This window comes from Pistacia vera, unplaced genomic scaffold (assembly GCF_008641045.1).
Source record: "Pistacia vera cultivar Batoury unplaced genomic scaffold, PisVer_v2 Contig575, whole genome shotgun sequence".
In the NCBI taxonomy this organism is placed as follows: domain Eukaryota; kingdom Viridiplantae; phylum Streptophyta; class Magnoliopsida; order Sapindales; family Anacardiaceae; genus Pistacia; species Pistacia vera.
In genome coordinates this window covers 59,414-116,468 of record NW_022196418.1, presented here as the reverse complement: position 1 = coordinate 116,468, position 57,055 = coordinate 59,414, and the positions used below count along the sequence as shown (strand labels likewise).

Below are 57,055 nucleotides of genomic sequence, written 5' to 3'. Positions count from 1 at the left end.
GAAGCCCATCCTTCAATCAACTTCTCTTTCCTTCCCCGAGCTTATCAGAAGGAAGTTGAAAGGATGAGGGTTTAAGCCCAGGGGGAGGTTTATGTTTACTCAAACGAGTTCGAGGGAGAAGGCGAGGTCTAAAGAGAGGTCGAATGAAGCAAGAAGGAGATCGAGCCCCAGCTTCAAATCAAGGATGCAACTCCTCCGAACACGATGCCACCAGCTAAGGTTCCTGATCTCAAAGTGGAAGTCACCGCTTCTCCTATTGACAAGTCATCTCTTCCTCAGGGAGTCGACCTCCCTGGACAAGTCGATGATGAAGCTCCGGCTCCTCCATCAGCCTGAAGAATTCCTTGTTTTGTTTTTGCTTTTGTTTTTGTTTTTTTTTTTTAAATTACCCGTTTGTAATCGAGCTTCAATTAATGAAAGAAAACTTTTTTATCATTTCTTTTTCGAGCAATGGTTGTTATATTTTTGCGGAGTCATTTAATCCATTCTAGTCGAACTTTAGTATCTGAATTTGCTCCAAGTTGTACATAGCTTGTTTCTTTAAGAGCTTTTCGGGTTTTTGCGAGAAAATCTTTATGCGACGTTTAGCATCGATTTCGGATTTATCATCCTTTTCGGGCTTTCGTTGCTGGCTTAAGGCCGATTTTCTGCGACGTGTTTTTTCTTGGATTTTTTCAAGTTTAACCTCGTCGATTTGTAATCCCGATTTTTGCGAGGAAATCTAATGCGACGATAAACTTTGATCTTAGACTTCATTGTCCCTTTTGAGTTATTTGGTCGCTAGCTTTGGGCCAATTTCCTTCGACTTGTTTTTTTTTTTAAATTAATTTCAAGATTAACTTCGTCGATTTGGGGATGTTTCACCCTTAATGAGTTGGATTTTAGCGTGACTTGTTCAAGATAAGTTGTCTTTCCTTGACTCTTGACTTCGAGTTTTTAGAATATCATCGCTTAGGTCATGATTTAGTAAAATGCTAACAATCTTAAGATGTTAACAATGAATCGAAGTAAATAGTGAATAGTACCTCCTTTATTAATCAAGTGTTTTGGTCATGAATGGCCTTACAGTGAATGTTGAACATAAGAATGGGTGAAACCTGAGCTTCTTATTGATAATACCTTCGCAAGTGCTCGACGTTCCATGCTCGCATTATTGTTTCGTCGTTGAGGCATTCCAAGTGAAAGAACCCTGATGCAAGCTTTTCGGATATCCTGAAAGGAGCCTCCCTTTTGGGCCCTAGTGCCCCCAAGCTCAGGTTTTGAGTACCCTAGATAACATTTCTGAGGACCAGATCACCCACTTCAAAGTCTTTGTTTCTGACCTTGGTATTGAAGTATTGCTTGGTTCGCTGTTGATACGAGGCAAGCCTTAGCTGGGATTTAGCCTAATGTTCTTCTATCAGGTCTACCTTTAGGCAGAGAAAGTCTTTGTTTGCTTCTTCGTCAAAGACTTCTCTTCAAAACAAACTGATTCCTACTTCAACCGAGATCATCGCCTCACATCCATAAGATAAAGAAAATGGGGTTTTGCCAGTCAAGCTTCTAGCGGTTGTCCTGTAAGACCATAAAGCCTCTGGCAACTTGTCAACCCAATTCCTTTTAAGGTCGTCGAGCTTCTTCTTTATGGTGTGCTTGATTACTTTGTTCATAGCCTCTACTTGTCCATTGGCTTGAGGCTGATAGATGACAGCGAAACTCTTCTTGATGTCGAGCTGCTTGTAGAAGGTCTTGAAATCTTTGCTGTAAAACTGCTTCCTATTGTGTTACTGTGTAAGGAACCCCAAACCGATAAATTATGTTCTTATAGACAAAATCCTTCAGCCTGCTCAACGTTATCGTTGCCAATGGTTCGGCTTCCACCTACTTGGTGAAATAATTCATGGCAATTATCGCGAACTTAACGCCCCATTTTCCCTGAGGCAATTGGCTGATAAGGTCGATGCCCCAGATTTCGATCGACCATAGGCTTGTCAGAGTGGTCAATTCTTGTGGTAGAGCTCGTGGAATATCTAAAAATCTCTGGCATCTGTCACATCCATCTCCGGATACCTTGTCTCCACGTCGAGCAGTCTCTTGCTCACATAATACACCGACCATTGTATTTCTTCCTTTTCACGTACCAACGTCACGCTAATAGCAGATTTTGATACCGATAAGTACAGCAATAACAGCTTACCCTGGATGGGTTTTGACAATAAGGGAAGCGTCCTGAGGTGTTTCTTCAGCTCTTGGAAGGCTCTTTCACACTCTTCTGTCCACTTGAAACCTTTCTTCCCCTTCAAGGTCTCAAAGAATGGTAAACATCTGTTTGTGGCTCGGGAAACGAACTTGCTGAGCGTGGCCACACGTATAATCAGGCTTTATACCTGTTTTATGCCGATTGGGCTTTTCATGTCCAACAGGGCTGAGATCTTCTCCGGGTTAACTTCTATACCCCGTTGGTTCACAAGGAAGCCTAAGAATTTTCAAGAGCTCACCCCGAAAGCACATTTCAATAGATTGAGCTTCATTTGATACTTCCTGAGGATGTCGAACATTTCCCCCAAGGTGCTCAATATGGTTTTTGATGACCTTTGATTTGACAAGCATGTCGTCAATGTACACTTCCATGGAATGGCCGATTTGGTTGGTGAACATCTTGTTCACCAAGCGCTAGTAGGTTGCCCTTGCGTTCTTGAGGCCAAACGGCATAACCCTGCAACAATAAACTCCAGGGTCAGTTATAAATGAAGTATGCTCTTCATCGAGCTAGTATATCAGGATCTAGTTATATCCCGAGTATGTGTCCATAAAGCTAATCAGTGCGTTTCTCGTCGTCGCATCTACTAGCTGGTCAATCCGTGGTAACGGAAAGCTGTCTTTTGGACAGGTTTTGTTCAGATCCATAAAGTCGACGCAAGTCTGCCACTTGCCATTCGACTTCTTGACTAGGATTGGGTTGGCGAGCCAGTCTAAGTACTTGACTTCCCTGACGAAGTTGATTTCCAAGAGTTTGTCGGCTTCATCCTTGAGTGCTTGAGAGCGCTCTACGTCCATGGCCCTTCTTTTCTGTCTTATGGGCTAAGCCTGTGGGTCAAGGTTCAACTTGTGGAACATCACCTCGGGGCTGATCCTAGCCATATTCACATGCATCCATGCGAATACGTCGAGGTTCTTCTTCAGGAACCCTACCAAACCATCGGCCATCTCTCTGGTCAAGCTGTTGTTGATCTTCAGCACACGAGTTGGATCCTCTTCACTAACACTTATCTTTAGTAGCTCTTCGGTTAGTCCCTCAGCGGGTTCTTCTTTGTGGATGCGAGGATCTATAGTGTCCTCTAGCGATTCGAGGTTCGGCTTGGATTCTATGATGATCATTGTTTTTGGATGCGGCCATTTATATGCGACGTTTGTAGCCCAATTGTAGCACTCTCGAGATTCCTTGGTACAACTCTTGATCGTTGCAACTCCCCCAAAAGTTGAAAATCTCATCGCTTGGCAGCGCATTGTTGTAACTGCACTTAAATCATCCAAAATTGGCCTTCCAAGGATGACATTGTACTTGGTCGGACAGTCCACCACCAAGAATTCGGCCATCATAGTTCTGACCTTAGGCTCTATCCCCAGAGTTACGAGAAGATCGATAATACCCCTAGGAACCAGGCTATCCCCAGTGAACCCATACAGCGGCGAAGGGCATGCTCGCAAGTTCCTTTTTGTGAATCCCATTCCTCGGAAGGCTCCCAAGAAAATGAGGTTTGTCGCGCTCTTGTTGTCGACCATAACTCTTAACACCCTTGCATAGCCAATCCCGGTCGCGATTACAATCGTGTCATGATTATGACAAGGGGATGTTTCATACTTGTCGACTGTGAACCCCATTACCTTGCTTTCTTGTTTGGGTCGCTTAGGCGGCTTTTGTTCACAACTCATTATTCGAGGAACCGAGTACGTTCTGGCCTTCGGAGTGTATTTCTCGCAAGCTCGTCTCGAGCTTCTAGCTATATCCAGTCCTCCGTAGATCATATTCATGAAGACCTCATTGGGGCCTGTTGAGTAAGGGTCTGTGCCTAACTTGGGACCTGGCTACTCTGCTCGACAGGGTTCTCTCAAGCTGGTTCTGCCTTGACAAATTCTTTGAAATGACCTCTTCTTATCAAGTCCTCGATGGCATCCTTTAGAGCTCAGTAGTCATTCGTGTTGTGTCCGACATCTCTATGGTAACAGAAATATTTCTGCCGATCTCTTCTGCCTAGCGTCCCCCTCATCCTTCTTGAAGTAGGCAGCATCTTTGCCTCTCGGGATATTTCATAGATGTGGGCGATGTCTTGAGTGAAAGGGTGTACTCTGCCTACCGTGGGAAAGGCTACCTGTCTCCACGGTTATCTACTCTTTGTTTCTTTTGAGATCTGTTGTTATCCATGTTTTTATGGTCTTGGCCTCCATGCTTATCCGAGGGGCGATTCTGTCTTCTATCTGACACCCCCTCCCCCCCCCCCCCCCCGGGGGCCGAGCTTCTAGCTAGTGTCGCTAACGAGCTCTTTACTCGCTGGTACTTCGTGGCCATATGGTAGAATTTGGCCACGCTCACATGAAATTCACTTTAGAGCTCTTTCCACAGCTCCATGTTAGGTCTGATCCCTGTAATCAGTAGAGTCTAAATGGATTCTTCCGAGGCATTAGTGACCTTTGCCTGTTCGTTCTGGAACCTCGTTAAATACGAGGTCAGTGATTCATCCCGCTCTTGGCGAATGTTGCTCAATTAGCTAAGCGGCATTGCAAACTGTCTCCTCGCCTGGAATCGCTATAGGTACAGTGTGGAGAATTGTTGCCAAGAGTTGATGGAGTTCGCCTTAAGTCGCTTGTACCACCTCTTGGCATCTCCGACCAATGTGACTGCGAAGCACCAGCATTTCGCTAAATCACTAACCTAGTGTAGCTCTATCAGGTCATTAAAGTTATCGAGGTGATCTCTGGGGTCTCCTCTCCCATCGAACTTGCTCTCTAGCGCCTTGAACCCTTGTGGGAGTGAGGCTTGGCGAACTTCCTCTGTAAAGGGGGAACTTACTATTTCCTCTGTCAAATTGTTCTAGCGAGCTTTTAGATCATCGAGCATCTTTTGCATGCGATCTAAGTCTTCACTTTGGTTGCCCTAGTTGGCTCTGTTAAGTTGTACCTCAAGCAAATGAGTTCGCAAGTCTATTGCTTGTGAAGCTCCTCCGGTGCGCACGCTGATGTGCGAGGTCGAGTCATGATGGCTGGGTTGGTAGGTGTTATCATGCTCCTCAATGCGTTGCTAGCGACGTTGGTCATAACCGGAACATCGATCATTGCTAGATTGTCACACATGACTCGCTTCGTGGGCCTGTAAAGATCGATCTGGTCTTGGGCGTGGGTTAAAACTGGCACGCTGACGCTTAGGATGCCATCGAGGTTCTCAGTTGTGTCTGTCGGCTTCGCTTTCCCTCAGTAGCTGCTTCCCTGGCTGCCTCTTGATGATTTTTTTTTTTTGCCCGCGGGACTCACGCTCATGCATGGAGTGCTACCTGCGAGATTGGAGGTCTTGATCACCCCTTGGCGGTAATGAAGCGGACTGTCCACCTGTAGAATTCATACATGTTAGAGTGGCATTGGCGAAGCGCAACTAGTCAAGGTTCTGGGCAATTGGTCGTTGGTTCCTCAGCACAGACACATTTTGTTGCACCACTTGTGCAACCATTGTCCTGATCATTTCCATCAGCTAGCCATTCTCGGGATTTGACGTCTCTGCCCCCTAGTTGTTTGTGGCGTGCTGAGCTGGTGGCACGGGTGGTCAGCACCTAGTGTTCTCCTGTTGCACCTCTTGATTGGTGGTTTCCACGTTCTTGTGATTTCCGGTGGTAGTTCTTGATCTGGTGAACACCATTTTGGTCTTGGGGCAAATAAATTGCAGTGAACGTTTGCCGGAATCTTTGAGGTATTGGCGGAGACCCTCCTTCTAGTGCCAAAATATTGATACATAAATCTGCACCAACCAGCAAGATCCGATCGACCTTGCCAGGATCGAAACTGATGTGTGCATTATTAAGAATAATCAGCAATATATGTAAAAACAAAAAAATGCAACAAAGCAAAGACAATGAGAGTTTTAAAGTGGTTTGGCGAGGTTAACTCTGAAGTCTACGTCCACTGTTTTTTGTATTGTTGTGAGAGCTTACAATATAATTCCTATGTGAAATTCGTAACCCCTTCCTGTTCGTTTGAGGGGGTTTATATACAAGATTTGTACAAAGAAAAGAGCGAGATTAAGGGGATTACAATTGATCTGAACAATTTCAATATTCTCACGATTGAGCGCTGTGATTGCTCAATGATCGCGGTTGATCTAGTCATTCATGTAATATCTGAAATCTGAAATAATCTGGAGGTTGATTGAATGATTTCTTGAACTATCTGCAACTAGCTTATGCTGGGTCAAACTTCGGCTCGACGAGCTTATACTGGGTCGATTAATCATTGTTACCGAGCTCATTTCGGGTCGAGCTATATCCTCGCGTTGGCCCGAGCTTGGCGGAAAAGTCACTCACAACATTATATAATTTATTAAATTGTCCTCATTTTTAAATATTAATATAATATTATTTTTTGAATAATTTTTTTTAACCCCCAACATTTCAGATTTAGCTAAAACACCATAGCAACCAAAAAAGTTTAAAACTTAACAAAACACCCACCCCAAGCCACTGTCGGCGGCCTACCACCATTACAAGGGGCGACGGCAGTGGAGATTTAGCCGTGAAATGACCACAGATCTGGCTTTTTCAGGGCCACATCTTTGTCTGTGAAATGACCAAATCTAACTATTTACGGCCTAAACTATGGGTGTTCAAAAAAACCGATTGGAACTAGAACCGGCGGGTACCTGGAGTTTTGTTCCGGTTCCTACCCGGAACCTGCCGTCAACGGGTAGGTTTTGGTTCTAAATTTTTGGAACAGGAACCAGGAATCGAGACTAATATAAAATAAAATTAAAGAGTAGGGGGTTAATAAAAACTTTTGTAGAAAAAATAACGTAAATACGTTTATATTTATATTTCATAACATTTAAAATAAGTTGGTTTGACTTTTGAGAATCTATCTTTACAAAGTAATGGAGTTTTTAATTTTGAATTTGTAATTTTATTTTTGTTAACAAATTCCAGGTGGGGGGTTATTTGTAAGTTTTTAAGGTTTTTTTGCCATTTTAAAAACTTTTAGGGGGTCATGTAATTTTACAGGGTATCCAGAACCAAAACCAAAACCAAAACTGTTATTACAGGTTCTGGTTCTGGGTATCTAGGAACCGGAACCATCGGTTCCGATTCCGGTTCCAAATCTCAAGGAACTGTTGATTCCGGTTCTAGTTCCGGTTCCTTCAAAAAATGCAGGATACCCAAAACCGAACACCCCTAGCCTAAACGACGCACGACCAATCAAATCCGATCAATCGTGCGCCATTCCGTTGCCACAAGCGGTGGTGGCCGGTGAATGGCGGTGGTGGCCAGATCCGACAACCACCCTTGGGTAAATTTTTTAAATTCTAGGGATATTTATATCCTAAAAGTTTTCTATATAAAGATAATATAGTCCATTAGTATTTTTGTAAATTGATTTTAAAATAAGAATATTATTGTCTTATAATTTTATTAATAAGAAATAAAATTGTAATAAAAATAAAATTACTAAAGTAATTTTAAAATACTTAAGAAATTATGATAATTAGATTACATCTTATGTTACTGCCAGTAACTTTTGGAAAGAATATCGAAATCTTATACAGAGAACCAAAATAATCAAATAATATATAACGACGTCTATGGATTAATTCCTATTAACCTCGTCATGGGTTTAAGGTCCGTTAATTTTGAAAAAATAAAAGACAACCCGTTAGGGTTTAAGCTTTTTTGTTGAACTTCGGGATTAGAGATCGTTGTGATGTGGTGCAGAGCTGCGCGGAACTGTAGATGGAATATCCGGCGCTTTTGCACGGCCGTGCGCCGGCATGTGGACGACGAGGGCGATTGGATTTACTCATCGGAGTGGTGGGGAACTGAATCCGACGGCTACACTGTTCTCCGTTCAACTTCTGATAAAGGAAACGGCATAGTATCTGTTCTCTCTTACCCTTCTTCTAGACCGGTCAGTTCCTCTCTGGCTGAATCATGTACATAAGTGGCTTACTTATGAGTTATGATCATTCACTCATTATCTTGTTTTCTCCTTGTAATTAATTTAGAGTAAAGACAAGTGGCCAGAAATGGAGAGATGGCTAGAGCAAAGATATACAGAGATTTATGGAAATTAAGAACGGTTTAGAGTGCTTGGATACCAGTGGCGCACCCTTCGATTTAATGAGGATACGCGCCAGAGCACCGCTAAAATCACGGCGGCCTACAGAGAATCAGAGCCGGGCTCTGTGTTTTTAATGCAACAACCACATTGCTTGGCTGTTCCATGTAAATCCCATTTCATAGTTTACTTTTTATCTCAGATTTGTTGTTTTAGTTTCACTAGACAATGCTGTTAAGTGGCTAAAATCCTCAAGTATTTTACTTGATGGACTAGGATTCTCTCAGAGCTTTCTGTCTTAGTATATATTAGTCTTATTTTTGGTCGTTAATAGAAAGAAATGAAAAACATAGAACGTGTCATAAGATCTTTTGCTCACGGTAAATTCTAGATCATAAGATCTTTTGCACATGGTAAATTCTAAATCAGAGGAGGATATTTATTGGGTAATAGAATTTTATGTTGGATGTTATAACAAGATGGATGCAATATCTCATTTTCTGAGTTTTTATGAGCATATTTGCTAAAGACTAGTTTTTCATGTTGTGTTTTTTTTGCTATGATGGATGTGATACCTTATATTTCTGTACACTTTTTTGCTAATTTCATTGTTCTCATTTTAACAGTGCAACATATTGGTATCATAATGACTTCTTGGTGGCTTCTAAAATGGAATTGAAGCTTCTTGTTTTAATCCATGCCTCTGTAGATAACGTTTTGGTGTGATTGTCAATTTTGATTGCAGCAATCTTTTGATGGTTTTAATGTCTGTGTGCAGACCTAAAGAGTATGGTGTCAACTGGGCTGGCTACTATTGCATCGTGTAACTATGATCTTATGAGTGCTGTGCATGGGAAGAAAACAATGAATATATTATGCATTGGACATGGAGGGGGGAGCTTACCACTATTCTTGGCGAGTAAAATTCAAGGTGGGGAAAATTCACTTGCCTTTTCTGCTTGTGCTTTTACTGAAGAAGTAATGAATATGGCAAAAATCATGAAATAAAAGTATGAAGTTACAAAAAAAATTGCTTTCTGAGAATTATCAAACATGTGATATGCCAGCTACATGTCTATGTTTATATCTAATGTACTTTTAGTATCATATTCATATTAATCTAGTGTGTTAATATTGCATTTAACCCTACCTTTCTTTTTGTTGTTATTAATTTATATTACTTTGTAAGAGAATTAAACATTTACTTTTACATTTTCTTTTAAGTAATTTGTCAGTGGAAAAGAAAATTCTATTTTATATAATAGAAGGGGAAATCTTGTATAGGAATGTCTTTTTGTCATCTGGCTATCTCTGATATCCAAGTTATAACAGTTTCCTGGTGCACTGATTGGGAATCACTGATTGGGAATCATGGCTGTGTGTATATCCAGCTGACAAACCTATCAATGGATTAATGCCCAAATGAAAAATAATGATGATGAAAGAATTAGTTCCTTATATACCATGAGAATAAATCGTACATAATAGCTGACCACATATATGGTGTATGAGCCGACATATTGTCTTTATTTATTTGAAATAACAGTTTAAATATATCTATTGCACTTTTGGCTGTCTTGGGGCAGCAGTCTCATTCTTTGTGTGAAGTTGATGATAATGTAGAACTTATGTCAGGCAGATGTCTCATATAGTTGCTGTATGCTTCTATCATTTTGAACTTCCTGGAAGGATCTGGAGCATGCTTTTGCTGGCTTGCGAATCTGTTTTTGAACATCTCATCATTTACCTGACTCAAACTTATATGCTTCTTTCAGGTGCTGATGTCCACATAGTCGAAATTGACCCAATTGTTATCTCTGCTTCAGTTCAAGCAATGGGCTTTCCATATTTCTCAGTTATGACCCCATTAGGTGAGCGAGTCATGTCGAAACCAGATATCAATGATGAAGTACTGTGGAAAGGCATCCATGAGAGAATTTACCTCTATGAATCAGATGCTGAGAAGTTTATCCTTCAAAACAACAATGTGTATGATTTAGTCTTCATTGATGCTTATGATGGTGACGACATCTTCCCTCATAAACTTCGGGATCCAGATTCCCCTTTTATCAACACCCTCAGGAATCAACTGCATCCTGAACATGGCACTGTTGTGGTGAACCTTCATTCCGATTCTGATTTTCTCGAGTCTGCTGAAACAAATTCATATTTTGGTCAACAGCTTCCACCGATGGGAAAATATGTAACCAGTGTTTCCCATGTATACAAGGATGTTCTATTGGAAAACGGAAGTTCACGTGATGGAAAAGTAGGTTCTGGTTTGGCATTCAGTGTTTCAGTTCCTTGGGTATGTAATTCAACCCTGGTTGTGTGCAGAGGTTTTAAGATGGATGGTGGGTATTATAAGCGGGATTTCGTTTTGAACACTGTTATATCCAAATCCCTTGAACTGGAACTTGTACTAAACTTACCATTTCCATGCTTTCAGTATATAAAGAGAGGTTTTAGACTCATTGATTAAACTTTTGAATAGTTTAATTGAACCTTAAATTTGGACAAATTGCAAGTGTTTTAAGGAGAATCATGACATGATCCAATCTTGAAGTTTCAAGTGCTTTTGCGGTTGCATTGAATTATAATAACCATTTTAGAGTTTTATTTTTATAAAATTTTCCAAGCTTAGAAAATAGAACACATCAATTGGACATGCTACTTTCCTTCTCTAATGTGTGTTGTATTTGTATCATTCGAAAACTTATGTCTTATTATATAAAAATTAAATATCATGAGTAAAATTTCTAACAATAAATATTGGCTTACAACTCTATGTTAAAATTTTTTTCTCACAATCCTAATGTGGCAGTTCGTAAGGACAGGCAGATATAATAATTAGTAGATAGAAACCAATAAGTTTTCTTTTTCAATAGACAATAATTTAAATTTAGTTTAAATCACGGTCTACATAATATAGATAATCTATATCCACTGATCTATGCTCCCCTTCATTTTCCTAATGAATGTCACAAAGGGCTTGTATAAAATGAATAAAGAAGATTGACAAATATTTTTTACAACTTCTCTCATAAATACTGACGTGGTAGCTCGCAATTAGTCAGCTTGTATTTAGGCAAGCAGAATCCATTGTTTGACAGACAAGACCAATTGTAAACTAATTATTACGAGTTGACATTACCATTTGGGAGAAAAGTAGTGAGAAAGATTTGTGGAGCGTGTATTACTAGCATAAAATAATCCCCTTTTCGATTTGATTAGCCACACTTTCTTTTGGGCTACAATCAATATATGGGCTTTAAATGTGTTTACACGGCCCATAACAATCACGATCCCTCGTCTTATCAAAAACCCTAAACCCTCCTTCGTTTCTCCCTCAATCTTCATGGCGTCCAATCAAGGCAAAATTCTCTCTAGGATCACCGGCGCCGTACGGACTCTCCAATCGTCGCCTACCAAACGCACGGCGACCGACACGGCCAACGTCACCAAAAAAACTCCTCAAAAGCACCGGAAAAGCGGCTTGGATTGGGGACCACGTTCTCATCCTGGTGGTTCCACTCATCATCGAAATGGACCGAGAACAGCAGTTCACGGAGCTCGAGTTGCAACAGCAGAGCCTGCTCGGTCCACCCCCACTGCATCGGCTCAGAAGTGAGTGAACTCGGTTCTGATCTGGCGGTCAGGTTAGACGGGTTTTGATTAGAGAGGTTTTGAATTAATGTTATTCAGTGTTGTGTTAGGGTTTGTGGTTTTATAAACTAAGAATGATGGATTACGGGATTAAATGATGAATGTTTATTATAAAGTTTTATTTCGTCTCTCTTATTGTATGTATATGTGGAGTTGGGTTTGTTTGGTTTTGATTAGTTTCTTTTTATGGTTTGTTGCAGTACAATTAATGGTTTACTAAACTAAGTTTGATTCAATAACTTGACCTAAGATCAAGCTGACAAAATGTTTTCTATTAGACCTTTTTGATTCATACGAAATAATTTAATTTAATGCGTTGTCCAAATGGCAAATTTTGAACATAGCATTGGAATAAATTTGCAATTTCATGGGAGTCTTGGGTGCTGCTCCTTACAAGAGTATTTTCTGGTTTCTTACTGTTTTGTTCATGTTATTTTACTTGGAATGTAATTTTGCAAAATTTTCGTCTGTACTCTTTGCATTTCGGACTCCATATTCTCCATGTCTTTGATCTTTTCAGTAGCGTTTTCTCATCTTATGTACGGTTGTATCTGAAAGCAAAAACTTGTTATTACATTTTTTTAGTAGCATGAATAATACTCTCTTTTCGATAGGCATCCTATGTTTCACCATAGGTATTTGTTTGGCTGCTAATCTCTTCTTTTTCCTGCTGGATCTTTGGCTCTGAAACCTTTAGCTGTTTAAATGTCTATGGCTCTTGCTGCACATGGTATTGCATCAATATCTCCCTGCGATTACATTTTCCTTGAGCCATTTGTTTCTTTCTAGTAACGTCTTCCTTCTATAGTACCTTTGGATGCAATTGGTTTGAGCAATTGTTTATAGTTATTGCATAGTTTATGACAGCACACTTTCTGTAGTTTTTAACATTTTAAGACTGTCACAAGTGAGTTTGCCATCTCCTTTTAGTGAATTTTAGTTGAACTTCGTCGCCTTCTGTTTTCAATAATTCTTTTTAGGTTTCATGGTCGTTTCCCTTAAATGCAATTTTGCCTCCATTTCATCAAATTTACCAGTTTCTCCATGTCATCTTCATCGCAAGATCTTTGTAGTATGTTTTATTTTATCGGTTTCAGTTTTTTCTTTGCTTGAATGTCATCATTTTATTTTATAAAATAAGAGCATATGTGTAGCTTTAATAAATAGGGTTAACCTGTCAATAAGCTTGCAAGTTGCAACCCCGAGTTTCTCATCGAACTGCTGTTCTTACAATCAAGTATTCGCTATTTGCTAACAGGGTCATCATTTTTTCTACATTGAAATGTGTTTTTCTTTTTGCTTTGAATTTAGATGTTGGCTATGAACTCCTTTGTGTTTCCTGGGTTCTTGCATGGTATAGGTTTTTTGACATTTGCAAGTACTTCAAACTTATCAAGAATTGGTGTTAATATATATTTTTGTCAAATAAATTTAATTGATATTTTCATTCCAAATTAACCACCTGAATAGAAGAACCCAAAAGGCCAATTTTCAGGTCCAGATCGATGTGTAAGAAGAATCATCTCATCTGCAAATCAACATTATGGATGTTGCTACTTTGGGTATGTTATGTTCACCTTAACTATTAGCGGCAGCTCAAAGATCATTCAATCAGATCAACTTATTCTGAAATTTAAACGGCAATAAATTGTCGCAATTATTGGATTAAAAACTCCAGGGCACTTACCTTGATTCATTCACACCTCTGAAAACAAATCGGAGACGAACCTGTGGTCTCAAGGTTTATTTTTCAGCTACTGTGATGTCCCTGTATGTCAGCCACCATTATATAAACTGCCACCACAATACCTATCAAGGAAAATCCCAAATTGGAGCAGTTATGCACTCTTCTTATGGGAATTATGTACTCTTCTAATGTTAATCATGTTCTGGGAATCTATATTCTGAAAGATTTGTCATTTTTGTGGATCTATATTCTTCGACGAACTATATTGTCTTGAAAGAATAGCAAGCGACCACAATAGTATATCTATATAGTAATGTGATCGATTGTGTAAAGCAAAGTGGCCTACTAACACAATAATATATAATAGAATAGATAAAACAAAATTCAATAAAATTAAATAACTCTCTATTATTCACATTAGCTGTAAGAATCTAGGCAGAAGGAGAGGCAATATATGTAATTGCCGAAGTATGCCAAAGAAAAAAGAGAAAAGAAATACTTCAATTGTATTCTGTATATTGAATTGTGTTCTACTCTTTACAAGTGATGAATTTATACAAAAACTAAAGAGCTAAGGAAAGGAAATCAATTACACGAATTCAGCATCAATCAATCACTTGAAATCAGCCTTGATCAATGATGCTAAATATCTTCGATTAGCTGTGATTCCAGCATGCATTCCATATTCCATCATTAGTGTCAGAGTTTAGGCTGGAAGGAAGGCAAAAGAGGCAACGGACTGCAGAAGAATGCCAATAGAGGGAGGTTGACAAAGTAGCATAAACAATGCTAAAGAATGTCAAGAAAAGAAAGAGAATAGAAGATTGTATTTTGTATATATTTCATGTATTGTAATGAGTACATCAGCCAATTTATATAGTGGCTTTGAATATAATAAAGGCAATGAAATAATATAGTAAAGGAAATATAATAAGGACTTAATAACAAAATATTACAGTAAACAGTAATCAATCAAATAAATGCAAATCAATAATTACTTGATTCCAGCATGAATATCTTCAGCATTCCATATTTCATCACTCCCCCTCAAGCTGGTGGTTTGTAGATGTCGAAAGCCCCAAGCTTGTGTAGTAAATAAGAATGCTGACGACTACATAAAGGCTTCGTGAAAATATATGCTGGTTGTTCCGAGGTCCGTATGTGCATGGTCTTGATAATCCTTTCCTTAATCTTTTCCCTGATGAAATGACAGTCAATCTCTATATACTTGGTTCTTTCATGGAAAACTGGATTTGTTGCGATATCATTGGTAGCTTTATTATCACAGTATAAAGTGATTGATTTCCCTGTTTGCACTCCTAAATCTTTCAATAATCCAAGGATCTAGACATTTCACAAGTTGTTTTTGCCATGACTCTATATTCCGCTTCAGCTGAGGAAAGCGATATTGTTGACTGCCTTTTCGTTTTCCACGATATAAGAGACCCTCCAAATTTAATGCAGAATCTCGTAAGAGACTTTCTAGTCATAGGACATGTACCCTAATCTGAATCACAATATGCTGTGATGTCCAAATTCTCACCTCATGGTAAAAGGAGTCATAGTCCAAGACATCCCTTTAAATACTTAAGTGTCTTGATCGCTGCGTCCATATGATATTATTTTGGCCCATGCATGAACTAACTCAATATGTGAACGACGTAGCTCATGTCGGGTCTTGTCATGGTGACATAAATAAGTCTTCCCATGAGTCTCTGATAGTGGGATGGGTCGTTTAACAGAGGATCATTTTATGAAGAGGTTGTCTCATGATCATAGTGTTGGGATGTAAGTTTTGCGTTCTGTTCCACAGGAATGATGCTAGGCTTGCATGCTGATAAACCAGAGTCGGACACAAGCTCTAAAACATACTTTCTTTGACTCAAAGAAATACATGCTGGGGATTGTGCAATCTTAATGCCTAAGAAGTACTTTGGCTCCCCTAGATCTTTTATACGAAAATGTCTATTGAGATGCTCTTTAAGAGTACAAATGTCATCCTTATTATTCTCAGTGATTAGCATATCATCAACATAAATAATAAGAGCAATGAAGGTAGTACTTTTGTACCATGTGAAGAGAGTGTAGTCATGCTTGGACTAAGTGAAGCCCATGTTCATTAGAGCCTCTATGAATTTTGCATTCCATTGGCGGAATACTTGTTTTAAACCATACAAGGACTTGCTTATACGACATACCAGATTCTCCCCTTGTCTACGTAGTCCGAAAGGAAGATCCATATAAATTTCTTCATGAAGATCCCCATGAAGGAAGGCATTATGAACGTCCATCTGATGAAGAGTCCAATCACGTATGGCAACAACAGATAAGAAAGCCCGAATAGTAACTTGCTTGGCCACCGGGAAAAAAGTGTCATGGTAATCAAACCCTTTTCGTTGAGTGAAGCTTTTGGTAACGAGATGGGCTTTGTATATTATTCTATTGAACCATCGACATGATGATTGATCTTGTAAACACATTTACAGCCAATGGGCTTCCTATGAGGAAGACATGGATCAAGATCCTAAGTATGATTATGAGAAAGAGCACTGAGTTCATCGGCCATGGCCTGGCACTAATGTGCATGGGGAACAGCATCAGAATAGTAAGAAGACTCTTGTTAGGCAGAAATCTGACTGACACAAATCTTGTGGGCAGGGGACAGTCTGTCATAAGTCCTTCAATCGGTCTGGGCCGATTGAATGTGTAAATCTATAAATCGGTCTCGGCCGATCAAAGGTGTATGCTTGTGAATCGGGCTAGGCCGATAGAAGGTGTTAACTTGTGAATCGGGCTAGGCCGATCAAAGGTGTAAGCTCATGAATCGGCCTTGGCCGATCGAAGGTGTAAGCTCATGAATCGGCCTCGGCCGATCGAAGGTGTATGCCTAGTGGAGCTTATATGGAGCTTGCAGTCGAGTCAGCATGACCGACTTGTAGTTGAAGCCTTTGAGGGCTATGTGGCCCAATCGGCGTGACCGACTTTGTAGTTGAAAACATTTGATTGAAGCTGGAGCAATGACATGCATGGCATGCATGTTTTAAGCAAAGAGTCGAATGGAGAGTCAATATGCATGATGTGCATGTGTTATGGACTTAATGAAGAGTGAGCTAAATGAAAAATGGGTTGCATGTATTTAAGTAGTGGGCCGAATAGAGAAAGATTTAACCAAATAGAGTGGTAGTTAAAAGGAGATAATGACACATACCTTTCCCCTTCAAGTGTTGCCACCCATGTTTGTTGGACCGAGTGGAAAGCGAGGTGTTACTTTCTATGTCAGAGCTGAACCAGTTGAAGTTGAGTGGGCACGTGATTCACTTTTGGGCTGATCCGAATGGGCACGTTGATATTGTATGTGCAGACCCAAATATCATTAGGTGGACTATTGGTGTTGTTTAATGGTGCTGAGTTGCAGGGGGGAGTGGAAAGTTTACAAACAGCAGGGAGTGTGAGGGCTTTTGTGATAGGTGTGCCAGAGATTGTGATGTGAAGATGGTTTGAGCTGATATGTATTGGTTGGGAAAGGGCGATGGTTCGAGTTTGGAGTTTTGGGGTAAGGAGACTAGGCAAGAGTGGGCTGGCGTCACTTAAGCAGGTTTTGTTTAGGGGGTTTCTCTTCATGTTTAGTAGATGACTTTAGGTGTTTTGAGAGGATTACTGTTGTGTTTTTAGGATTTAACTGTGTGATTGGAAAACCTGTTAGGGCGATTTTAGGAGAATAAGTGGACGGGTTTTGGGTTTCAAAGTGGTGGCAAATCTCCATGAAGTTGAATTGGGATTGGATCAAGGTTGGTCGAGTTTGAGTTACCTTCTAATGGAGCGGAGGTCCTGGAGATGCTAGCGTATTGCGACATCTTCTTGAATGAACAAATTGACTGGTTTTATGGCAGGTAATGCATTGCAAAGCTCTGATGACGGTGGCGGACCACCTGGTGGTTTGATGATTAAAGTGAAAAGGCGCGTGTAGAGAGGTTAGAGATAGAAACTATTGCCTTATCTGAACAGAGGATTAGAGAAGAGAGATTATTGAAGCAAAGTCAATGAATCAAGTGGTTTAGGAACACCACTTTAAACTCTGACACATTATTATTCTATTATTAATTTAGAACAATATGAAGCTATTATTAATTTAGAACAATAATATGAGCTTCAAGGTTTATACTACCTGCTGAATGGATATAATATAAAATAAATTACGATATGCCGAATAGATATAATATGGCATGTGAATAGATAAAACAAACGAAGAAAAATAAAGAAAAAAAATTCTTATCGTGATGGGATTTTCTAATTAACATTGTCAGTCAAAAGGAGTTCCGTGTCGCCTCCCATGTTGTAAGTCGTCATTGGCAGATGATTGTCAGGACCTCACTGTGAGCGCCAAACTGTAGATGCAAAAAATCTACCGTCATGAAAATAGGGTCTAATCCCGTGAGGTTGAGGCCACTGACAATTAGCTAGACCTACACACATGAAAGGGCAAGCGTGAAGCTTCCGGAAAACACCGAGGTGGTGTTTGCCATAGGCACTCCGATGCCCAAGTCAACGAGACTAAAAGAGATTATTTGATAAGAATTAAGGAGATGAAAAATTACCAGGAGTCTTGTCGGAGGCTAGGACTGCAGCGAAGGCATCGGGTTCTTAGGAGCAAGAACTTAGGAGCAAATAGATGGTTTTGAGTAGTGTAGATTGACTATGGGAGATTGCCCCCTTAATGAGAGGGCAAGCCTCTATTTTTATAATGAACCCAAGGGGTTAGAATCATAGTAGGACATTGAGTCCTCTTTTTTGGGAGATAATCCCTATCAAGAAAGAAATATGATTTCTTAACCTTATCAAATTAAGTTTAATAGTTTAAATAAGATTTGGATTCTTAGTAGTACAGTAAATCCTATTTTGGGAGATAATCCCTATTATGAAAGAGATATGATTTCTTAACCTTATCAGATTAAGTTTAATAGTTTAAATAAGATTTGGAATCTTAGTAGGACACTAAGTCCTGTTTTGGGAGATAATCCCTATTATGAAAGAGATATGATTTCTTAACCTTATCAGATTAAGTTTAATAGTTTAAATAAGATTTGGAATCTTAGTAGGACACTAAGAACTATTTTGGGAGATAATCCCTATCGTGAAAGAGATATGATTTATTGACCTTATCAAATCAAGTTTGATAATTTGAGTAAGATTTGGAATCTTAGTAGAAGAGGAAATAGAATGGGATTCTGATTTCCTATTTATAGACTGTTGCAGGCTAATGGGCTAAAACCTAGTTTAGCTTAACTTATAGGATAGGCCAACTCATATACTGGGTAGTTCACAAAGTGTTTTAAGCATAGGCCCAATCAGGATTGGGTTGAGGTCTTGGGCCGTGACATGTTTATTTCGTTGTTGGGTCTCGTCAAGCCCAAAATGATTTTTTGCACTAACAGATACAATGTCAGAGTTTAGGTCAGAAGGAAGGCAAAAGAGATAGAGGACTGCTGAAGAATGCCAATAGAGGGAAGCTTGACAAAGTAGCAGAAATAGTGCTGAAGAATGTCCAGAAAAGAGAGAGAATAGAAGACTGTATTTTGTGTATATTTCATGTATTGTAATGAGTATATCAACCAATTTATATAGTGGCTTTGAATACAATATAGACAGTGAAATAATACAATAAAAGAAATATGATAAGGACTTAATTAAAATTTTACAGTAATCAATCAAATAAATGCAAATCAATAATTACTGGATTCCAGCATAAATATCTTCGGCATTTCATATTTCATCAATTAGCAATACATTTGAGTTGAGCTAGCTCGGTGTGCCATTCCATGTTTGAGTTGATCTAAAAGATACGAATAATTTTGTATAAAAACATGATTGTGAATTTAACAGGTAGATAGCAAATGGAGCGGGTTTGAGCGGCACAGCTAACTTTATAATAGCTCGCTGGCGCAGTGAATCACCATAGCAGGGGACCTCTCAACCGTCTCTCGAACATGAACCAGCCATTAGACCAACCCAACACTGATCCAAGAATCCTCCACGCAAGAGTTCTAAAATCCACCCACACAGACCGTTCCTCCTACAACAACCTCATCACTCTCTACTCCAAATCAAACCTTAATCTTCTCTCTTACTCCGTCCGTCTCTTCCACCAAATCCCATCACCCAACGTCGTCTCATGGACGGCCTTGATCTCTTCCCACTTCAACTCTCCTCTCTCTCTCCGCTTCTTCCTCTCCATGCTCCGCCACCCCACTCTCCCCAACCAGCGCACCTTAGCCTCCCTCTTCAAAACCTGCGCCTCTCTCCCTCACGCTTTCTCCTTCGGCCTCTCCCTCCACACTCTTTCTCTTAAACTCTCCCTCCAAAACAAGCCCTTCTGCGGCTCCGCTCTCGTTAACTTCTACTCTCGCTTTCGCTCCCCGGACAATGCCAGACAGGTGTTCGACGAAATTCAAAACAGAGACGAGGTCTGTTACTCGGCAATGATCGTGTGTTTCGCGCAGAACTCTCGTAGTTTGGATTCTTTATCAGTGTTTGCTGATATGAGGAGCTGTGATGTGGGGTCCACGATGTACAGCGTGTCTGGAGCATTGCGCGCGGCGGCTGAGCTGGCGGCGATGGAGCAGTGCAGGGTGGTTCATGGGCATGCCGTTGTTGTGGGTTTAGACAAGAATGTGATTGTGGGAACCGCTTTGATTGACGGATACGGAAAAGCTGGGCTTGTGTTTGATGCAAGAAGGGTGTTTGATGAGAATTTGAGTGAATTAAATGTCGTTGCGTGGAATGCTATGATGGCCGGTTACGCACAGCAAGGAGATAAAAATTCAGTGCTTGAGCTTTTTCATTTATTGAAAACGAGAGGTTTTGTCCCGGATGAATATAGTTTTTTGGCGGTTTTAACGGCTTTTTGTAACGCAGGTTTGGATTTTGAGAGTGAGAAATGGTTGGAGAGAATGAGAGTTGAGTATGGTTTAGAACCGGGGTTAGAACACTACACCTGCTTAATACGTGCAGTAGGAAGAGCTGGAAGATTGGGGGATGCAGAGAGGATTGCAATGGCTATGCCATTTGAACCCGATGCAGCAGTGTGGAGGGCATTGTTATCTTCTTGTGCTGCACACGGAGCAGCTGACATGGCACGGAAAATGGCACAGAGGTTATTGCAAATAGACCCTTATGATGACTCGGCTTATGTAATTGCAGCTAACGTGTTATCGAGTGCAGGACGGTGGGATGAAGTTGCAGAAGTGAGGAAGACAATGAAAGACCGGAGAGTGAAGAAGGAAGGTGGGAGGAGTTGGATTGAAGTGAAAGGGAAAGTTCATGTGTTCTTGGCGGGCGATAGAAGGCATGAGAGAGTTAAAGAGATTTACGCCAAGCTAGAAGAGTTGGTGGAAGAGTGTGAGAAGTTAGGGTATGTGCCAATTTGGGATGAGATGTTGCACAATGTTGAAGAAAAGGAGAAAAGAGAAGGGCTTTGGTATCATAGTGAGAAACTGGCGCTGGCATTTGGGTTGATGAGTGGATCACCACCAGGGAAGCCATTGAGGATTGTGAAGAATTTGAGGATTTGTAGGGACTGTCATGAGTGTTTTAAGTATATTAGTAGAGTGGTGGAGAGGGAGATCATTGTGAGAGATGTTAACAGATACCATAGATTTTTAAATGGTAGCTGTAATTGTGCTGATATTTGGTAGTTTAATCTCTCAAGATTGATCACCATTATCCTCTTCATGGAAGAAGAGTTTTTTTTTTTTTTTTGACAGGGAGTGTCCGGGTTAGCTTGCTTGCACTTCGACTAATCTCTCCAGACCTTGATGTTAACGATCGGATAAACCCTCTAGTGACTACTCCTATTAGCAACTGAGGGGAGTAGAAGGAGAATCAAATTTAGACCTCTTAAGTAATACATCCGGTTTTCATGTAAGAAGAGTAGCAGACATTTTTGGGGAAGCTTAGTGAATTTGGGGTGTTTGACCTCAATTATGAAGAGTAAATTGTTGATTTTCATAGATTTCCGTAATCAGTTTGGCAAATTCGCAACCGTGACTTTGATGGTCTCAATTAACCTCTTCTTAGTTATAATTTTTTTTTTTTCCTTAAAAGATTGAATAAATATCATGAACCTTGCCTATTATTTCGTTAAAATACAATATCATTGGGTGGTTTTAATATATACAAGTTTTTCGTAAAAAAATTTAAAAAACCTAAGAACCAGCCATTTTTAATTGCATTTTAATAATATTGTAAAAAGATTGTAAAAAAAATATATATTTCATGGAAATGGAGAAGAGCAACCAAGTCAAACCAGTCTGGACTAGCCAATTAGCTATCGGGGTGAAACGAGAGTATACTGGGAAAAGAATAAAGTCGAAATGGGCCGACTAGGGCCCAAGTTTAAAGGCCCGGCCCAGAGGAACATAAGAGAGTATAACTATATGACAGCTGGAAGGGACCACATGCTACCTGGGAGATAGTAGCTGTCGAAGGATTATTGGTGGAGGGTCTGAACTCTGAAAAATAAGTTGATTGATTTGAATACTGTAAACAACTGTCAAGCTCTTGTATCGAGCGCACCATCCAAAACTTGCCACATGGGAACGACTATATGTTCTTCGAAAACCCCGAAAATAAGTGGAACGTTACTTCAACTGTATATTATCCATTTGCAAGGATACCGGGACTTCATTTTTTAAATAAATAATAATTTAAATGTTTAATATTGGGGAATAATATCTCATTGAACTTAAATGCTATGTTTTAGCTCAGATTTTTTAATTTTTATTTTTCAAAAAATTTGTATCCTTAAATGTGGAAGCCAAGAACTCAACTGACTTGATAATGTCCATATCAAATAATATTATTGGATTTCTTTTATGAGAATTGTCTCTCTTATTTAAGGAAGGTTACCTCAATTATGATTATTTATTATTTGGTCCATTGGATGAGCATTTCTTAATTTTGCTGGCATATGTTGTGTTTCTCTGGAGATGAAAAAAAAAAAAGCTTAAAAATATTTCTTGAAAAAAGCACTTATTAAAAAATTAATTTAAACTTTAAATTAATATAAAATGTTGAAGTATTTGTTAAGAGAACATATCTTATAGATATATATATATATATATATATAATATATATATATATATATAAGCGTCTTTCAATTATTTTTATAAGCAACACTTTTAATGCTAAAAAAAAAAAGACCCCTGATTAAAGCTAGCTATGTGTTGGTATTAATATTGGCATTAAAACCTAATAATACTGCGATTTCTTTGGATTTGTAGAGTGTTCAATAGATCTCGATGATAGTTGAAATGTGTACAACTGGTCTGACACTTTGTTAGATGTAAGATATATTATTATATCCTCAGAAATAGTTCTGTAATGATTAATGCACTTTTCCTATATTAAATAATGATTGAGATTAGTTACCATAAATCAATATTGCACTATTATATATTTAAATTTTTCTTAGTCAAAATTGCAAGCAATTACTAAGTCCTGTTAAAATAGGGCCTGGACTTCAAAGAAGCCACTTTAATTCTAGTTTTTAGGCTTAGGACGGCCACGTTCAGAATTTCATTTCAAAAGCAAGTATTATGAAATGAAAGAAAATTAGGAAATTTCATTACAAAAAGTGAGGCCGACTTTCACATGGCACATGATATGCCAGTACATCTGTCGGTTTGCTACAAAATTGTCTCAGGGATGTTCTGTTCTAATTTTAGCATCATAAATGAACAATTTATAAGCTTTTTTTTAAACCCACCGAGGCGAACCAGGCAAAGTTGTCGGGTCTCAAGTTGACCGGTTTAACCGGCAGTCAAATTGGTTGACAAAACTTTTTAAAATTCAGCAAATCCACCCCTAAAAATTACAGTTACATCCCTATAGGTTTAAAATTTAGCAACACTCAAATACAAATCGGTCGACTACTGTTGGCGACGGCGACGGCGACACCTCAGATGCAACCTCAATCATCCATTGAGCCCATTCCCCTTAAAATACCCAAGATCTGGTTGAAATGGGTTCGATTTCGGTCAAATCTCACACGAGCTGTGTCGCATCTAGGCCAATCTCATTGACGTCGGCGTCGACAACCCTCCCCATCACCCGAATATTACTCCTTCTTCCTCCCGACCAAACCCACCCTCCACCACCCCGTTAGCCTCGTCAATGCCGGCAAAAGCCGGTTGTTGCCGCTGCCAGTTTTATTCGATTTTCGATCGATTTACTCATCGAAAATCAATGTTGTCACCACCATTGCAGTCACGGCTTCCTCTTTAAAAGCCCTAACATCCTGACCGGCAATGTTCGCTGGTCATCCTCCCAAATCTTAGGGTGTTGGGTGAGTAGGAAAAACATAAACCCGACCGTTGAAGCTTTCGGTCCCGATTCAACCAGTTAAACCGGCCGGGCTGGCCGGTTTTAAAACAATGATGCAAATACATCAAGTTTCATGAATGAGATGGGAGTGGCTGTTGACTCCTTTGTAAACACTTAAAGAAAGAACATGGTATAGCTTTCACTTATCAATGGAAAAACCACCCGTGTGAGTAGATTCTCACTTCATACTTATTTTATTTTTTTTTTTATTTTTAATATTACATCTAATTACTAATTTCCTTTGACATCTAATCCCGATTTCAAAGGGTGAGTTTTATTCACCATCTGGATAAACCTCATTAGCTTGACACTCGTATAAGATGGCGTATCGGCGACCACATGATGTCAAGGACAAAGTCCTGCTAATCGGTATATCCTACATTTGGTTATATCGAGCCATTGTGCATACTGGTTCAAGGGACGGATTGTAACAATCCTAATAGTCTCCTGTCACTAGATTATAACCACTTCCTTTATAAGCAAACTGGTTTAAAAAAGAGTTTTACCCATTTTTTCCTGTAAAAGAGCATACTGTTACGACAAAGGACCAATGTAGAGACCCACAAACGCGCGTGAAAGCACACAAAAAACAAAAATGTATTCGTTAGCTTGCTGCCAAATTTTGTTGATTGCAGCTAGCTGATGATCTTTGACTGGGATTTGAACTTGGGGTAGCGGCAGCAAAATATAATATCCCCTTTCCCAGTTGAAGTAAAAGGGAAAGAATTTACAGACTCTCAGTGTTTTACCATGTGTGATTTTTTGTTGAAACAATCCTTCAATTATTAAGTCAATCATCTTCGGCCCAGAAAAAAAGGTCACATTACCCAAAGAATTCTATTTCAAGATTGATATGCAGGAGGAGTTAGTAGTCTGCTGATAAAGAGTAAAGTGAAAGTTTCTGGTCCTAAAGTTTACCATACAAGTCTCAATCTTGGTAAATTAATAAATGTTCATCAAACTCTGTGAATAAGTTTATCACTGTAAAAATTCTAATTTTAAATGTCAATGTAGAAAATTAAAATAATTCAGTCAACATCCAGTTTGTGTTTGTGGGAGGAGATAGGCTGTTCTACTTCTAAAAAGCATAAAGTAGTGAAGAAAATGAAGCAAATGGGCAGTGCAGTCTGGAGAAGTGAAAAATAAATAAAAAAGAAAGAAGACAAATAAATTTTAATTGACACCCACATGGCTTTGAAGATTAAAAAAAAGGCCCAAAATCAAAATGACAAACATTCATTCTCCTCATATCCTCTTTTCACCTTATGAAAAATTCATGTTATAAACTTGATACCCTATGTTACTTTTTCATCAAAACGAACATCAAAACCCCACATTTTCCCGTCCTTTTTTTCTCTTTTCTTTATCAATTCTATGCATTACAAAAAAAAAACCATCAGTAAAGAAGAACCAATATAGAACAGTCCCCCGAAAAGAACTCTCCTCTCTCTCTCTCTCTCTCTCTGCCTCTTTAGAACAACCTATTTCCTCATAATCTGCAGAAAATAGTAGATTCAAACATGTAAGCAACAATAACGCACCTAAATTTTCATCAATAGAATGCATAATAGATGAATATAACTGAAAAATGTGCATACCATCATGTTTTTCTTCAGCAAATTTCTAGCAAACATCAAACAAATAACTACAAATCCAACTCCTGCTGCCCTCCTAATATATAGCCACGTCTTTCCTGTGTTGGCCCTGGCCCTACATCATCAAACACATAAGAATATACCAAATATTTCATGACACAATTGCACTGAAAAAAGCCCCATTAAGATCATTTTCTCTAGTTTTACCTGATGAATCTGAAGAAGAGGATGATGATGAAGAGAAGAAGAGATTGTCGTCCTGGGGACTCCATTGGATAATAACTATAACTAATAAAGCACTGATGAGATAAATTTGGCCTGAAATGAGCTCCCACACTCAACTTGACCTTTCTGCACAGCAGTTGTCACACTCACCACAATCTGATCTCCCGTCACCTTGACATTGAGCCAACAACCACAGATTGATAGCTACATATAAAATCCATGGCCAGTTACCCCCCATTCTCCATCACTTGAAGAGCTGCATCTCTCTCTCTCAAACCACTGCCCCTCACATTTGTTGCCCCACAAGTCTTGTACAACATTCCATCCCTGAAACCTGAGTAAACCCATTACTTCATAAAGCATATAGCACCCAGAAGTTGAACTCTAGCAGCAACAGTTTTTGCCACACAGCCTGTCTGATAAAGTTGGGAGCTTGCTCACACAGCTGTAACAGTCACTGTTGCTCAGGTCACCTCTGCCATTGAAAGAGACCATTATGAGGTCTGGCCACTACCAAATGTCTTGAAAACTTGGCTTCTAGAGGCGTGAAACCAAGGAACCAAAGAGAGCTGCAAGAGCCGAGAGTAAACTCCGTTGGATCTTGAAAAACTTGCTTTGCACAGCCCTTATAAACCCAGGCAGAATATCAGGAGCAGATTCGACAAGATTTGCAAAGAAAAATAAGCCCAAAACAGTAGAGCTGATGGTTTTGAGGTAAAACCCATCTGAGGAACACTTAAAATGGATCAAATCATTTCACTGTGAGAGTAAAGGAGGGATTGAGAGATTTCGAGTGGTTTTGGCTAAACTGAAGAAGAAAAAATATCGTAGGGGTGTTTTACTTTTGCTTTGGTTTCTGCTCTTTTAGTGTCTTGAAAAGAAAAATCAAAGTGTTGTGGTTCTGTGTTGTGGATATTGGGAATGAACTTTCTCTTGGATGGCTTAATGTACAGAGTGTAGGCATCTTTGCTGTCTACAAGGGTATAGTACGATGGACAATTCATAATGAAGAATAAAATATCATAAAATAATCTTTTTACGGAAACAGTGAAACCAATTTGTTTTATTATAGTTTCCTTTGCCATTTTATTATTATTATTTTTTTTTATCACATTCAATAGAAGACTGAATGAAAACAAATGTTTAATTCAATTTTATTTATTTTATACGAAAAGAAAAAGATATTATCTCTCTTAAAGGGTAGAACAGAAAGGAATTGAGAGAATTGAATTAATCTAAAGTTTGACTCAGTACTTTAAGGTTTGACTGTAGTAAATTTTTCGTTTACCATAATTCTTGCAATTATAAGAGGAGGAGGAGCCTGCCATATCTGCTTTTGAAACTGAAAAGTATGGGAGGAAATCCAGAAGAAACCTTAATCAGTATAAGCTGGATTTAGCCAAGTTTGACACAATATTGATTGATTCGGCAACTTTGTTTTATACACTTCTCTTTTGCTGTTATAGTCAAAAACAATCCCTTATAATAAATGAAAGTTTTAATGCCTTCCCACGTGAAGGTTTTATTTTTTTTTCTCACTGGAGATTGTTTATTATACATTTATTTTCATTCCATAAAGTATTAATAACTCGGATAGAGATAATTTTGTGAAGGTTTGTTTGATATTATTAATAGGGTTTTCTAAACTGTCGACGGAAGCGAATAAGTTTAATACAAACGATCTCCAAAAAAAAAAAAAAAAATACCTGACTTAAAAATAGTTTTTTTTTCTCTTTTTAATCAGAGTGTTTAAGACAGTTAATCTATTTTAATTATCTTTGAAGTTTTTAAATATCTTACAAATTCAAAATATAGATAATCATAATGTAATGATGATTTTAAAATTCAACACAAAAAACTTAATAAATGAAATAAACCGTCAAACAATCCCTCGGATTTGCTTAAAAATAGTTTTCACATAAGGTTTGAAGTTGTTTTGATTTGGTTGCCAAACGACAAACATCATATAAATGTCAAATTTGATTTTTGTTTGTTTGAATGTAACAGTCCAAATTAGATTCTTTCTATCAAGCGGCATTTACGCAACAGATTGTCCCTAATCACATGATTTAATAAATATAGTTATGATTTTGTATGAATATGATAGCTTTGGAATAATTAACACAAGTAATCATGGCAAGAATTTAGCTCTATTAACTATTATACTACATTTCACCGTTTTTTCTAACCTAAAATAAAACAACAGTAAGGGACAGTATATTATTATGTTGCCACTACGCCTGACCCAAATTTAAATTTACATAATCAAGCAGGCTTTTTCAGTTCTTGAAAGTGTTTAAAATTTTAATTATATATTGGTTTCATTAAAAAAAAAGTAAAATTATATTGTGTAGGAGAATTAATAACTGAACATTATTTGGGCTAAGCTGAGCACTACTTTTATCAAGTGGGCGGGAGAGGCTTTAATAATTTATCTTTCTACTTGGGCAACTTCTTGGAGTTGTCCACCACTTCAACAATAACAACCACTTAGAAGGCACGATCAATGGACAGGCCTTTGTTTGAATAATGCTATAGAATTTTTTTAAGTTTAATAATTCATTATTAGTTTGGATTTATGAATGAATTCTTGTACTACTAGATTTTACTTTTTAAACGTACCATAAAACATATTTTTTCTCTATATGAGAGTGTAGAAAATCATAGGATAAAGTGCTTTTAAAGTGGGTTTAGTTCAAAGAATATTGTATTATCGAAATATATTATGAAAAGATTGATTACTTTGAAGTATACTGAGAGTTTGGAAAATGTTTTGGTTGGTTTGAATTCTAGATCTATAAGCACTTTGAAATGAAAACTTACCTTCCAAAATAATTCATATTTAATGTAACCTTCTATGTAATAGGTTTTAGACTTTAGGGCCTATGTATTTGTTTTTCAAATTCAAAAGAAAAAGATAAAAAATGCCATTGACATTATATTGAAAAATAATCCCAATTTAAAAAACACCAAATTTATTTATCATCAAGTTGGGTCCTTTGTACCTTCATCCATGAGTCGTTTTTCATATGGTCAAATTACATTTTACGCCCTCAGGCTCAGTTTAGCTAAATTCAATTTTTCCTCTAAGGTTCTAGAAACTATCTGCCACCCACATTCTTAGTTTTCAAGCTGGTAACTATAGCAACAGATCAAGTGCAATATCTGTTCATTGAACTTTATATAAAAATTATAAACATCGTTCTCCTTTTTTTTAGTCAATAATAACAAAAAAAAAAAAAAAAAAAAAAAAAAGACGAGCAACACTTTGCCTTGGCTTGGTCTGCCTTACCAATTTTGATGGACCGACTAAACTTGGGCCAGGGTTGACAGCCTTGCCTTGGCGGCTTGGCCAGCCGCAACAGTCAAGGCCAGGCACAGCAGCTTCAACCTTGGCCTTGGCTAGTGTCGCCACCTAGTTCTTACTCCTTAGTGGGTTAAGATATGATTTTAATTTTTTAATTTATTTTTTAAAAAATGAAAATTCGGTGGATAATTTATTTTGGTGTGGAAAAGGGTATGGATGACAAGATATGTATTGATTGTTATTGAATGGATATCTATGAGACGGACTGGTTATAATGCTTTGTTTTTTGGTTGGCACAAAAAATTAAAAAAAGAGTAACCGGCATTTTCCCACCCAAGGTTTGGCGAATTTTCAAGTTCCCACCCCCTAGTTTCATAAATTGCAGATACCCACCCTTAAAATTTAAATTAACACTATTACTTTTTTTCTCAAAATAACCCCTACATCTCAAATTTCTCTCAAATAACCCCCAAAGGATCCCGGCCAAGCCAAGAATCCAGCACCATTAGACCTCCCCGACATCACCATTAGCATCCCCTTATCATCCTCACCAAAACCCCTAAATTTTTCACCCAATTGCACCTTGGCGAGGTGTCAGAATTTGGCTGAAAAGGGGCAAAAAAATGCAAAAACCTAAGGGAGAGGCGACAACTATCGATGGGCAATTGCAATAAAAAATATTGGAGGTTTTGGTGGAGGGAGGCCGACGATGATATTGGTGGTCTTGGGGGTGGTTTTCTATGTCGGGACTCGCCGGAATTTAGATGAAATACCGATTGACACTAAAAACGACAACCAGCAATTGGGGGGGTTCAATCAGGCAATGAGGTTAGGGGTTTTGATGTGGGGGTTGAGGAGATTGTAATGGTGATGTCAGGAGGGGTCGATTGTGCCGGAAACAGGTCAAAATGACCTGAAATCGCCGATGGGGTGAATTACAGAAGTGAAGGGTTATTTTAAAATTTTTTGATGGGGTGAATTTGAGAAGTAAAGGGTTATTTTGAAATTTTTATCTTTGAAATAACCATCTTACCCTTTTAACTGTTAGATTAAACAATTATCTATTAATTTAAGTGTGTGAATCTGCAATTTATGAAACCAGGGGTAGGAACGTAGATTTGACAAACCTTGGGTGGGAAAATGTTGTTTACTCTTAAAAAAAAATGAAGAATAAGAGAAAAGACGGACACTATTTACTATTTTGTTTTGTATTTTATTTTTTTTTTGTGTGGAATGAATTTGATTTCCTATTTTGTATAATTTTAGATTGGTTTTAATTTATAATTTTTTTTTTTTTATAAATCTTATGATCCCTTATATAATATATAAAAAAATATTACACTAAATTTATATAAATTATTTTAGTTATACTAACTTTACTAAATTAATTAGTGTATAATAATTTTGTAAGGGTAAAACTAGGATTTAAGTGGTCAAAATCGATCAACCACACGCACACGGCATCAACGAACGGAAACTAATAGTACGGGTGACAATGTTAGTTTCCAGAACCTAAAAAATGTTTTTAAAGCTTGACACGGCGATAAGATTGCGTACGCGAGCCACCATAGATGTCAAAGGTACAAAGTCCGCTAACTAGGTATCCTACCATTTGGTTATATCGACCATTGTGCATACTGTTTCAAGGGACGGATTGTAACAATCCTAATAGTCCCATGTCACTAAGATTAATAACCACTTCCTTTATAAGCAAACTGGTTTTAAAAAAGAGTTTTACCCTTTTTTCCTGTAAAAGAGCATACTGTTACACAAGACCAATGTAGAGACCCACAAAGCGCGTGAAGCACACAAAAACAAAAAATGTATTCGTATAGCTTGCTGCCAAATTTTGTTGATTGCAGCTAGCTGTATGATCTTTTGACTGGGATTTGAACTTGGGGTAGGCTGCAGCAAATATAATATCCCCTTTCCCAGTTGAAGTAAAAAGGGAAAAGAATTTACAGACTCATCAGGTGTTTTACCATGTGGATGATTTTGTTGAAACAATCCTTCAATTATTAGTTCAATCATCTTCGGCCCAGAAAAAAGGTCAACTATTACCCAAGAAACTTCTATTTCAGATTGATTGCAGGAGGAGTTAGTAGTACTGCTGATAAAGAAGTAAAGTGAAAGTTTCTGGGTCCTAAAGTTTACCATATCAAAAGTCTCAATCTTGGGTTAAATTAATAATGTTCATCAAACTCTGTGAATAAGTTTATTCACTGTAAAACATTCTAATTTTAAATGTCATGTAGAAATTAAAAAAATAATTCAGTCAACATCTCCAGTTTTGTGTTTGTGGGGAGAGATAGGCTGTTGCTACTTTCTAAAAGCATAAAGTAGTGAAGAAAATGAAGCAAATGGGCAGTGCAGTCTGAGAAGTGGGAAAATAAAATAAAAAAAGAAGAAGCAAATAAATTTTAATTGACACCCACATGGCTTTGAAGATTAAAAAAAAGGCCCAAAATCAAAATGAACAACATTCATTCTCCTCATATCTCTTTTCACCTTAGTGAAAAAATTCATGTTTATAACTTGTACCCTAATGTTACTTCTTCATCAAAACGTAACCAAAAACCCCACATTTTGCCCGTCCTTTTTTTCTCTTTTCTTTATCAATTCTATGCATTACAAAAAAAAAAAAAACCATCAGTAAGAAAAAACAAATATAGAAACAGTCCACCTCGAAAAAGAACTCCCTCTCTCTCTCTCTCTCTCTCTGCCTCTTTAGAACAACCTATTTCCTCAATAATCTGCAGAAATAGTAGATTCAAACATGTAAGCCAACAATAACGCACCAAATTTTCATCAATAATGCATAATAAATGAATATAACTGAAAAAATGTGCATACCATCATGTTTCTTCAGCAAATTTCTAGCAAACATCAAACAAATAACTACAAATCCACTCCTGCTGCCCTCCTAATATTATAGCCACGGTCTTCCTTGTTTGGCCCTGGCCCTACATCATCAAACACATAAGGATAGAACCAAATAATTTCATGAACAAAAATTGCACTGAAAAAGCCCCATTTAGATCATTTCTCTAGTTTTACCTGATGAATCTGAAGAAGAGAGATGATGAAGAAGAGAAGAATTGTCTCCTGGGGACTCCATTGGATAATAACTATAACTAATAAAGCACTTATGGAGATAAATTTGGCCTGAATAGAGCTCCCACACTCAACTTGACCTTTCTGCACAGCATGTTGTCACACAATCACACCAATCTGAATCTCCCACGTCACCTTGACATTGAGCAACAAATACACAGATTGATAGCTACTAGTATAAATCCATGCCAGTTACCACACCATTCTCCATCACTTGAAGAGCTGCATCTCTCTCTCTTCAAACCCACTGCCCCTCACATTTGTTGCCCCACAGTCTTTGTACAACATTTCCATCCCTGAAACCTGAGTAAACCCATTAACTTCATAAAGCATATAGCACCCAAGAAGTTGAACTCTAGCAGCACCAGTTTTGCCCAGCACGGTCTATAAAGTTGGGAGCTTGCTCACACAGCTGTAACAGTCACTGTTGCTCAGGTCACCTCTGCATTGAAAGAGACCATTAATGGAGGTCGGGCCACTACCAGAAGGTCTTGAAAACTTGGCCTTAGAGGACTGTGAAACCAGGAAACCAAGAGGCTGCAAGAGCCTGGAGTAAACTCCGTTGGATCTTGAAAAACTTGCTTTGCACAGCCTTATAAACCAAGGCAGAATAATCAGGAGCAGATTCGACAAGATTGCAAAGAAAATAAGCCCAAACAATAGAAGCTAGGTTTTGAGGTAAACCTCTGAGGAACAACTCAAAATGGATCAAATCATTTCACTTGTGAGAGTAAGGAGGATTTTTGAGAAATTCAGAAGGGTTTTTGGCTAAAACTGAAGAAAGAAAAATATCGTAGGGTGTGGTTTTACTTTTGCTTTGGTTTCTGCTCTTTTTAGTGTCTTGAAAAAAAAATCAAAGTGTTGTGGTTCTGTGTTGTGGAGATTTGGGAATGAACTTTCTCTTTGGATGGCTAGATTACAGAGATGTGAGGGCATCTTTTGCTGTCTACAGGGTATAGTACGATGGACAATTCATAATGAAGAATAAAATATCAATAAAATAATGCATTTTACAAACAGTGAACCAATTTTGTTTTATTAGTGTTTCCTTTGCCATTTTTTATTATTATATTTTTTTTTTATCACATTCAATAGATGACTGAATTGAAACAAAATGTTTAATTCAATTTTATTTTATTTTACGAAAAAAGAAAAAAGATATTATCTCTCTTAAAGGGTAAGAACAGAAAGGAATTGAGAGAATTGAATTAATCTAAAGTTTGACTCAAGTACATAAGGTTTGACTGTAGTAAATTTTCGTTTACCATTTATTCTTGCAATTAATAAGAGAGAGGAGGCCTGCCATATCTGCTTTTGAAACTGAAGTATGGAGAATTCACAGAAGAAACCTTGAATCATTTATAGCTGGATTAGCCAAGTTTGACAACATATTGATTGATTCGGCAACTTTGTTTTATACACTTCTCTTTGCTGTTATAGTCAAAGAACAACCCTATAATAAATGAAAAGTTTTAATGCCTTCCCACGTGAAGGTTTATTTTATTTTTCTCACGTGAGATTGTTATTATACATTTATTTTTTTCATTCATAAAGTATTAATACATCGATAGAGATAATTTTGTGAAGGTTTGTTTGATATTATTAATAGGGTTTTCAAACTGTCGAGGAAGCGAATAAGTTTAATACAAACGATCTCCAAAAAAAAAAAAAAAATACCTGACTTAAAATTATTTTTTTTTCTCTTTTTAATCAAGTGTTTAAGACAGTTTATATCTATTTTAATTAATCTTTGAAGTTTATTAATATCTTACAAATTCAAAATATTAGATAATCATAATGTAATGATGATTTTAAAATTCAAACAAAAAAACTTAATAAATGAAATAAACCGTCAAACTAATCCCTCGGAGTTGCTTAAAAATAGTTTTCACATAAAGGTTTGAATATGTTTTGATTTGGTTGCCAAACGACAACCATCATATACAATGTCAAATTTGTTTTTTGTTTGTTTGAATGTACATGTCCAAATGTTTCTTCTATCAAGCGTCATTTACGCAACAGATTGTCCCTAATCACATGATTTAATAAATATAGTTATATTTTGTATGAATATGATAGCTTATGGATTTATAACCAAGTAATCATGGAAGAATTTAGCTCTATTAACTATATATACTAATTAATCACCGTTTTTCTCACCATAAATAAAACAACAGTAAGGACAGTATATTATTATGTTGCCACTACGCCTGACCCAATTTAAATTTACATAATCAGCAGGCTTTTTCAGTTCTGAATGTTTAAAATTTTAATTTATATAATTTGTTTCATTATAAAAAAAGAAAATTATAATTGTGTAGGAATTAATAACTGAACATTATTTGGCTAAGCTGAGCACTACTTTTATCAAGTGGTGGAGGGAGAGGCTTTAATAATTTATCTTTCTACTTGGCGAAACTATTGGAGTTGTCCACCACTTCAACAATAACAAACCACTTTAAGGCACCGATCAATGGACAGGCCTTTGTTTGAATAACTGCTATAGAATTTTTTTAGTTTAATAATCATTATTAAGTTTGGATTATGATATGAATTCTTGTAATACGCAATTTTACTTTTAAACGTAATACCTAAACATATTTTTCTCTTATATGAAGTGACGAAAATCTAGGATAAATTGCTTTTAAAGTGTGTTTAGTTCAAAGATTGTATTATCGCAAATATTATATTAATAAAAAGATTGATTACTTTGAAGATTACTGAGAATGTTTAGGAAAATGTGTTTGGTTGGTTTGAATTCTAGATCTTATAGCCTTTGAAATGAAAACTTACCTTTCCAAATAATTCATATTAATGTAACCTTCTCTGTAAATAGGTTTAGACTTTAGGGCCAGTATGTATTTGTTTTTCAAATTCAAAAAGAAAAAGATAAAAAGCATTGACTTATTATTTGAAAAATAATCCCAATTTAAAAAACACCAAATTTATTTATCTAAGGTTGGATCCTTTGTCCCTTCAATCCATGAGTCGTTTTCATATGGTCAATTACATTTTTACGCCTCAGGCTCAGTTTTAAGCTAAAATTCATTTTTCCCTCTAGGTTTCTAGAAACGATCTCTCACCCACATTCTTAGTTTTCAAGCTGTGTAACTATAGCAACAGATCAAGTGCAAATTCTGTTCATTAACTTTATATAAAAAATTATAAACATCGTTCTCCTTTTTTTTAGCAATAATACACAAAAAAAAAAAAAAAAAAAAGACGGAGCAACAACCTTTGCCTTGGCTTGGTCTGCTGCCTTACCAATTTTTGGATGGACCGACTAAATTTCATTTCAAAAGCAAGTATTATGAAATGAAAGAAGAATTAAAGGAAAATTTCATTACAAAAAGTGAGAGCCGACTTTCACATGGCACATGATATGCCAGTACAATCTGTCGGTTTGCTACAAAAATTGTCTTCAAGGGATGTTCTGTTCTAATTTTAGCATCATAAATGAACAATTTATAAGCTTTTTTTTAAAACCCAACCCGAGGCGAAACCAGGCAAAGTTGTCGGGTCTCAAGTTGACCGGTTTAACCGGCAGTCAAATTGGTTGACAAAAACTTTTAAAATTCAGCAAATACACCCCTAAAAATTACAGTTACATCCCTATAGGTTTAAAATTTAGCAAACACACTCAAATACAAATCGGTCGACTACTGGTTGGCGACGGCGACGGCGACACCTCAGATGCAACCTCAATCATCCATTGAGCCCATTCCCCTTAAAATATACCCAAGATCTGGTTGAAATGGGTTCGATTTCGGTCAAATCTCACCGAAGCTGGTGTCAGCATTCTAGGCCAGATCTCATTGACGTCGGCGTCGACAACCCTCCCCATCACCCAGAAATTACTCCCTTCTTCCTCCCGACCAAAACCCACCTCACCCCACCCCCGTTAGCCTCGTCAATTGCCGGCAAAAGCCGGTTGTTGCCGCTGCCAGTTTTATTCGATTTTCGATCGATTTACTCATCGAAAATCAATGTTGTCACCACCATTGCAGTCACCGGCAATTCCTCTTTAAAAGCCCTAACATCCTGACCGGCAATTGTTCGCTGGTCATCCTCCCAAATCTTAGGGTGTTGGGTGAGTAGGAAAAACATAAACCCGACCCGTTGAAGCTTTCGAGTCCCGATTCAACCAGTTAAACCGGCCGGGCTGGGGCGGTTTTAAAACAATGATGCAAATACATCAAGTTTCATGAATGAGATGGGAGTGGCTGTTGACTCCTTTGTTAAAACACTTGAAAGAAAGAACATGGTAATAGCTTTCACTTATCAATGGAAAAACCACCCGTGTGAGTAGATTCTCACTTTCATATCTTTATTTTATTTTTTTTTTTAATTTTAATATTAATCATCTAATTACTAATTTCCCTTTGACATCTAATCCCGATTTCAAAGGGTGAGTTTTATTCACCATCTGGATAAACCTCATTAGCNTTTCATCAAAGTCAATTCCCTCAACTTGAGTATATCCTTGAGCTACAAGCCTAGCTTTGTTCCTGACAACATTACCAAACTCATCAGTTTTATTTTTGAAAACTCATTTGATACATATTATGTTGATTACCTTTGGTCTTGGTACAAGCGTCCAAACATCATTTCTTTTGAAATGTTCCAGTTCTGCATGCATGGCCTTAATCCAATTTTCATCTTCCAAAGCTTGCTTGGCATTCTTCGGTTCTGCAAGAGACACATAACACAAATGGTTAATTTCATTTTGTCTTCTCCTTCTTGTAACCATTACCTCATTTGGATCTCCTATCACGGTTGAACGTGGATGAGCTTTTTGAACCCATGTGTTAGTGTATGCCCTAGAAACCATTCGTGTTATTGGTTTAAGAGCACTTTGTCTTGTATCAATATATCATAAATAATAGAAGAAAGAGTTCTTCTATTCATATTTATAAATTGCTTCCTTTATTCAGTCATGCATTTAAAATAAAGTATGTATATGAATTGTCCAGATGATTCATTTAATCGGTAAATGAATTTATCAAAAGGTTCCCCACAGAAGCAAATATAATTTGGGCAACTATATTGCATAGTAGGCATACTAGATGCTTCCAAAAGATATCATGAGTTGATATAAGTACAGATGACGATAATAGTCATGTCACTTGGGCATTACTATGGATTAGCGGTTGGTGAACTGTTTTTCGAACGTGATCGAATAACGACAAATCACTTGGAAAAGCATGTAGTAAATGATTTATCGTTTGGTTATATCAGTGCACGATGTAGTCCTTAGACCTGAGACATTGTGGTCGGATCCGATACGGATGCATATGGTTCATACGGTGTATAAGTACGAGACTAGTCATGTTTCGTATGATAAAGCCTATTTGGTCATGCGTTGTTCATATGCGGAAACAAACGATGGTCAAGAAGGGATCATTGACTCAGAAATATAGGATCAGGAGTACCGCTGACTCCATTCGGATTCAAGTTCCTGGACGAACATTGATAAATGTCGGAAATCAGAATCTCTGGCCAGAGTCTATTATTAGTCCTACGAAAGCAAGTTCGTGATGACAAGTTCTGGACATATTGATTGATGATTCGGTAGAAGATCAAGTTTAGGATTTTAATGTTCCATGAATCCATACTCGATCAGGATATATCAATGGAGGGACTTTACTTGCATGGTACATATGATCTGAAGAGAGTTCGATGAAGTATTTCTTCATCGTGGTTTACGGACTATGGCACATTACTAGATGTTTACCGTAGTCGTTGGGCCTCCGAACAGGTTTTTGGATTCATCCAGAATCGGCTCACGGCTAATCCATAGTGGACCTACATGGTCACACCAATAGCCTTGAGAAGTTAGAAAAGGATAAGAGAGAGAAATGATTATCCAAAAAGGGCTAGCACCTTTTAAGGGTAATTTTAGGATTTCTATGGTAATAGTTACATGAAAAATTATTTGTGACATTTTCAAGGTTGAAATGGTCAAGCAATAATTAATTGTATTTTATTATTATATCTTAAAGCGTTAAGATAAATGAGATGAACTAAAATAACATTTTAATAGTTAAAAGGCAAAAGGGTAAAGTTATGGGTTGTTAATGTAAACTAGTTTAGTTTACATGGGCCCTTGAATAATATTGATTATTCAAAGGGCAAATTAATAAATGCTTGGGCTCCTTTTAGAATAAGATTTTATTGGGGCATGCAAGTGAAAAAAAAAACTAATTACAAAATGACCCGTGTATATATAAATGCAAATGGTTGCATTTTAGGTTAAGTGTTCATTTTGTTCACTCAAAAGAAAAACAAGCTCTCTCTCTTAGGTTCGGCCACTCTCTCATTCTCTCAAGATGGTGTTAAAATGTGGAGGATTCATACTTTTGAATCTTGACTTCATCAAATCTAAGCACTAGGAGAAGGTATAATGTTTCTATGCTTTATTTTCATTTTTGAATCCTATTAATCCATATCTTTACATGCATGTCTTGTTTACATGCTTCCATTCAACATTTCCGCCACCTCTTCATGGTTCTTTCACCATGTTGGTTGATATTTTCTTCTTTGGTTTCTCCTTTGAATGCTTTCATCAGAAAGATCAACAACCAACTCTATCCCTTCATTTTGTAATGATAAATGAGCAGATGATACTTTGCATCAAGTAGATCCTATTGTTGTAGCACTGGAAGTAGGTGACAGTACATTTGACCAAGGTTTAGGTTCAGGAGATTCAGTAGTGTTCACACCATCTTATGTAGGCACACAAGGAACAGATATGTCTTAAATTTTGCATTCTTGAGAATACTCTGAAAAATCTCCTACATCACTAAACACAACATTAATGGACTCTAAAACTTTTTCAGAACGCATGTTATAGATACTAAATGCACGGCTATTGGAAGAATATCCAATAAAAATTCCTTCATCACTCCTAGAATCAAACTTACCTAAATTCTCTCTATCAATCAAGATGTAACATTTGCATCCAAAAACATGAAAGTGAGAGAGATCAGGTTTCTTACTTTTCCACAACTCATAGGGAGTTTGAACAGTACCTTTTCTAAGGTAAACTCTGTTGAAAATCTGAAGCTGTAATAAACATTTGATCGAGCAGAGTCGATCTGAAGATGTAAATCTGTGGATCAAGCAAGGTCGATCCGAATGTGTAATTACATGGATCGAGTAGGGTCGATCTAAAGATGCAAATCCGTGGATCGAGCAGGACTGATCTGAAGGTGTAATTACGTGGATCGAGCAGGGTCGATCTGAAGATGCAAATCTATGGATCAAGCAGGGCCGAACCGAAGTGTGAAAGCTCATGAATCGGGCAAGGCTGATTCGAAGGTGTCAGTTGCTGAATAATGCTTCATTGAATTTAGGCCGTGAGACCAACTGTCTTTGAAGGCAGTGAATGGGCCCACTCATCCTTTTTAAATAAAAAATGAAAAGACAACAAATATTTAGATTGATTTCACCTAAAAGTAGTAGCATGTGGGATGGATTGCATTCCAACTGTTGCTGATGTCTTTGCCTTTGGGAGTTTGGAGCAAGTAGGCATTCTTCCCTGCTTCTTTGGTGACCTTGTAGGGCCTACAATCGATCTAAGCTCTAGCCTCCTGTCGTTCTACATTCAGTATACATGGCGTGAATTGCCTAATTCATCTCATCTTCCTCCCACATGATTTGAATCGTTGCTCTGGCCAAGATGTCTTCCATCGTGGTGCAACCTAGCTTCGTCAGTTCTTTGTATAGTTCGTCATCCGGGAGGAGACCTTTTTTGAAGGCGTCTACGGCTGTCTCAGGGTTACAAGAAGGGATGGAAATCTTCTCTTTGTTGAATCTGCTAACATTCTCTCTTAGTGGCTCTCCCCTCCTCTGGTATACTCTGTATAAATCGGCCGACAGCTTCTCGAGTTTCTTGCTGCTGGCGAGCTGCTCCACAAAGGTGTTAATGAGCTAAGCGAATGATTCGATGGAACCGTTCAAAAGATTTGTGTACCATTAGAGTGCTGGACCGAATAAGCTTGAACCAAAACTCTTGCACATGCAGGCTTCTCTCAACGCTCGGGGTATTGAGATAGTGAACATCCGCTACTTGTACGAGGCTATGTGATCATCTGGGTCGGTTGTGCCATCGTAGGGTTTGATGCTGGGAATAGTAAACTTCTGGGGCATGTCGGCTAGGGCGATCTCATCCACAAAGGGTGAATCCGCGTAACAGTGAGACCTGCTCTTCTTGGTCAGGACCGACATTCCTAGGATGCGCCTCATCACTGCCTCTACATCAGCCAGCCTCTTGGCCAGTACCTGTTCTATAGGAAAGGGGGATACCACCAGGTCATCCTATTTGACTAGGTCAACCATTGCATTCGTCCTTGGCATATTCCGTTGGGTCATCCTGCGCAGTGTAGTCTGGTGGATCATTCCTTCATGCACACCCTGGTAGCCCGGATCTCCGTTCATTCCCTCTAGTCGGATGACTCTCATGGTAACTGATCTGGTGTTTCGCCCCACATGAATGGTCAGGGGGGTTGTTTGATATTCGTTCAATCCGTCAAGATGGGTGGGCTCGAGTGCTATAGTTTGGTTGGGTTGGCCGTTCAACCCGTGAGGGTAAGCCAAGCCAAGCCGAATGGTGTTTGTGCGAGGATAGTTGACTGGAGGTGAGGCTGGATGGTAAGAATGGGTTGGTCTTGCAGGTGTGGGCTCTTTGTCTCTTAGGCGTCTTGATCTCGAGATTGGGGTGGATCGAATGAATGGGGTTCTGTTGGTAGATCCTTTCCTCCATGAGTCAGGATCGAGTCGTCGACCACCGATGAACTTAATGGACGTGGCCTTTTACCTGAGGCCGAGGGTCTGTGCTCTGGGTTTGGAGAGTTTGCATGGATGGAACTGGGGCACGGAATCAATTGGGAGGTACCTGGCAAGGCAGAATCTCCGGATCATAGAACTGACTCATCTTGTCTTTAAAAGACTGGTTTTCGGCCCTGATGGATGCGTTTTTGCTCTGGAGTGCATTGTTATCGGCTTCCAGTGTGGCCATCTTGTTTGAGTTTTGTTGCATGAGAGTGGTCAGAGCCTCCAGTCTAGCCTCGAGGCCGGAGTTAGCGTTGTCCGAAGGGTCAGCCATGGAAAATTCCTCTACGTAGCAAGGTTCGTCAAGCTGAATGATTGCTAGAGGCCCCACGGTGGGCGCCAAACTGTAGACGTAAAAATATACCTGTACAGAAGGGGGGTTTGATCCCATGAGATTGAGGCCACTAGCGATCCGCTACATCTGCACACATAGAGAAACAAACATGAAGCGAATGGGAAACACCGGGGTGGTGTTTGTCGTAGGCATTCTAACGCTCAAGTCAGCAAGGCTGAAAGAAGCTAGTATAGTGAGGGCTAGGGAGTAGAGACATTACCGAAAGTCTAGTCAGGGACTGTGACTACGGCAGTGATGTGAAGCTCTCAAGTAGGAGCTTCGGGTGTGAAGGTGTAATGTAATCTAATCTCCCTTGTGAGAGGGCTGGCCTCTGCTTATATAGTGATTGTCTGGTCTCCCAGTCCTGGTGGGAAGTAGGAGTCCTAGTGTGACTCTGATACAAACTCTAGAGGAATTAGGGCAGTGGTGAGTTATCTTACCAGTGTTCGAATAGGAAGGTGATCCCAAACAGGAAAGTAACCTCGAGTAGGAAAGTGACCTGAACAGGAAGGTGACCTCGAATAGGAGACTGGTCTGGAATAGGAAAGTGATCTGTGGGTGCCGTGGGCTCTGGACTTGCTCATAGGTTGAGGAAGTGAATTGGGATTTGGAGGCCTGGACCTGATGGTTTGGGCCGACTGTATCTCGTATCAAATAGGCATAATCCGAATAGGGCCGCATTGGGATTGGGCCTGGTCTCTTCCTCATTCAGTCTCATTCTCCTATTTGGGCCAAGGACGATTTTTGGCCCTAACAATGACCAATCTCAAATATGCCGGAGGCAATATGTTTGAGGCTGTTCCTTTTGCAGATGCAGTCTTACTTAAGGTAATTTTGAAGTTATTACTCCCAATATCTTCTTCAACGTAATATTTTTCTATCCTTGATAATATTTATTAGTTGTTGTTTCATGTTTGAAAAATTTTACTGACGTGGTGATTGATAAGAAGTGGATATTACACGATTGGAGGGATGAAGAATGCGTGATGATTCTGAAGAAATGTAAGGAAGCGATTACAAGCAACGGGAAGATGGGGAAAGTGATTATAATAGACATGTTGGTAGAGAAGAAAGAAGGGGATGATGAGTCGACTGAAGCGCAACTCTTCTTTGACATGATGATGATGGTGTTGGTTACAGGGAAAAAGCGAGATGAGAAAGAGTGGGCCAAGCTTCTCCTGGAAGCTGGTTTCACTCGCTATAAAATAACCCCAATATTAGGTTAAGGATCTCTCCTTGAAGTTTATCCTTGAGAAACTGGCTAGTTTTTTTCCATGAAAACTTGTTCTGGTTTGTGATCAGAGTGTCTATTATTTTGCAATATTTAAAGAGTGCTGTGTGGAGAAAAAGTATTTTATTTTAGATCTGTGTTTTTAATTTAATTCATGCACTCTAATGAGAGGAAAAGTTATATGAAATAAATTCAAGCAATAATTACCGATTTTGAGTTTTTGTTTTCCATTACTGATCCAAAATCCCTTTATTTACTAATATTAGGATTGATATTAGAATAATTAAAAAGATCTCCATACAATTGTTATACATCTACTTAATTTATGTAATTAATACTATTCTGAAGATGCAACGTAGTGAAAAGGATTAATAGAATATATACAAACTTACTTAGACAAATTGATATATTTAAATATAACTGAATGTCTTAAAATTAGAGATAAATTAAATAAACTAAAATAATTTGTTAACATATAGGATTGTCACATTAATTATTAAGAAACAGTTTAAACTCATCTACATCAACTTGTGTGATTAATTTTTATACATTACATTATTCATAATAAAAGTTATGAGTGAAACAATCAATAACTACCCTAATATATTATGTGAATTCTTATGACAAAATCAAACTAATACTTTAATTATTAATTAATTAATTAGAGTTTTAAATATGTATGAGACTTAATTATTGCATATATACGACTGTTATGGAGACCATTATAGTCCCACCCTAACTAGATTAAAAAAAAGTAGAGCCACACAGATCGAATCAATCGGCCTTGAGGTCATTTCGATGCACCAGAAAGATACAGTCATCGAAGGTTATACACCGAATTCATGCATCGAATGACGTGGTAAATTCCTAATCATCGATTAATATTAAGTTAAAATTAATCAACGGTCAGGATTTTACCACGTCATTCGGTGCATGAATTCGGTGCACTACTTCGGTGACTGTAGCATTACTCTTCGATGCACTATTCTTAATAATTGATGTGCACGTTTAACTCATTTTAGATAACCAGTCCAATCATCATCATGCATCGTTTCTATATCAATTTAATAAATTCAATCAGTTAGGTTGTGTATGTTTCCCTATTAAAACCTATTACCTTATATTAAAAAAAAAAAAAAGCATTTTAATATTCTCAAAATTCAATCATATTATACTCAAAAATTTTCTCAATGAAAGCTTTAAAATTAATAAAAACATTATCACCTTTCTCAATAAAAGTTCTAAAATTAACCAAAAAAATCATCCATCCAAGCCACTACAGTCTCCACTATAGCCACCTTGTGGATCCAAGTGTTAGTCTATAAAGTTAATGGCTTATTGTAAGAGTGCCAAAGTGATGTCGTTTCAATAAAGTTAACTACTCTGTTGCTACTGTGTATAAAGCAATCTGTAATAAGCTTTTGTTTTAATGAATCAGTTTGCAGTTCACGCTATTTCCTCTGTTTTTCTTTATTAAATTGTCGTTTAGAAATTTTCTTCAAATTCCTTCAAGATTCACATGGTATCAGAGCCCATCGACTAATTGTCAATGGCGAATTCCTCTGATTCTGATCAGTCAGTGAAATCAGGGACTAACATGCTTCATAGCTCATCCAGCTCAATTACGTCAGCCTTTCCTTCTAGCCTCCAAGTTGTAAACCCTAAGTTGACAAGAGACAATTACAGGGACAACTATAGATTCTGGAAATCGCAAGTTTTATCGGCAGTTAGAGCTCATGAGTTTGAAGACCACTTAACAGGTTTAGTTCCCTGCCCTACTCCACTAATTGATAATGAGAATGAAACCACTTCAGAAACAGGAGAAATTAGTGCAAGAAATTTAGTTAATCCAGCATATGTAGCTTGGAAAAGGATTGATAAATTTCTGATTACTTGGTTGCTAGCATCAATATCCGAATGTATGTTTAGCTAAATGTCCAAGTGTCAGACATCTACTGCTATTTGGCTCACTCTTGAGCATGAATTCTTAAACGACTCTAAGGCAAGAGCTTTGCATCTTAAAAACCTTCTACAAAACACTCAAAAAGGGAACTTAACTGTTAGTGAATATGTGAAAAAGATGAAAGGTATAGCTGAGAATTTATCGGCAAGTGGACAGTTGATTTCTGATGAAGATTTGTTGCAACTGATTCTTGATGGTCTTGGTCCAAAGTTTGATGCTGTCATCGTCAACTTAACTTCTAGGATTGAGTCTAAATTTGATTCTGTTTCATTACAAGAGGCGCAATACTTGCTTCAAAAGTATGAGATGCGAATTGAGAAATTTAATTCCCCTGACTTCTCAAATAGTGCCGGCCATATTACTGCCACTAATAATTTAGGCAGCTCAACATCCTATTCTACTCTCCACAATAACACAGTGCCCAACACAATGTCCACTAATAACCCTTCCCTATTACCAAGTACGCCACTACCATCTTCCTCTGTTCCAAATATACCAAATCATTCCTTTACACCTCAACATTACCCTCCAAATTATCTTACACCTCAACATTACCCTCCAAATTATCACTCTCAGATTCTTGCTTCCAATACGAGAGTTTTACCTTCCATTAATCCCTATCCAACTTCAGCTCACATAGGACAGTATGGAAGTCCTTTTTCTGGTAACAACACCCCTGGTTTTCCTCAAATTGGAAGAGGAAGAGGTAGAGAAAATAATAGAGGCGGACCGGTTTGTCAAGTGTGTAGTAAAGTTGGACACACTGCTGTCCAATGCTACCATAGGTATAATTCATCATACAATGGTGCACCTCCCTACTCTGGAGGTCAAAGTGGGAATCCTGGTCAGCTCCAAAGTTTACCTACTTACTCAAGAGGACAAATTAATAGTCCTGGTCCATTTCAGCCTCATAACAGACCATCTTATCCTCTTATCTCTAGTGGACAGCAGCTTCCAAGTGGACTTCCTTTTATCTCTCCTTATGGAGTGAATCAGGTCTCTGAGCTGAATCATGGTAATTGTCAACAGCAGCAATTTTCTGGGCAACAACAATTGTCAGGACAACAATTTTCTGGAACTACAAGTTCCAATCCTGGTCAATCCGGGTTTACAGTACCTAGTCAGCAACCATTTGGATCAACTCAAGCATATTTTGCTGCTCATCATAACCTACCTGGTTGTGCACATTTTGGTTCTGCAATGACAGCCACACCAGCAGCCACACAAGACCCCGCCTGGTATATGGATTCTAGGGCTACAGATCATGTTACTGCTGACCTGAATCACCTTAATCTTAGCAGGAGCTATGATGGAATAGAGCAGCTACAAGTTGGCAGCGGTGAGTACCTAAATATTTCACATGTTGGCCTTACATATTTACCTAGTTCCTTACATTCCAAATGTCTTTATTTAAAAAATGTTTTATGCGTACCTAGAATTACCAAAAAATAGCTTAGCATTTCTAAATTTACTAAAGATAACAATGTTATAGTTGAGTTCTCATTTGATTGTTGTGTGGTTAAGAACAAAATCACTAGTACAGTATTGCTGCAGGGAGAACTTAAAGTTGGGCTGTATCAGTTGAACCTCCCTTCTGCCCTTACTTCTCAGCCTTCATCAAATTCAGTTTCAACTAAAATTCCTGCACAATCTGCTTTACCTGGTTCTCGGTCCTTTGTGTCGTTAATAGAGTCTAATAAGTTTGCAAGTGCTCGTACTCAATCTGGTTGTGTTTCATCAAGTATTGAGCATTCTCAAAATTCAATACCTCTTGATGTTAGTTCATCACTTTCGTTTTTGTCTAATTCTAATATAACGTCTGTAAGTTGTACTGACAGTCACATTACTCCTAATAATGTCAATTGTACACAACAGCCAATCAATAAAAGTACTTTGTGTTCATTGCTTAATCCAATGCATGTTGATGGTATGAATGATAATGCACATGTTGTGCCTGCTATGAACCTATGAACTCTTTGTGCTCATCTAAGAATGATAGTACTTTGAGCAATGTGTTAGCTGCTACTGTAACTGATTCTTTATGTACTGTTGCTGAAGTAAAAAATGTTTTGTGTTCTGATGCTAGTGTTGCTGAGTCTCTAATTGACATTTTAACACCTTCAATTCATACTTCTGCCTTCGCATGTCATGCTGAGTCTATTAAAGATCCTACATCTATGATATGGCATCAAAGATTAGGGCACCCTTATGCTGAAACATTTTCCAAAATCATGCATCATATTCCTTTTACTTCGTTGTCTAAAAATAAACAATTTCTGCTGTAGCCTTTTGTGATGATTGCTTACTTGGAAAAATGCATAAAAATCATTTTCCAGCCTCTCACTCAAGGGCCACTGAACCACTTGCTCTTGTGCATAGTGATGTTTGGGGGTCTGCACCTTTAAGCTCTTTAGAGGGATTTAGGTACTACGTTCAGTTCATAGATGATTTTAGTAGGTATACTTGGCTGTTTTCGTTAAGAACAAAGGCTGAAGTTGCATCTGTTTTCATTCGATTTCATCATTTAGTTGAAAGGCAATTTGGATACAAATTTAAATGTCTTCAGTCAGACCAAGAGGGAGAGTATAAAGGCCTGGTCTCATATCTTACTAAGGTTGGTATTCAATTTCGATATTCATGTGCATATGTGCATCAACAAAATGGTCGTAGTGAAAGAAAACATAGGCATGTTGTTGAGACTGGTTTAACATTGCTTGCACATGCATCTATGCCTATGAATCTTTGATGGTGTGCATTCGATACAGCTGTATTCTTGATAAATCGTATGCCATCATCTGTTTTATATTTTAATTCTCTATATCAAATTTTATTTGGAAGATTGCCTTTGTACTCTACATTGAAAGTTTTTGGCTGTGCTTGTTTTCCCTACTTAAGGGATTTTAATTCTCATAAATTCAGCCTACATTCCTCCAAGTGTGTTTTCATAGGGTATAGTCTTATTCACAAGGGTTATAAATGCATGAATTCCGATGGAAAAGTCTATATTACACCCAATGTTAAATTTAATGAGGTAGAGTTCCCTTATGCACATGATTTTGGCAATTCCACCTCATCACCTATCCATACAACTTTGCCTGAACATAGGCTCTCCAGTTTTCCCTTTATCTCCTCCATGCAGAGCTTTAGGTCAACTGATACAGCACCTCCAACTCAAAAGTCTCCAGCAGTGTTCTGTTCTTTGCCAAGTCCACCACTGTCAATTGGAAAGGGTACTTCTTCTACAACATCTGTTATACCCTTCACACATCAAACACTACCTCACATAATCAGTTCACCATTCCTGAACAATCTGCACTACATAAGTCACCTCCTATAACACCTGTTACATCCTCCACATCAGATATTTCCTTACACAATCAGTCCACCACTCCTGAGCAGTCTTCCCCATCCCAAACACCTTCTTTCTCATCATCATCATTCCCACACACTTCAGCTAGTCTCCCTAACACTCCTCATAATCTTCTTCCTTGCACCTTAGAAGTCGATTTAACCTCTTCTCAGTTTCTGTCCTCTCCTACAATATCAGAAACTTCATTACCACCCTGCCATCTTCAAGTTGATTTGACTTCCTCACAGTTTTCTTCTAAGACTCAAGATGCTTCAACTCTGACAAATGTGCATCCGATGATCACTAGATCCAAGGCAGCTCCAAACAAAACTGCCCTTATTACTATTCTAGGAGTCTCTATCAAAGCTGAACCTACTTTAGTGAAAGAGGCCTTAAGAAGTGAAGAATGGAAAGAGGCAATGCAAGCTAAATTTAATGCATTAGTAAAGAATGATACCTGGATACTTGTTCCTATGACCAATGATTTACATGTTGTTGGCAACAAATGGGTTTTCCGGACTAAGTATAATGTTGATGGTAGTCTTCAAAAATATAAGGCTAGACTTGTAGCTAAAGGATTCCAATAAACACCGAGGCTGGATTATTTTGAAACTTTCAGCCCTGTTATAAAGCCCTCCACTATTCAGATTATCCTAACTCTTGCTATGACTTATGGTTGGGATATCAAGCAAATAGATGTTAACAATGCATTCATAAATAGAACTCTTAGTGAAACAGTCTTTATGTATCAACCTGAGGGTTTTGAAAATCTTTCTTTCCGTGGTCATGTTTTCCAACTTAAGAAAGCCCTTTATGGCCTCAAACAAGCCCCAAGAGCTTGGTATGAAAAGCTGAAACAAGCTCTTTTGGATAAAGGTTTTCAAAATTGTGTGTCAGATACCAATTTATTCACCTACAAACTTGACAACTGCATGATCTACATCCTTATCTATGTTGATGATATTTTGATCACTGGTGGACATCCTACTTTTATTCAAAACCTGGTTCAAGACTTAAATGCTCAGTTTAGTCTTAAAGATCTTGGTTCAATACATTATTTTGTTGGTATTGAAGCTACTAGGACAGCTCATGGTATTCATCTGAGGCAAGCCAAGTACGTTTCTGATCTTCTTGCCAAAACAAGAATGTTAGAAGCAAATGTATGTACTACACCTATGGCAGTTGGTATCAAACTGTTTTCTACTGACAGCATTGCTTTTCAGGATCCTAGCTTGTATAGAAGTATAGTTGGGGCTCTTCAATATCTCACTCTAACAAGGTCTGACATCAGCTACACAGTCAATAAGTTGAGTTAATTTCTTCAGGCCCCCACTGAATTGCAATGGCAAGCCTGCAAAAGAGTGTTACAATATCTAAAGGGAACTCAAGATCATGGTCTTCAATTTAAACCAGCTACTTCTTTGAGTGTTGAATGTTATGCAAACGCTGATTGGGGAAGTAATATAAATGATCGCAGATCCACTAGTTGTTATTGTGTCTATCTAGGGCCTAATCTTATACAATGGAGTTCAAGAAAACAAAGATTTGTAGCCTTATCCTCTATTGAAGCAGAAAATAGGGCCCTTGTGCATACAACCACTAAAATTGCTTAGTTGAAAAGCATGTTCTCTGAGTTGGGAATACCTTTAAACACTTCTCCTATCATATGATGTGATAATGTTAGTGTAGGAGCTTTAGCAGCAAATCCTATCTTTCATGCTCGTACTAAGCATATTGAAATCGATGTCCATTACATTAGAGACCAGGTTATTGGGAAGAAGCTGGTTGTCCAGTATGTTCCTTCTAAGATGCAAATTGCCGACATCCTTACTAAGGCTTTATCTGCCTCTCAATTTCAGTTGTTAAAAGACAAACTGACTGTTGTTGCTCCTGTAATTGTTTCTACAGCTTAATCAGTCGGGCTTTAGCCTTATATGACGTAAAAAAAACAATGCAATTGCATCTTTGCTAAATGGAGTACCTGGTGTAAGCAGCAATGCAAAAGACTGTAGTTGTGCTGTATTCAAAATTTCTGCTATAGTTTGTTGTTGACTGATGGAACTGTCTGCTGTGATCTGCTGTAGTTTGCTGTAGTTACATTCTTTGACTAATGGAAATGATCTGCTGTAGCTGTATTCTTTGACTGATGGAAATGATCTGCTGTAGTCTGTTGTAGTTTGCTGTAGTTGCATTCTTTGACTAATGGAAATGGTCTGCTATAGTCTGCTGAAATCTACTATAGTTGAATTCTTTGGCTAATGGAAATGGTCTGCTATAGTCTGCTATTGTTGCATTCTTTGGCCAATGGAAATGGTCTGCTGAAGCTGCATTTTTGCTGAGAATGTTAGAGTTGGTTTTTGGTTGCTGATTAAAAGCAAAAGGTGTGCACTGAGAAGTTCCATTCTTCTGCTGAATTTTTTTTTAGTAATGAAAATGGTGTGCTGAAGCTGCATTTCTTTACTGAGAATGTAGTTTTTTGTTTTTGTTTTTGTTTTTGTTTTTGGTTGTTGATTAAAAGCAAAAGGTGTGCACTGAGAAGTTCCATTCTTCTGTTGAGTTTTTTTTTTAGTAATGAAAATGGTGTGCTGAAGCTGCATTTCTTTGTTGAGAATGTAGTTTTTTGTTTTTGGTTGTTGATTAAAAGCAAAAGTGTGAACTGAGAAGTTCCATTCTTCTGTTAAGTTTTTTTTTTTGGTTACTAAATTCACATGATATGATTGATTAAAGAGTTGAGAAGTTGAAGTCATGTACTGCAGTAATTAACAGCAGAGCAGATTTTTCTTAAGAATGAGGAGCTGAAGATGTGTACTGATACTGATATGAAGTTGACACTCTGGAATAATTGACATTCTGAACCATTGCAAGATAGGAGAGACTCTTGGCTTGGTTCAGGGGAACTGTGAATAAAGAAGTCAGACTGCGAAGTGAAGAAAGCTAAGAAGTCAGGCAGGGCCGGCTTAAGGGATAGGCAGGTGAGACCCCTGCCTAGGGCCCCAAAAAAAATGGGGGCCCAAATTTTTTATAAATTTTTTTTTTCGAATATCTTACAAAAATGAAAATGATTTATAATTTCTTATCTAAGTCAAGAGGCCAAAAAAAAAAAAAAAAAGCCAAAAAAGCTCAAATTTATTATAAACTTTTTACATATATTCCCCCCATCCAAAGTTTAACAAAATAGCAAGCTTGTACCTCTAGTTTTATATATTCTGGTTTATACCCTTAAATTAACACATTGAATCTGTTTTAACAATGGAATACTAAAATAATTATTTACATATCTCAAATTACTCGCCCCCAATTCAATCCCAAAATTTAACATTCACATAAATCAACCCTCTTCTGCCGCCAATGGTTTAGAGTTGATTTCAGTCAATTTTGGTTCCGGTCGATTTTCTCACCAAAATTGACCGAAATCATTATTTTATCATTTCCCAACCTTGATACCCCTCGATTTGACTAATTTTTTATGAATCTTGCAACCCAACTCCACCACACGACAGCCATTTTCAGCCTTTTTGGCATGTACTCAACATTGTTGGCCTTTCCCGACACCACCATCTTCCTCCCGTCAGTCCTCTCACCAAAATCCCTATCATACCTTATCTATTTACTCTGCCAATCGCCGGCCATCGATACCTTTTGGGCTGTGACTTCTTAAGCATTTTCTTATCAATCTTGGCATTGGAAATCACCCATTTCATCACCCATCACTTCTCCAACATCTACTCTCCAAAACCCCCCACTAACCTAACCTTGTTAGCTTGCCGGTTGCTGTCCACCTCCCCTAGTGATTTTTCATCTCAAAAGGCAAAAAATAAAAATAAAAAAATAATAATTTTTTAATATATGCTTATATTATTAGAGGGTCCCAAAGTAACTCTTGCCTAGGATCACAAATGTTCTAGAGACGGCCCTGAAGTCAGGTTTACAAAGAATAGACCTTGGCTTGGTTTCAGGGGGAATGTGGATCCAAGTGTCAGTCTATAAAGTTAAGGGCTTATTGTAAAAGTGCCAAAGTGATGTCGTTTCAATAAAGTTAACTACTCTGCTGCTGTAATAAGCTTTTGTTTTAATGGATCAGTTTGCAGTTCACGCTATTTCCTCTGATTTTCTTTATTAAACTGAAGTTTAGAAATTTTCTTCAAATTCCTTCAAGATTCACACATTGGACACTTACGTAGATCTATCCATTTCCAATAAGATCTATCATAAATTTGGTTAAAAATAGTCAGATTTATTATCAAAGATCTAAATGTTGTAACTCAATTTAATTTTTTCAAAAATATTATTCTAATTACTCAAACAAACACATTCTCAACTTTTATGAAATGGACAAAAACAATGAGTTAATAGTTTGATTGTGCTTCTTTTCTCTCCAAATTTTCTAATATCAATTAACTTTTGTGAAATGAACAAAAACAGTGAGTTAAGATCTCCAAATTAGACTGGACAGTTGAATAAATATTGTGAAAGATCACAATAATTTCGGGACTTTCAATGTTAGATTGGACAGTTGATTAAATATTGCGAATGCTCACAATAATTTCGGGACTTTTATGTTAGATTGGACAGTTGATTAAATATTGCGAAAGATCACAATAATTTCGTGTTAGATTAGTTGTCATCTTTTCTTTAACGTGCGTCAAAGAATTAATTAGAATTTATTAAGGGAATTTTATCACAGACAAGATCTTGCAAATCTTAAAATAGCAGCATCGTGTAACCACTAAGCACCAAAACCCTACATGAACTAGAAGTCGAGAATATATATATATATATATATGTGTGTCTGTGTATTTGTGCATTGAAGTAACAAGAATTGACAAATTTCAGTGACTCTTCATTTTTACTGTAACTATATAGGCAGATTGATCTTAATTTTTATCTGGCACATCTATATAATAAGGAGTGACCTCTTTTAAATTGTATATATCTTTTTTAAGGAAAATATTATCCTTATAAAGACAATACAAAGAAAATTATAAAGTGATATCAGAAAGAAAAAAATAAAGAAAAAAAAGAAAAAGAGGGAGAAAGAGTAAGAAAAATCATAAAAATAAAGAGTAAAAATTATCTTTGTATGTCCTCTTTATTTTTTTCTTTGTAAGACTAGTATTACTCTTTTTTTAATTAAAATTTTAAGAGTCCACTTGCCGATTTTCCTCATCCACAGTTTACTTGATAAATTAGCTTGAGCCACATAATTTAATTATTATATAAAAAGTACCCCACCAAAGGGAAATTGGATATAAATCACATGAATGTCATTTTAAAAATTAAAACAGTAAATTTTTTTTATTTAAAAACATGTAAAATATGATGAAATATATAAGTAAATAATATCAAGCTATGGGCCAAGGAACATACAGAGGAGATTTAGTTTCACGGTGCAGCTGAAAATTATTATAAAAGAAGATATTATAATGCCCCTATTTCAATCCCTATTCGAACCTCATCCTGATTGCCATAGTTATTATGTAAAATTACTTATTTTACTTTATAATGATAATATGATTAAGGAGATAAGATGAAAGATGAAGTAAGGAGGATGAAAGTGTAAAAAGAGATGGATATGGGTAGGGATGAGACACGAACGGAGTAGCTCGCGATCTACTCGGGCTCGGCTCGTCGTAAGCTCGAGTTCGACTCGAAACCAATTGAGTCGAGCTCGAGCTTGAGCGGCTCGTAAACAGTAACGAGCCGAGTTTGATTCGAGTTGAGCTCGGCTCGTCGAGCTCACGAGCTTAAACAAGCTTTGAGGGTCAATTTGCAAGATTTCAAAAGTTTTATTTTTAAGTTATCAAAATTACAAACAACACCCATGACCGATTCACAGACAAAAACGATAAACCTACTTCAAAGCTCAAACAGAAACTCAAAACCCATTTGAGATTTTTTCTTTCGGCTTCAAAAATCCAACTTCATTCATCTTCTCTTTTACCTTCATTCATCCTCGGTTCCATTTAAGCTTAGAATGTGAAAGAAAAATAATGAAGGAGAAAATCTGAAGGAGCAAAAGAAGAAAGAGAAGAGGAGGTGAGAACAGGGAAGAGAATATGGAAGAAGTAAAGTAGAAAAAGAAGAGAATGGAGAGAAAGAAAAGAAAAAAAGACGAAGGAGAAGATCTAAGAAGTAAGAAAAGAGAAGGAAATAAGGCAGAAAGAGAAGAGGACGGGGAGAAAGGAAAAAAACAGATGAGGTGATAAAATGAGGTGATAGGTGAAAAGAAGATAGAGAAAATGAGGGGAGAAAGAGAAAAAAAATGAGGTGATAAGCTGATAGGTGAAAGAAAGAAAGAGAAAATATCATATTTTAGTACTAAGCTTGATTAAGCAAGCTCGAGCTCGAGCTCCAGTGTACCGTTATAGTACCGAGCTTAAGCTTGAACACGAATATTGAAACTTGATTGAGCTTGAGTTTAAGTTTGATATTGTTTATCATGAGCTAAGTTCGAGTACCAAAATACTTCACTCGGCTCGTATACATCCTAAATTTATTATGGGCTCCCATTCCAATTGATATGATATGAGAGATAAAAAAATCTCCATATACTTTTAGATGCCCACTCTAAAGGCTTAAGTAGCCTTCAAAATATCTTGAAGAAAATTAAAGAGAGAAACATCATCTTTATCCTAATACTGTCACTTGTCGTTCATGAACTGACACATACAGTATTCAATTAATGACCTTCATTATGTTTCCATGGCTAAAGGGTCCACAGCATCATTTTACAACTTGAACTTGTTGTTGGTCATCTCTTTTGTGCATTTACCATCTCAAAATAAAACATCTTTCAAAGTCGCATCTTTTGAGTTCCGGTGCCACTTATTATCTACGATATTTACGTATAAACAAAAATAATTTATTATAATTTCATAAATATAATATATAACAGTACACAAAACCGTCAATTTAATACAAAATTGATAGAGCAAAAACAATTCTAATTTTTAATCATGCTTAATTCAATAATTAAAACAAAAATAAATAAAAATAATCTCAATTTCTAAGGCACTCTATTGATAATGTTTAATAACCTTACATTAAATATTTTATGTTCTTATATTCTCTCATAACCTTGAACTGGTTCTCAACTCTATATTTAGAAGTACTATATAATATATTTTATTTCTAACACGATTCATATTTCAATTTTTGATAAGAGTTTATAATTATATTCTTATTTATAATTATATTTTTTATTAAATAATTTTCTTAAAAGTAAACAATTTTACATCAAACAAATAGAAAAATCAATTACAATATCCCAAAAAAAAAATTAATGTTATATGTAGTGCATAATTAAAATGTGATATTTTCTCAAATGCATGTTGCATGTCTACAATTTCAGTACATTTTCCTAGATAACTCCTTTTCTGGGTCACTTCCTGGGTGGGTCGGTTACTAAAACATTGCTATATATAGACCTCAATATCTTACACAAATCACACGAACAATTATAAGTGGCCTAGGAATAAGCTTAGATAGATCCTAAAGATGCATTTGGTGAATGGAGAACATGATAGCGAGCTTCTCCAAGCTCAAGCTCATGTTTGGAACCACATTTTCAGCTTCATAAATTCCATGTCTCTTAAATGCGCTATTCAATTAGGCATACCAGATGCAATCCACTACCATGGAAAACCCATGACCCTTAACCAGCTGATTACTGCCTTACCAGTTCACCCCTCCAAAACCCTCTTTGTCTACCGCCTCATGCGTATTTTAACTCACTCTGGTTTCTTCACATTACAAAAAGTTAGTGAAAATGGTGAAGAAGAAGAGTACGTTTATGCTATCACCACTTCTTCACTACTCCTCCTTAAGGACAGCCCCTTGAGTGTAAGTCCTTTTCTTATGGCTATGCTCAATCCTGTGTTAACAACACCATGGCACCATCTCAGCACTTGGTTTCAAAACGGTGATTCTACTCCTTTCGATACAGCTCACGGGGAGAAATTTTGGGAGTATGCTGAGAAAGAGCCAAAGGTTAACCATCTTTTCAATGAAGCCATGGCTAGTGATGCCCGATTAGTTACTAGCGTGGTGATTGATAAGTGTAAGCATGTGTTCAAGGGGCTGAAGTCGTTGATCGATGTTGGTGGTGGCACTGGAACGGTGGCTAAGGCCATTGCTAAAGCTTTTCCCAACTTGGAATGCACTGTATATGATCTTCCACATGTGGTTGCTGACATGCAAAGCCATGACAATCTCAAATATGCCGGAGGCAATATGTTTGAGGCTGTTCCTTCTGCAGATGCAGTCTTACTTAAGGTAATTTTGAAGTTATTACTCTCAGTCTCTTCTTCAACGTAATATTTTTTCTATCCTTGATGATATTTATTAGTTGTTGTTTCATGTTTGAAAAATTTTACTGACGTGGTGATTGATAAGTAGTGGATATTACACGATTGGAGCGATGAAGAATGCGTGAAGATTCTGAAGAAATGTAAGGAAGCGATTACAAGCAACGGGAAGATGGGGAAAGTGATTATAATAGACATGTTGGTAGAGAAGAAAGAAGGGAATGATGAGTCGACTGAAACGCAACTCTACTTTGACATGCTGATGATGGTGTTGGTTTCAGGGAAAGAGCGAGATGAGAAAGAATGGGCCAAGCTTTTCCTGGAGGCTGGTTTCACTCGCTATAAAATAAACCCAATATTAGGTTTAAGGTCTCTCATTGAGGTTTATCCTTGAGAAGCTGGCTACTTTTTTTTTTCATGAAAACGTGTTCTGGTTTGTGATCAGAGTGTCTATTATTTTGCAATATTTAAAGAGTGCTCTGTGGGAAAAAAGTATTTTATTTTAGATCTGTGTTTTTAATTTAATTAATGCCCTCTAATGAGTGGAAATGTTATATGAAATAAATTCAAGCAATAATTACTGATTTGAGTTTTTGTTTTCCATTAATGATCCAAGATCCCTTTATTCACAAATATTAGGATTAATATTAGAATAATTGAAAAGATCTCCATATACATCTACTTAATTTATATAATTAATAGTATGCTGTAGTAAAAAGGATTAATAGAATATATACAAACTTACTTAGACAAATTGATATATTTAAATATAACTGAATG

At 37.5% G+C, this 57,055-nt stretch overlaps 3 protein-coding genes and 3 pseudogenes across 3 annotated transcripts; 4 read left to right on the top strand and 2 right to left on the bottom strand.

Annotated features, from left to right (window-relative positions):
- The first annotated feature begins 7,847 nt into the window (after nt 1–7,847).
- LOC116109187 lies at nt 7,848–10,768 on the top strand (annotated as a pseudogene).
- An 8,666-nt stretch (nt 10,769–19,434) lies between these two features.
- Nucleotides 19,435–21,682, top strand: LOC116109214 (pentatricopeptide repeat-containing protein At4g33170-like). Its single transcript, XM_031395445.1, has one exon. The coding sequence runs from the start codon at nt 19,624–19,626 to the stop codon at nt 21,328–21,330; it is 1,707 nt and encodes a 568-aa protein (XP_031251305.1). The 5' UTR covers nt 19,435–19,623; the 3' UTR covers nt 21,331–21,682.
- A 3,818-nt stretch (nt 21,683–25,500) lies between these two features.
- On the bottom strand, nt 25,501–26,485 carry LOC116109186 (annotated as a pseudogene).
- Nucleotides 26,486–31,891: 5,406 nt separating this feature from the next.
- LOC116109185 lies at nt 31,892–41,366 on the bottom strand (annotated as a pseudogene).
- Nucleotides 41,367–42,182: 816 nt separating this feature from the next.
- Nucleotides 42,183–42,652, top strand: LOC116109184 (trans-resveratrol di-O-methyltransferase-like). The gene is made up of 2 exons (XM_031395422.1): nt 42,183–42,254; nt 42,377–42,652. The coding sequence occupies exons 1-2, from the start codon at nt 42,183–42,185 to the stop codon at nt 42,650–42,652; spliced, it is 348 nt and encodes a 115-aa protein (XP_031251282.1).
- Nucleotides 42,653–55,408: 12,756 nt separating this feature from the next.
- LOC116109222 (probable O-methyltransferase 3) lies at nt 55,409–56,852 on the top strand. The gene is made up of 2 exons (XM_031395453.1): nt 55,409–56,243; nt 56,367–56,852. Exons 1-2 carry the CDS (start codon nt 55,467–55,469, stop codon nt 56,667–56,669), a joined length of 1,080 nt encoding a protein of 359 aa, XP_031251313.1. The 5' UTR covers nt 55,409–55,466; the 3' UTR covers nt 56,670–56,852.
- Nucleotides 56,853–57,055: the final 203 nt, after the last annotated feature.

Excerpts from the sequence above, each read along its gene's own strand:
- LOC116109184 (XM_031395422.1), top strand. The coding sequence starts at position 42,183 with ATGACCAATCTCAAATATGCCGGAGGCAATATGTTTGAGGCTGTTCCT. Across the intron at positions 42,255-42,376 it reads CAGATGCAGTCTTACTTAAG|TGGATATTACACGATTGGAG; the intron begins GTAATTTTGAAG and ends ATTGATAAGAAG.
- LOC116109222 (XM_031395453.1), top strand. The coding sequence starts at position 55,467 with ATGCATTTGGTGAATGGAGAACATGATAGCGAGCTTCTCCAAGCTCAA. Across the intron at positions 56,244-56,366 it reads CAGATGCAGTCTTACTTAAG|TGGATATTACACGATTGGAG; the intron begins GTAATTTTGAAG and ends ATTGATAAGTAG.
- LOC116109214 (XM_031395445.1), top strand. The coding sequence starts at position 19,624 with ATGAACCAGCCATTAGACCAACCCAACACTGATCCAAGAATCCTCCAC.